General features: G+C 34.5%; 6 protein-coding genes across 8 annotated transcripts; 3 read left to right on the forward strand and 3 right to left on the reverse strand.

Moving 5' to 3' along the window:
• Positions 1–2,412: 2,412 nt before the first annotated feature.
• LOC122587263 (protein SENSITIVE TO PROTON RHIZOTOXICITY 1-like) lies at positions 2,413–3,742 on the reverse strand. Its single transcript, XM_043759378.1, has one exon. It carries the CDS (start codon positions 3,606–3,608, stop codon positions 2,577–2,579), a length of 1,032 nt encoding a protein of 343 aa, XP_043615313.1. The 5' UTR covers positions 3,609–3,742; the 3' UTR covers positions 2,413–2,576.
• A 1,302-nt stretch (positions 3,743–5,044) lies between these two features.
• On the forward strand, positions 5,045–12,935 carry LOC122589541 (protein BONZAI 3-like). Its single transcript, XM_043761839.1, has 16 exons — positions 5,045–5,248; positions 5,877–5,924; positions 6,102–6,250; positions 6,349–6,397; positions 6,547–6,603; positions 7,324–7,497; positions 7,597–7,731; positions 7,892–7,953; positions 8,589–8,688; positions 8,912–9,026; positions 9,108–9,184; positions 9,584–9,712; positions 10,041–10,205; positions 10,295–10,408; positions 12,264–12,360; positions 12,702–12,935. Exons 1-16 carry the CDS (start codon positions 5,045–5,047, stop codon positions 12,800–12,802), a joined length of 1,776 nt encoding a protein of 591 aa, XP_043617774.1. The 3' UTR covers positions 12,803–12,935.
• Positions 12,936–15,238: 2,303 nt separating this feature from the next.
• On the forward strand, positions 15,239–23,288 carry LOC122589586 (protein BONZAI 3-like). 3 transcript variants are annotated; one of them, XM_043761891.1, is made up of 16 exons: positions 15,239–15,678; positions 17,731–17,778; positions 18,186–18,334; positions 18,426–18,474; positions 18,605–18,661; positions 19,121–19,297; positions 19,376–19,510; positions 19,684–19,745; positions 20,061–20,160; positions 20,330–20,444; positions 20,534–20,610; positions 21,161–21,298; positions 21,659–21,823; positions 21,910–22,023; positions 22,601–22,697; positions 23,112–23,288. In XM_043761891.1, exons 1-16 carry the CDS (start codon positions 15,478–15,480, stop codon positions 23,249–23,251), a joined length of 1,824 nt encoding a protein of 607 aa, XP_043617826.1. In that variant the 5' UTR covers positions 15,239–15,477; the 3' UTR covers positions 23,252–23,288. The 3 variants fall into 3 exon arrangements, with proteins under 3 accessions (XP_043617826.1, XP_043617827.1, XP_043617828.1); XM_043761892.1 differs by lacking the exon at positions 15,239–15,678 and adding an exon at positions 16,920–17,180; XM_043761893.1 differs by lacking the exon at positions 15,239–15,678 and adding an exon at positions 17,555–17,651.
• A 3,238-nt stretch (positions 23,289–26,526) lies between these two features.
• Positions 26,527–30,321, forward strand: LOC122587859. Its single transcript, XM_043760021.1, has 3 exons — positions 26,527–27,384; positions 27,415–28,826; positions 29,857–30,321. Exons 1-2 carry the CDS (start codon positions 26,677–26,679, stop codon positions 28,228–28,230), a joined length of 1,524 nt encoding a protein of 507 aa, XP_043615956.1. The 5' UTR covers positions 26,527–26,676; the 3' UTR covers positions 28,231–28,826; positions 29,857–30,321.
• Positions 30,322–30,850: 529 nt separating this feature from the next.
• On the reverse strand, positions 30,851–40,257 carry LOC122587156 (bifunctional 3-dehydroquinate dehydratase/shikimate dehydrogenase, chloroplastic-like). The gene is made up of 10 exons (XM_043759246.1): positions 39,966–40,257; positions 34,359–34,464; positions 34,008–34,226; positions 33,104–33,444; positions 32,850–32,913; positions 32,575–32,683; positions 32,310–32,459; positions 31,744–31,892; positions 31,489–31,651; positions 30,851–31,173 (listed from the first exon to the last, which is right to left on the reverse strand). Exons 1-10 carry the CDS (start codon positions 40,178–40,180, stop codon positions 31,130–31,132), a joined length of 1,560 nt encoding a protein of 519 aa, XP_043615181.1. The 5' UTR covers positions 40,181–40,257; the 3' UTR covers positions 30,851–31,129.
• A 3,032-nt stretch (positions 40,258–43,289) lies between these two features.
• On the reverse strand, positions 43,290–44,917 carry LOC122587860 (glutathione S-transferase T3-like). Its single transcript, XM_043760022.1, has 4 exons — positions 44,833–44,917; positions 44,439–44,726; positions 43,772–44,164; positions 43,290–43,650 (listed from the first exon to the last, which is right to left on the reverse strand). Exons 1-4 carry the CDS (start codon positions 44,915–44,917, stop codon positions 43,364–43,366), a joined length of 1,053 nt encoding a protein of 350 aa, XP_043615957.1. The 3' UTR covers positions 43,290–43,363.
• Positions 44,918–68,816: the final 23,899 nt, after the last annotated feature.

The raw sequence follows: 68,816 nt of genomic DNA on the forward strand, positions 1-68,816 counted from the left end.
TTAGTGTATATAATAGATGTAAAAAAAATAATGTAAGAATTTTAAGAATTAAGATTAAAATTAATTTATGATTTTTATTTTTTTCTGAAAGGAAAAATAAAAGTAATTTTTTATTTTTAATTATATGTAGTTTTTTAAATTGTTAGGTCATGCGGAATGAGGCGTCTCATTTCCAAGGAAAGCCCAAAAAGCGTGTGGAACGTCCCGGGAACCCCTGCTACATCGCCCCCAGGGGCGTTCCTTGCAAAAAAAAGGCTTCTCCCCTTTCGATTTAGACGCCCCTTTCACTCCCTTTTTCTTTTGACCTGACACACTTCTTTTTTTATTTTCTATTCTTTCTTTTACTTATATAATTAGAGGTTATGGAGAATTCATCACTCCAAATGGAACTCCACATGTCAAAAATCTAAGAAAAAAAGGGGTTTCAAGAACCCCTCATTCCGTTCAGCCTTATTATTTTTTATAAATGAAAAAACCAATCTAGATATTCCACAATCTGATTATGAGTTTTTAAAAGCACTTTCGAATTTTAAAGTACAAGTTAATCTAATGGATATTTGTACTTTACGTGTTCGAATTTTATCTATGCATCGTTTGTCAATGATAATAAGTGAATCAAACATTATAACATAGCTTTAAAAAGTACTAAAAATAAATACTTAATGGTCTTCAATTTTTATGTTGTTCTTTACATGGTCTAGTTTGAATGATTTTAACTTAAAATCTAATCCAAACTAACATTAACAGTTTAACATCTAATCCAAATCGTAAGAACGGTTTATGGAGCAAAACAAACTGTCGGTCTATATCTTTGACGTCAAATTGACCAAACCGTACAATTGGTGTGGTTTACTAGTTTAATTGGTTTTGACTAAATCATGCACATCCCTACTCTCTTTCACTTTCATTATTTTTTATTTTTTTTATATTAAAAATGGAGTAAGAGATTGAAAGATAAAAAGAGATAAACCATTCCTTCAAAAAAAAAATGGGAAAGAGATGGAGGATGTGAAATATACGAAAAGTGAGAGATGGGTGTTCCCTCTCTATAAATATACAGGCACGTCCGCACAATTAACCAAGTAACTCAACCCATATAACTCAAACCCATTCGACCTATGTGGATTCTATTTAAGATGTAAATATAGTTTCTACTCGTTTAATATAATGATCGTGTTTTGTTCTCCAATGAACTAATGCTATTGTTTTTTATAATAATTGTTCAGAAAGTACAAAAGTTTAAACTATTGATGCTACGCCCGAAACTCAGTTAGTTATTAGTTACCAAACAGCATTTTTAAGGCAACCATGTACCATTTCCATTTATTCAAGCAGGGCATAATGGAATCAAACACCACCACCATCCTATCTCGTAACTCTATTGCGCACACACTCACAATTTGCACACCGAATCATTGATGATGGCCGCAAACTATTGTATCAAACTAGCAACCATAACAGTGGGCAACAAATGGCATTTCCTTGCAAATAGTAGTTCTGTTGCTTCCAATTTCAACCATACCCATTAGTTCGTCTAATGTTTTTTCCGAGCAGAAACTATTGTATCAAACTAGCCACTATAACCTGCATCTCGTGGAACGCCAAAGCTACCGCTACCAAAAGAAAACAATTTATACATATCCCTTCATATCAATATGCTTTTGATTTGTCAAGAATCTTTGTGGTTCATTAGGCTTTGACCAAATAAAGGATCACGCCAAATCATTGAAGGATTACCTTTTGCAATATTGTGGTCTGCTAACCTGATTTAGTTGAGCTAAATTTTCGTAAAAATTTTGTGGCATATCATAACTACTTATGATATCCACTTAGGAATTGGTCGACTAAGTTGTGTTTTATCCTAACCGAGTTAAATGAGATTAACCAAAAAGAATTGGCAAGAAAATACCGGGTCAAATGGGTTAAAGCCGCCTGGGCATTAATTTTAGTGCTTATGAATCTATACAAAGATAAATAGAATTGCTTCTGCAAATTGCAATCATATTACCTTGGAACTGGACAACTAAATATTTACAGATAAACCCAACCCAGCACAATCAGGCTCGTATTGACAAGTAATAAACATGATCTTTTTCTGCCCAACACACCTGAGCTTGTCACATCTAGATTAAGTGGTAATCTACAGTCACACAGGTGAAAACAACCCTGGTTCAGTCTACATATACTAAAGACAAGCATTGTAGATACTTGAACGATTCAAACCAAACTCCAGATGATCAAACAAAAACAGAGCGTACTGTATCTCTTATCACTTATAAGTTCTGATTCGTATTTCAGATAAATGTAAACATCACACAGGTTACTTAAGACTAGCAAAACCACAATAAACAAATGCTTTGATCATTAACACAAGGTATCCAACTTAAAAGAGTATAAAGACAACAAAAAGCATTGCAACTCATAAAACAACCTAACTTTATTCCAAATTTATACGACGAGAAATGTTGTAGCAGCAACTACATTCGAATTTATACAACAACAAACAAATAGTCATAATAACAGTAATGACATATATATATTGCAATCTAGCACATATACCTGAACTTGTCAAAGGCCTACAAATTCCAGTCGAAACCACCATCAGAACCGGTACCAAGAAATTCCTGCAGAGAAAAACCATCATCAATCGAACCTAATCCATCAAATATCATATCATCCATTTCATCATTAACATCGCCCCATTCCATTAAAGGCGCCTGTGCCACTACTGACTCCCCTTTCACCTTCTCATCCTCTCGTATAACCGCGGCTACATCAGCACCGGGCACAGCTGGCATATGACCTTCAAACAAAGCCATATGACCAAACAACTTATCCTTCCTAGAAAAACTCGTCCCACACGAACATTTCCATTTCGTTTCACCACAATGCTTCAAATGGCTTTTCAAATCAGCCAAAACCGAAAAATTCTTCTTGTTACATATATTGCATACATACATTTTAGGACAATGACTTCTCTTAAAATGATTCTTAACACATATAACCGATTTCAACGGTCTAAATTTCTTATGCAACTTATTCCTAACACACCCATTAAAAGGACACGAAAACCTAGTCCTTCCTCCTCCTACACTACCAAAAGTTTCAACCGATTTTTCGGGTTTTGCTAACGCCTCAACTGTCTTATACTTATTTCCGTGGGCTCTCATATGCATTCTTAAATTCGCATCACGTTTAAAACCCTTACCACAAAAATCACAAAAATGTAAATGTTCAGCCAGCAATTCAACAGCATCCAGCTCAACAATATCTTCTTCATGACCATCATCTTGTTCTTCGGTTTTCGAAAACGTTGAAAGACCAACATGGCCATCCTTAAAACTCTCGAAACCAGAATCCGACAAAGTTTTGGGTAAAGTCAACGGTGGGGTTGACTGAGAAAATGAAACAAGGGCTGTGCCATTTAAGATAAGTTGAGTGATTGCATGAGTGATTTCATTAGAGATGAATTGCATATGAGATTGTGGGATGATTGTGTTGGTTTTTAGTGAATCGGATAAGAGGGTGTGGAGATTTTCCATTTTTGATTGGATTTTTGAGAGGTTGTCAAGTGGATCGTCAAGTCCTTCGTCGGCGTCGGAATTCATGGTTTCCGATTGGTAAATCACGGCGGCGTTCGGTGGAACAGAGTCCTTGGGAAAATAAATGTAGATTTATAGCTTGATTATATATGTTTCTTTATGTTAGAGGTGGTCACAGAGTTTACTTTCTCTATGAATGATGTACGAGTAATAACAATAATAATTAATTTATTTAAATTAAATAAATAATATAGGGAAGGTTCCTTCTTTTTTCGTTTTTTATTCGTCCAAAAAGCAAATTTGATTAGGGATGAGGAAAATACTAACATCAAGATGTCTATTTACTTTATTTTATTCTTTTTTTTAAGCCAACGACCGATAAATGGCGGAAACTCTCCACACAGATACATACACGTCGGTTCTATTTCAGGCAATGCCTTAAACGATTTGTTTTTCATGTGTTAAATGAGTATAACATTATTAATCCTCACCACATTTGCATATGACAGTATTTGAAGCTGAGACCCAGAAAACCACACTATGCACTAACACGCCAATAGCATGATGTCAATTTTTTAAATGGGGCTTCAGTTGATTGTTTCAAACATTTGTAGATTGATAAGGATGGAATTTCTTAATTTTAACAAGAACTCGATGCATAAAAAATACGAAAAGGACTGGAGATAGCAGCTACGGCTCCTTCACGTGCCACTGTCCTCGGCAAGCCTCTACCATGTGACATGACAGGTAGGAATTCCGGTTTTGATCATGTGGTAAATTAAAGTTCCGCTTTTGGTTTTACTATTCGATTTTACAACTTTTCAATTTGGTAGACTATCTAGTTTACTCTGTATGAAAAACAAAATGGGAAAACCTCAATCACAAACAAGGATCGAAAAGATGGTATGTTTGAGATCTCCACGTTTAAATTCCAACTTCTTTAACACGATCAAACCCGACAAATAAAGGTCATAATAGGATATTTATTAACAAATGAAAAATATTGTTCACGTTATTTCATTTACTAAATGAATAAACACAAATAAACTTCCTATTGAACAATTTTAAACGAATTAACTATTCGCAAACGTTCTTCTTTTGCATCCCTATACATAGAAGTATATAGAAGATATATTGTATAAGACCACAACCTTTAAGATCCATTATATTACTAATCTATTAAGAATGAATCATATATATAGATCGAATTATAAATTTCTAAATCAATTTACTTGATCCGATAAAACAGTATTACATACTTAAATCTATGGTTTATTCACACCTTTTGTTCCTAATTATACGATTTCAGAAACTTCCGAAACATTTCCATGTATATTTACTATAGTATATCTAATCTAAATATAGACATGAATACACACTTTTTAGAAGTATAATTTATGCATGCATGCATATATATATATATATATATATATATATGTGGACTCAAAACAAACAAAAGGAATATATCTGGCTTAATCGGTGAGCATTTTTGATCAAATTGAATGGGAGGATGTTTTTCAGATGTAAGCGGAGGAAAAGCTGCGGTGGGAGGAGGTGGTGGTGGTGGCCATAACCGGCAGCATCAAAGAAGCGGTCGTAGTGGCAACATTGTTGTTGATACATCTTCTGGCACGATTGATCAAGATGAAGCTGTTGATTACTTTTTTCACACCAAAGGCCTTGAACCAATCTACACTCAAATTGAGGTATGCATTTATATGCAAATAATATTGGATGTATATAAAGGACTGGTATATCATGATTTTTTACGCAAATAATTTTGCCTTAATTAAGCTTACAACGATGAATTTGTTTTTAAAACAATTGATCGAACCAGTGTTATATACTAATATATTATATTATGCCAATGTGGGATCAGCCCTTTTGGTAGAAGCTCGTGTCTGGAGAAGTCTGAGGCCTAATCCATGTTATGGTGAATTTTTAGGTTATTTGGGATTGTTTACGAATAAGAGTAAATTTGACAGTTTTTCGTTCGAAAGAATATATATACCTTCATTGTTGTGTGTATGTGATCATTAGGAATTACTCGTGGTTTGAAAAGAGGACTTTTAGCTTCACATAACCATTAGTTGTTATATTTGGAATAAGATGAAAGTATATACATTTTTCTGAAAACTCTCAGCTAAGACAGTATAATTCGGGACGTATTACAAAGTTTATGAAAACTCTCACCATATTTTATGTGCTGGGGCAATATATAGAAAAAAAAGAAGCTAATCTACAAATTAATGATATGGTTGAAATTTCTTTTCTATACCTCTTGCTAGTAAAATGTTATTATGTGACTTATACTAATTTGATACTGCATTGCAGTTATCTTTATCAGCTTCAAGATTGCGTGATCGTGACATCATGTCAAAGGTAATCTCGATCCCTAGTACTTAATTTCATAATCCAAAAACAAATGTTTGGACTCGGTATCCTATCTCTTACTATAGCATAAGTTTTATGTTAAAATTTAAGTGTATTGGGTACACTCATATATTTATAGTTTTTTATAAATCTAAAATATGTGAACGTATATTTCCTAAATTGTAGAGTGATCCGATGGCAGTTGTATATGCCAAGAAGAGAGATGGGACTCTGGAGGAACTTGGCCGCACAGAGGTTATCTTGAATAGCTTAAATCCTACGTGGATTCAGAAAATCAATGTCGCATTTCACTTTGAGATTGTTCAGCCTTTAGTGTAAGTGTCCAATGAATTTGTTCACTTGCCGTAATTAGTCTGCTAGACGCCAAAGACACGTTAGTAAATTATATGCATATCTCGTGTGCTTTCCCCAGATTTCAGGTGTATGATGTGGATACAAAATTTCATAATGTACCAACAAAGGTGCATATAACTTTTCTTTTAATTTTAACTCTCGTGTAGATTTGGGTTTGTTTGATTGCTTAATTTATGTTCTACTTAAACTTGTTCAATCTGTTTCAAGTCATAAATAACTAATAAAATATAAATTTTGCTGAGTTTATGTTGTGCAGATGTTGGACCTGAAAGACCATGATTATTGTGGTGAAGCAAACTGTGTTTTGTCAGAGGTAAGAATTCTAGAATTCTCGGTTATTATTGCAAATAGTTTTCTAGTCATGAAATTCGAACATGTACTGATTTCAGACATGTCTGCTAATGATCCTATTTGTTTAGAATTACAAACAATCTCTTATTCATGTTCTTACAAGACTTTGAATCATCGTATTGTTTGTATAAGTATCACATTACCGATGCAAAATAGAATTATATCACTTTGAATGAAGCTTTTTAAGTTTTTGTAACTAGTAGATTTTACAAGATGTATTGGAAGATAAAATTTGGCCCAAATGGGAAAAAAAAAAAGAAAAAAAAAAGGGGGGCCAATTTAGGTTATTTTGTTCATCTTATATGTTTGTTCGACTTAGAAAACATACCTGAAAGTGTCAGAAATGAGCAAAAACTAAAAAAGCTATTAAGAATTTGCAGTTGAGACTCGGTTTGGTTTACTTGCTAATACCTTTTGGTTTATTATTGATAATTTTTGCACATAATTGAAGTACGTAGTATATATGATGTAAAAGAATGTTCTTTTATTTACTTAAGTTTTTTGGACTAATCTGACCGTTTTGACCCATTGCTAAATCCACCCATTTTGTTACATCTATATGATCATCTTAACTTATCCCAATAAATCACCTAAAATTAAGTTGTATTACTCGTAAGCTGAGTTTTATCAATGTTGATAGATTCGCCTGATCAAATTTACTTTTTGTTCCTTTAAATGGCAGATCATGACTCGCCAAAGCCGAAGCATGACCCTAAAACTTTGTAGTGAAAATGGGAATGATATTGAGTGTGGTTTGATAAGTGTTCATGCAGAGGAAACCGTTTCTTCCAAAATGGCTATTGAAATGAGACTGCGATGCTCAAACTTGGATAATAAAGAGCGGTTCTCTAAAAGTGTAATACTCGATGAACAACTACTAATAGAAATATATATAATCATTTTCAGTTTGATAGTTGGCGGATCATTCTTACTACTTTATATTTGACTTCTTCAGGATCCTTTCTTAAGAATCTCTAGGATTGTTGAGACTGGAGGTCCTATTCCAATTTGCAAAACCGAAGCAATGAACAATAACCTGAACCCGGTTTGGAAGCCGTTAAGTATAAATATGCAGCAGTACGTAAGCAAGGTGAACATAGCTTATCCATATATGATGGTTTTCTAGTTAATAGTTGTCTCTTGATGTTAGTCGGAGTGGTTCTGAATGTCATCCCATTCTTCTAATTCATGATTTCACACATCTTTGATCTTATATATAAATTTACATCTATTTTAATCTATTTTTACAGGAAAACCCCTTACTTGTAGAGTGTTTTGACTTCAATAACAGTGGCACGCACACATTAATCGGGTGATTATATTATTATTTGTGGTTGTGAACTTTATTTACTCGAAGTAAAAGTTTCCTACACCAAATTAAACTATAATTCTCACAAAGAATGGAACTTATTCAACAAAGTTATATCAGATGGTAATAAAACAAAATAAACAGGAACACTTTTGTTAGTGAAACCCGTTGAGGCTTAAATCTACTGCAGACGTTGTATATGTATGAGAAATTATAATTGACCATAGCAGTCCCTAAGCTTTCATTCTTAGGGTAATGGGGGGAACCCTAACCCCGGTACCACAATTGGATACCCATCGACCCACCCCGTATAAGCCATATGATGCTGGTAAAATAGCTCCATCCTAATCCCCACATGATCTGGGCACCTCGAAGGATCGAACCCGCGTATTTAAACTTCATATATGGGTCTAGGCTTCATTGGTAACGGGTACCTTAAAGAATTATATTTTGTCCCCAGCGGGGATCGAACCTGAGACCTTAAGGTCACCAAGTGCTTGCCTTACCACTAGGCTAATTCCTTGTTGGTTTCATTCTTCGCTGCTAGACCACTGGAACTTACATGGTCAGCGGACATTTTTTCTGTTACAAACAAAAATAATATAGGGAATTAAACTATATTCAACAACTGTTGACAGGAAACTGCAGACGTCAATTCAAGACTTGAGAAAACTTTATGATGCAAAAGCAGCTGCAAATTTCGTCTATCCTTCTTCTCGTCCCCGTGGACCTGAGAAGGTAGATTGTGCTCATTTGTTGTAGTAAAATCTCCAAAAGCTACTTAACATTTCTATATTATTCTTCTAAAAGAATTACTCATATATGAGAAAGAGAATATATGTATTTGACAAGAAAGTTTTCTAACTGGCTCTAATTGAAATTTATTTTGAGACAGATAAATCTCTATAATAAAGTAATTGTATATAGATAATGTGTGAACATACTCAATTACATATTATAGGTTCTCAAGGGTAAACTTTTTGTGGACGGGTATGAAGAGAAGGAACTCTATAGCTTCCTTGATTATATTTCTAGCGGGTTTGAGCTGAACTTTATGGTTGCTGTTGATTTTACATGTAAGTGTGCATACATTTATTATAAAATCTATTATCTCCCTGATGCTTAATATCTTTAATATGCTCAACTTTCATTCCTAGTGTCAAATGGAGATCCTCGGAGGGCAGATTCATTGCATTACATAGATCCATCTGGCCGATTAAATGCATACCAGCAGGTTACATAGCTAATCTCTTACTTTGTAATCATCCATAGAAAATATTCTCTATACTTGTGCATATAGAACTAATGACTAATGAATTGGTCCATTGGGGTCAAACATAAGTGTATTTCTAATGCTTATGAAAATTTAAATCATTCTAATTGTAAAAGTTAGATAATTGAAAATAAATTCTTGTTATCACATTTAACACTAATGAATTACTCGTAAAACAAATTTGGACAGCAATGTTGCAAGTTCTGTATATAAGCTAATCATTTGAACCTTTATCCAACCCGCCCATTTTGTCACATATAGTCTCTTACAACATTGATCTCGTCTAATGGTAGTTCCACTAAAGGGCTTTTTATATGGCTAATTTTCATAAAGTTAATGATTTTATGTTTTCTCCTACAGGCTATTGTGGGGGTCGGGGAAGTTATACAAGTTTATGATTACGATAAACTCTTTCCTGCTTGGGGTTTTGGTGCAAAAATGTACAATGGCTTTCTATCGCATTGTTTCAACCTGAATGGAAGCTTTGAGGTATAACCTCTGTCATAATGAAAGAAATCTGCAAGTCTTACTTATAGACTAGAGGTGGTGAATGTTACCACATACCTATGAACAGGTCCAATGCGTAGAATGTAAAAAGAGTACCTAAAATCGGAATGCTCATAATACAAATCAAAAACCCCTTTTAACTTAAATTGAAACACTTCCAACATACCAGATTGTTTTGCATAAAAACAATGTTTATTGTCATGATAAATGATATACTATGTGTTCGTAAGTATACTTAATTCTCCAATTGCTAAACTACACTCACTTGTACCCTGAACTAATGCATTTTCTTACCCTCCTCGTTTCGTAGGTTGACGGAGTACAAGGCATAATGAATGCTTATCAAACTGCTTTGCATACCGTCTCTCTAAGTGGACCTACATTATTTGGTCAAGTAGTAAATCGAGCTGCAGAAATAGCTTCTCAATCTCTCGCAGCCAATTCCAACAAGTACTTTGTGTTGCTAATTATAACGGTAAACATGTTACATGTATCAACACAAAAGCAGAGAAGCATTACTCTTATATACTCTTTGAGAATTTACAGATTTGATCATATTTGTAGGATGGAGTTCTCACAGACCTTCAAGAGACTACAGACGCATTGGTCAGGGCCTCTGATCTACCCTTGTCAATTCTAATAGTTGGCGTGGGAAACGCTGATTTTCAACAAATGGAGGTAAAAATCATTTTTTCTGGACAGAAAGTCATACCGTTTAAACTTATGTTCATGTTGTTAGATCAATATGCACCTAAAGATCGAAAAATGGACTAGTTATGTAACAAATCAAAAAGGGTGTTGTCATAACGTGTAGCTTTTTGGTACTAATAAACCATTCGAGTCAGGTCGTGCTGGCTCTAAACACATTTTTTCCTCATATTTTGTGACATAAATAACTGGAATACTTTAGGCATTAACAATAAATGTTGGAAGTCTTTTCCTATTGCTTTCTAAATGTCAAAAAGTCTCGTAGATGTAATTGTCATTCATTAATCATTGATGGGAATTATAACTGTAAAATAGGTACCACTGGATAAGGAGCCCAATTTGTACTATATCCTAAAACAGTACTCCGACCTTCCCAATTTAAATATATCGAGATGTTTATTATATATAAAAAAAAAGCGACGAGGTATTTAGTATTTCCTTTAAGTTTACATAGGAGTGGTTAGAAAAAAAATTGAATGTAGTGTTGGAACCACGTTAGTGTGACCGTCACTGATCATCTATCATTTCTGATATGATAATTGACGATAACTGAAATCCCTATGTCTAATAAATATATAATGGGCATATTTACTCTTAGAAACGTAGTATAGGGTTTCCCATTAGGTGATTGTAACTAAGTGGACTAATGATGCACACATTAAACACCAAAGGGTTAACCCTAAGTTAAGGTTAATACACACACACCTTATACCCTAATTTTCGTATGCCTCCTCCCTCTAAATTCGTTCATCATGTTCTAGACGAATTTCCCATCCCATTATTACTCAATCACCTTGTTATGGGAACCCGAAATCAATAGCAATTATGCTTTAATGTTCTTACAGGTTCCACAGGACGATTGGGGATGTTTTATCACTCGAATTGAATCATGTTTATTCCAACATGTGGTATCAGAGCCTCGTTACGAACAATAAGTCGCGATTCGGTTCGAATTTGATGAATTTCGCGAACTAAAAATCTGCAGATTATGAACTTCGTGCTGACATCACACGAGCTTCGTGCTGACGTCATCATGGTTTCTGCAGCTCCTCGCGTTTACGTCATCACGAATTCACGCTTAGGTCATCGCGAACTTATGCTTATGTCACCACGAACTTCAGCTTAATTTCATACACGAATTAGCTACAAACCTCGTGCTTACGTCATCACGAGTTTATGACATCTTCGTGCTGACATCATCACGACTTTATGATATCTTTGTGCTTATGTCCTCACGACTTATTGATATTTTCGTTCCAATGTCAACACGACTTATGATGACTTCGTGCTTATGTTATCACGAACTATTACCTAACTTTGTGCTTGCTTGATCACAAGTTATTACTTAAGTTTGTGTATACTAAAGACGATCTTAGCTGATGAATGTGTTCGTGCTTACTATTTTACCCTATAATTTTATGGCTGAATTTGTCTCTAATTTTTCAAAAATAATTTTTTCTGAGACATTTTTACCATAGCACTTTAAGGGTAATACACCTTATACCCTAATTTTCGTGTGCCTCCTCTCTCTAAATTCGTTCATCATGTTCTAGACGAATTTCCCATCCCATTATTACTCAATCACCTTGTTATGGGAACTCGAAATCAATAGCAATTATGCTTTAATGTTCTTACAGGTTCCACAGGACGATTGAGGATGTTTTATCACTCGAATCGAATCATGTTTATTCCAACATGTAGTATAGACAATAAGTTTTGAACAAGTTGTTAGAAGTTAAAATTTGAACAACTTCTACATGAAACATTATTTACTTAGAGCAATTTCCATGTATGTGATCTGCATCCTTAACGTACTATTGAACAGATTTTGGATGGTGATAATGGACAAAGACTAGTGAGTTCAACTGGAAGAATAGCGACTCGAGATTTCGTCCAATTTGTTCCCATGCGTAATGTACAACGTAAGTAACATGTAAACTACTACTTCTTACACAATTTATATGTAGAGGGTTAGAGATGCCTACCATTATTATTTACGACGTGCATTTGGGTTATGTGTAATCTGGAATGGCCGGGTTCAAACAAACATAAAGAAAACATAGCTAGAAATGAAACGGGCTGAAAGTCGCCTAATTTAATGTATACAACTTCCTAAATTCGTTTGATTAAATATCTTGGATAACTACTCGTGTTGTAAATCTAGTTAACTATTATCCAACTTAACTTTTTGGTTTTATTATTTCTATACATGACTACCATTTGGTCCATCTAAATTAACATGTCATATAACTTTTTTGTGTAGATGAAGAGATATCGATGGTGAGGGCTCTATTAAAAGAGTTACCAGGGCAATTCTTGACTTGGATGAGAAGTAGAGATATTAAGCCACTCAATGTCCACTAAATCCCTTAAGTATCTGTTTCTTTTTAACATATGACCGATTGACCGTTTTAGATGTACAAATTCAGTAAAGCTTGAGCATCATTGTGAGTGTTTAAGTACATTCATGCTTGCATGAAATACTAATTGTGTTAGTGTATTGGTATTTATATTATTATTATAATTTTTTAACTTAAAAAGTGGTATTTTTAATATATGTATTTATATTAGTTTAGGTAAAATAAAACAAGTATTAAAGTAAAACAAATAAAACAATAGTTTTCTATTCACAGAATATCAATGTGCATCATGAAAACCATCGTGCATCAATTGCTTCGTGAATCTTCGTGCATCAATTTAACCATAATCTAAGGGTCAAGACCTTATCTTATTTATTTTACTTTAATACTTGTTTTACAATACTCAATCCTATATATATATATATATATATCTTATAAAAATGTTACTAAACTTGTTACAACCAACGAAAATAGTCAACATACAATTACAATTCAATAAAAAATAATAACAAATAGATATTTTATGGCAAAATATAACTTTTAAAGTTCACAAACAACAAAAATAACATTAAAATATCATAAAAATTATTCAAAGAATTATCAAAACTTTTTTTATATAAAATATAATAGCTTGTCTTTGATGATGTTGACTAAATATTTTTTTGATGCACAGGAGGACATTTTTGTATTATATCAATCATTCATTTGATCTGTTTGCGTGACTACATCTATCAATTTTGTAGTCAACTACATAATAGATTTTTCTCAATAAAGGAACCAGTTTAACCGGACGAAACCGGCGGTAACAAATAGTGAAAAACCGGATTAGTTGTATCAGAAAACCAATCTGTGCGTGGTTTTACCGATAGAACCGATTGGTACGTACCGATTTTTTAAATATTAGATAAATAATTATAATGAGAAATGAGAGATTGATTTATGTAAGTGTCAAATAAACCGGATTAGTGGCCCATTGGTAAGGTCTTTGACCTTGGAGGGATCCACCTGGGTTCGAGTCCCACTTTCTACATTTGTGGGGTGGATTAATAGGGAATTTTCGAGAGTTCTGAGTTTCATCCCCAGACATGTATGTAATTTTAAATTACTAATTTAAGAGTAGGAGTAGGAGTAGATTAGAATGTCGTTTTAAAAATATGTTATTATCAAAAACGTGTACATGTATATTTGTATGTATGTATGTATGTAACTATCTATGTTACTATGTAACTATGTATGTATGTGTTGTTGTATATATAAGGTAATAGTTATTTACTGAAATGTGTCAACAAATTGAATGATATGATTTTAAAGTGGATTATGACTATTGATTTATGATAATGATGTTGATGGTTTTATTGTTTCAGAAACAATGGTTTTTTATAAATTAGTCATTGACCCGTTTGGTCATTTTATTGTAGTTTGATGAAAAGAAAAAGACTTACGCTAATTTTAATGTGTAATATATATATATATATATATAATATGAGAAAAGTGAGTATGAGACTGTTATACATCTAATTTGGGTGAAAAATCCCTCACATACTAATATTTTAAATAAATGTTTGGCCCCCATGATTTTTATGGTTTAAAAAAGGTACGTGAAGGGTTTTTCACCCAACTTAGGTGTCAGCTTCATATTCTCTTCCCCCATAATATATATAATAATGAATTCAAAGTATAATAAATTGATTTATATAATTAATTTATAACTATAATGATCAATATTTTTTAATTACTAATAATTTAAATTGTTTTATAAATCATATTTTAAATAGTTATTGTTATTATTAGCAATTAATCTACATAATAAAGGCTTATAGCACGATACCTGCACAATGCATCGGCGTTCATGGCAGCGACAGTGTGGTGGTGGGGGCGACTGTTTCTGGTAGAGGCGGCGTCGAGTGATGTAGATAATTGATGTAAATGATAATTGGAGATATTTCAAAAGATTAAAGATTGGTAGTGTAATATATTCATTAATGGTATTTTAGACATTTTTTCCCATGTAATTTTCAACATAGGGCTATTTCTTTTTATTAGAATACCTTCGCATTATAGCTCAGTGGTTGAGTATTAGTTTTACATGCTGGAGGTATCGAGTTCAAGACATTGAGAAAGACATTTTAAGGAATTTCAAATAATTCAGTAAATTAGATTTGAGTCCTGCAGATGAGGCAAAATTTTATCCCAATTAAATGTTGTGTCTTCAGGTGGTTTAGTTGAAGGTATCCTTTATTAGGTTAGAGGTGAAAGGACTCTTTAGCGCCAACTTTGTCCGGATTAACGTGTTATCCTAACCTTAAAAAAAAAAAGAATTAGTATAGATAATTTAAATAAATAAAAAATAAATTGACATAATATTTTAAAAAAGTCTGTTCAGTTTTCTCAAGATATAATCAAAAACGAGTGAAAAATTGACATGAAAGTTTACGAAAAGAGTCTGAATAATTTCCTAGAATGCGAAAGGGAGGTGCCACATTGTTTCCAAAGGGGTAGTCTATAAAAAGAACAAATAATATAAAGTTTAATAATAATAATACATACTCGTAATCGTTAGGATTTAGGTGAATTGGTTGGCTTGCCGTCTCTGTCAAAAATCAAAGTCAAAATATAAAAGAAAAAATTGTGTGTGTGTGTGTGTGTTAGGTTAAATCAAAAGAAAAGAATTCATCCAGAATGGGAGGTTGTTTTTCTGACGTAAGCGGAGGAAAAGCTGCGGTGGGCGGGGGCGGTGGTGCCGGTGGCGGACATGACCTCCGATTACAACAACAAAGAGGTGGTGGTAGCAACAACGTTGGGGTCGGCGGTCAAGTTGATGAAGCTGTTGATCACTTCTTTCTCTCTAAAGGCCTTCAACCTCTTTATACCAAAATTGAGGTCCTCTCTTTTATCTATATGTGTGTATATACATATAAAATTTGTATGTATGTATGTGTGTGTATATAAATATATAATACAGTTGTCATTATTCTTGTTATTTTATTGACACCCTTGCCGACAGAGGTCATGGGTTCGATCCTCTTCCCATGCAAAGGTTGGAGGGCCTTTTCTACCATTTAGGTAGAAACTAGAAGCAGCCTCTCTACTTAGGTAGAGGTAAGGTCTGCTTACATCTTAACCTCCCAAATGCACCGTCAAGGTATTGGGGCTCAAAACCCGCGGAAGACGGCACTGAACTTACTTACTTTTTTTAGTTGTCATTATTCCTGTTATTTTATTTAGTGTTTTTTATTGACTCAAACAAGTGTCTATTGTTATTGACAATGTACTCAATATTAACCTAATTGATAAATACTGACTCTTTCGTGTTTGGCCTGGTTTTCCCTATAAATAAACTAAAAATTAAATGCAATGGAGAGGGATCCTTGGAAAGAGTCGAGTGACTCGAGTCTTTGACTCAGATGCAATATTCATGTGACCGTTTTATAGAATTTTTATCTGATATATTTATCCTTTCCGGACACCTTACCACTAGGCCTCCCACCTTGAGCGGCGTTAATTAATTAATCTTAAAATGTGGCTTTGGATTTTGCAATCCAAATAATATGTTTGTAATGTGAATTGTAAGCGCAAAACTTCTTGTGCATGTTTTATCTAGAGATATATACTATGAAGTTTATTGTATAGACAGAAGATACTCAAGTCTACATCTTAAACTCTAGTATGTATTGTTTATCCAATAGTAAGAATTACTGAAAGGGACATTGGGGTTTTGAAAGTTCTTGCGATATTGACTGTTGTGCAGAAAGTCTTGCTTCTTTGACTTGAAAAGAGACTGCATGTTGACTCACATAGTAATAGATAAAAGAATGTCCAAATTTATATTGTCTTACATTTAGGCAGGGAATCAGAATATGACCACATAAATGTAGTGGTTATCTGATAATACATTTATTCCAAGGGCCATAGGATTTACATCTGCTCACTTATGAGGCATTGTCAAGCTTTTTCTTTATTATCTTTTTATATTCCTTGGTGGAGCTTAAATTATTTTCATCGTTTATGCTGCGCTGGACAGCATCTTGATATCGTTGTTCATATAGTAGATAAATTATGTCTTTAACCAAATTTTTAATTTTAGTTTCGATTGTTTAGTCAACGTGACAACGAGGCCAATTGCTAATGGCTTTTCGTGGTTCTGAGTATTTCGTGGTCCCGTTTTTGGATGTATTATAGACTACCGTAGATTTATTTTTGTCTCTTACTATGTGGTTTGACTAAGGTTGTTTTATTTCCATATTCAAAACCTACAGTATTTGAAAACTTTTCTGATCTCATCCATTTTAAACTAATATACCAACATTTGCAGTTTCTATGAACAAGTTCGTAAGCTTTTTCATTGTAAGTTGATTTTTATGCGGAGTATCAGCTTGAGCTTGGTAAGTGGTAGGGCAGATAAGGCTCAAGAGCAACATTCCACATAATTTGTGCTTGTAATCTATCTACTAACACGCACATACACATGGAAAAGGCTGCATGGTGAAACATACAAACAAAGTTAAAAAAAGAAAAGAAGAGTTTAAACGGAAGAAAACAATGTTAGCTTGAAGAGAAAAACATAAGCTGCACATGCCCAATATTATTACAGCGAAAAGTAAAGATATGGACCTCCTGCAGCATAATAATTGACTGATTTATAATTTTTGACAAATTTTACATAAATCTTCTGTGTTTAGCCAGTGTTACAAAACTATTCATAGTTCACAATTTGCATTAACAAAAAGTCAATGTAGCTTCAAAAATGTCCAAAACATATATTAGGAATCGTGTCTTTCTTGATCTGAAAGTTGTTGACATTGATACTGGAAATAACAAGTGTGTACCTGCTTTCTGTAAAGGCTTTTTGCAAGGTGTTAGTAATTGTTCTTTTTTATGTCTTGGAAGCAGTTACCCTCCATCTGTGACTGATTCCCTTTGTTAATTTTGCAGCTATCTTTATCAGCTTTAAAGTTACGTGATCTCGATATCCTATCTAAGGTAATCTAAGGCTCTAAACAGTTTTTATATCTATGGTCCCGTAAATTTTAGTTATTTTCCTTCCATTGTATTTTATTTTGATTTCCTGTCAAAATAGCTGATGGTTGGGTCATGCTACACTAATTCTAGTTTACCAGATATCTGTGTAAGTAATGTCAACATAAATTGGATTATTGATAGTAACCAGCTAATAAGATCTTTGGAAGGATGTACAACATGAATAGAGTATTAACTCATGATTAGGTTTGGAATTGGTCTTCTATCTTTTTCTTATATGTTTCTTGCTTCATGTTAAAATAAGTCTGGATAGTGTACCTTACATATATGCATATTTTCCTATTGCTCTGAATTGCTACGAAATTAAGAATGTGTTTATGTTATATTGTTATTTCTTTCTGGAATTGTAGAGTGACCCAATGGCAGTTGTATATGCCAAGAGGAAAGATGGAACTCTAGAGGAACTTGGTCGAACAGAGGTGATCATGAACAGCTTGAATCCCATGTGGATTCAGAAAATCAATGTTGCATTTCACTTCGAGGTTGTTCAGCCACTAATGTAAGCATTTTGTTAGCCTGTTCAGATCTCCATAAGCTCTGGTAAATGCCATTGAAGATTTAAGAAGTTCTCATATCTTGTTTTTCTCCAGCTTTCAGGTTTATGACGTGGATACCAAGTATCATAATGTGCCAACAAAGGTGCACATAACTTTTATTACACATCTCGTGTAGTTTTGTGTCTGGGTTGTTAACCTTGTATGCTGTTTAAATTTGTTTAATCTATTATTAGATTGTCATACTCATCTTTAACTGTTTATATGATGTGCAGACACTGAACCTAAAAGACCAAGATTTTGTTGGTGAAGCTAACTGTATTTTGTCAGAGGTAAGTTTAGCTCTAAACTTGTCTGCTGTTTCAGCATTTTTTTTCTATCTATATCTGAAAACAAATGACTGATTAACAAGGCAATTGTTTCTCCAGTCTTACATCAATTTGAATTTTTGATTTGTTTATATGAGACTATGATTATAATAAGTCTCAAATATTTGAATGATTAAACAAAGATGATAGAATATTATTTAATTGCTGTGTTTAATATATTAGTTGTTTTATATAATGTTAAGTTTTTAACTATATTATAGATGAAAATGAAAATAGTGGGTCAATCGAACTCGGCTCCGATTTTCATTTGATCCATTTAATCAGAACCTGCACACAACTCCCCTATTTTCCATCTCTGTATACCTACTCTTAAGAAATTTTCTGCGAAGTTTTATTATTTTATAACCCGAGCTAAATTTTATCAATGCCTGATCAAGTCGGTACCTATTCTTCTCTTTGCAGATCATGACTCTCAAGAGCCGAAGTATGACCCTAAAACTTCATGGTAGAAATGGGCATGGCGTTGGAAGTTTAGGTTCAATAACTGTTCATGCAGAGGAAACCATAGCGTCCAAAATGGCCGTTACCATGAAACTTCGATGTTCAAACTTGGATAACAAGGACATGTTCTCTAAAAGTGTAATTACTCATTGACAAGCTACTGTAGTATAACTATGGGCAGTTAGATTACTTTTAATATGTTTTTTACCTCTTCAGGATCCCTTTTTACGAATCTCTAGGATTGTTGAGGCTGGAAGTCCTATTCCTATATGCAAGACAGAAGTAGTTAACAACAATTTGAATCCACTATGGAAGCCTTTATGTATAAGCATGCAGCAATATGTGAGCAAGGTAAAGATGGCTAATCCTTGGTCACTAACGTTATTCTAGATTTAAGATGAAAATAGTGCTTCAGTTATTATTATTTATATCAGTTTTCTCTTTTTATAGACATGTGATCTTCAGCGTCATAGCGTTCTACTAATACATGCCTCTTTATATATGCTATTCTATTGATTATACAGGATAACCCTCTGCTGATAGAGTGTTTTGACTTCAACAGCAATGGCAACCACACACTAATTGGGTAATTAATTTGTTATTTATGTTGTAGATGCCTAAATGACATCACACTTTTATGCAAAATTGTGTCCTTTTGTTCTCTGTGTTTCACTACAATAATTTAAAATGGGTAAAATAGTCAAAATAGATCTGAGCAATGAATACAATTGACCTTTCAGGGTGTGTCAAATAGTGCTATTCGCGTGGAGGATTACCGGGGTTTACCATTTTTTAGATTTTTATTCAGTTTCTTCTTTTGCCCACGCTAATTAATGGATAATAGGCTTGTTGATTTTTCAACTATGGGCAAATAATTGGCAAAGCTTTTTTTTGTTGGCAGTAAACTGCAGACATCAATTCAAGACATGGAAAAACTTTACACATCGAAAACAGGGATGAGTTTTGTCTTCCCATCTTCTCGTCATCAAGCCCATGAGAAGGTAGACAGTGTTCAATATTGTGCTATAATTTTGAAGTATGTCATTCATATTTTAATTAATTTATGAGTCAGAGGATATGAGTGCATATAAGTTTGACTAAGAAAGGTAATGGCTCAACTGAATTTTACTAAGTATGTGCATTTTGATCATGTCTTCTATTTTAATGTAGATTCTCAAGGGTAAACTTTTTGTTGATCAATATGACGAGAAGGAACTCCATAGTTTTCTTGATTATATTTCTAGCGGGTTTGAGCTGAACTTCATGGTTGCTGTTGATTTTACTGGTAAGTGGGCTAAGTTTGATTATGCTAAAATGTATTTATCTACCTGGTGACCTGTTTAGTTGATTCTCGCGACTTTCAATTCTTCGCAGCATCGAATGGAGATCCTCGAAATCCAGATTCCTTGCATTACATTGATCATTCTGGCCGCTTAAATGCATACCAGCAAGTGGGCTTTCTGTCTATTTCACTTCCGTTAAATGTTTCTGTTTATAGATATTTTATTAGAACTTTTAATAGGAGCTGGCAAACATTGATCTATTTACTTGTGCTTTTTCTATTCGGGTTATTTTTTATTTTGTATATGTCAAATGAGTAAAAAAGTTTCAAAGAATTGGTGGAGTGGTCCAACCCAGCCCATTTTGATGCATGAAGCTTCCGAAGTTGTTTATTTAAACTTAGGTTATTATTGAAATAGTATATTTTTGTGATCATTGTTGACACAGTAATATTTCTATAGAACTTGTAGTAATTTTGGACAGAAATATAAGGTCAATCAAACCCAACCAGAAAAACTGGGTGTTTTGCCCCCTACCTATGAACCTGACCTGCCCATTTTGCACCTTAGGCATCTTAGTTGGAGATAATGTTCAGTTATAGTTACGTTCAGGGGTGGCATAGCACTTTGAATCCTGTGCATATTCACACTGTTACATCATAAAGTGGAACTAGAGAAAATTTACAACTGGTGGTAACATATCTGCTTTTTCTCTTTACAGGCAATAATGGAGGTTGGGGAAGTCATACAAGTTTATGATTATGATAAACGCTTTCCTGCTTGGGGTTTTGGTGGAAAGTTCTTAAATAACACTGTATCTCATTGCTTCAACTTGAATGGAAATGCTGGAAACTCTGAGGTAGAACCATCTTTTAATGGGTGAAGGGATAGATGGAGTTGAATTTTCAGTATCAGGCCGAACTGGTAGAATATAAAAAAGTAGCTAAAAGTGAAACGGGAGACAAATTGAACAGTTTGTGTCAAAAGTTCTCTAAATTTGTGTTCAGAGGCTTTACAGCTCCCTATATGGCTAAGCTGTGATGTTTAAAAGACATTATATTATTTGTTAAACTTTGAATTTTGCTTTATACATTAATGATGTACAAAGTTCAAAGAAAAATGGAGAAATAGATGTTGGAGGGCGTGATGTAGAATTTGGTAAAAAGAACTTTGGATAATCATTGCTGAAGTACGTTTCTTACCATCGTCATTTTGACAGGTTGAAAGAGTACAAGGCATAATGGCTGCTTATGGAGCTGCATTGCATAGTGTCTCTCTTCACGGACCCACTTTATTTGGTCCAGTAATAAATCAAGCTGCAGAAATAGCTGCTCAATCTCTCTCAAGCAATTCCAGCAAGTACTTTGTGTTGCTAATTATAACGGTAAATAAGTAACAAACTAAAAAAATAATTGTAGAAACATTATTTCATTCATGTATTTAGAACTTATAGATCTTATCTTATGTTAGGATGGAGTTCTAACCGATCTTCAGGAGACTAAAGACGCATTGGTCAGGGCCTCTGATCTACCCCTGTCAATTCTAATCGTTGGAGTGGGAAATGCCGATTTTAAACAAATGGAGGTAGATAACCTTTCCCTGTCCCAGGAGACTAGAACCTCAGATTAAAGTCATATAATATTTGGTTTTGCTCTTAGATGTACTTGGCGGTGGCAAAATGGGCATATATAATGAAACTAGTAATGGGTATATATTGGTATGGTCTTGCTGGGTTGACCTGAAACAGTTTTTGTAAAAAGAAACAAAAAAAATTAAAAAAATAATGATGGGATGAAAATTAATGCATCAAATGTGGTTAACAAAAATATGTTGTTCAATACAGATGATCTACCCATTTGGCCCTTCATGGGTTATTAACCAACTCTAGGTGTGTACCTACATTCATATAATATGAAATAGGTATATGGTACCCATTGGATATGGAGATTTATTATACTATACACCTAAGCACTCTTGTGGATGCTTATCTTTTAGTAAGAGGGCCACTCTTTTCATTTCCGGAAATAGTTTCTCGTGTAACCAAATTGCTTTTTGATGTAATACTCTGTTCACGATCGTTTATGTAGCATTATATTTATTGATTCCTGAAAGGGATTCACTTTGTGTGAGGTTTATATCGCTAATGTGCTATCTCTAATAGATTTTGGATGCTGACAATGGACAACGACTGGAGAGCTCAACTGGAAGAATAGCTACTAGAGATATTGTTCAGTTTGTTCCCATGCGTAATGTACATCGTAAGTAACAAATAAAACTAATTCTTACACATTTTTTTGTATTTTGGAATTAGATGTTAAATTTTATTACTTACCCTACTTATAAGTGGGTCATTTTCGGGTTATGTTTGACCTCTAAGGGGTCAATATGGGAAATACAGAAAATGCTCTAAGGAAATGGTTTAATCGTGCTGAAAGTCACCACAACTTTTCATTTAGCTATTGTATAAATCCAGTTAGGTAATTAATCAAACAAACAAACAAACACACACACACAGATATATATACTAGACGGATCCAAACAACATGACCATTTTAACCTGAACATATTCTTACCCATAATTTAACGGCGTCCATTATCTGCTTATATAAAGGCTTGACATGGTGCACTAAGCCTTCCATCTAATCTAACTCTGTTCCATAATTTTTGTGTAGCTGGAGAGGTATCAATGGTGCAGGCTCTATTGGAAGAATTACCAGGACAATTCTTGACTTACATGAGAAGTAGAGATATCAAGCCATTAAATGTCAATGTGCAAAAGTTTCATGTTCCCCCAGATCCATTAATGACTTGAATCTTCATATCATCAAGCTAAATTGTACATTATCTAATAGTTGATTCTCCATGCGGCTACTCAATTGCACATTAGAACGCTATAGGTATTAACCAGAATTTATTATGTGGTAGGCTGACCTTTTTTTTTTTTTTTTTTTTTTTTTTCAAATTCCAACCAATATTGCAAAATGAAAAATGTTGAGAACTTGAGATGGTGTTTGGAAAAAAAAAAGTTACACATGACTGAAAGTTTGTGATGATTTTAGTTCTTGAATTGAATATGCTTCTCGAAGACATGAGTTGACAATGTAGAAAAACTGCACCCTTTTATGTTGAAGTTGGAAGTCCACTGTGCCAAAAAACGGTAAGTAAAAAGGGGATCCAATGAACTTGTTCTGACCCTGACCCGTGATAGTAAGCTCGATCATGACGTTGATTGCGTTTTAGGCAATAATCTCCAATTAGATTTGCGTTTTAGGCAAAATCTCCTATGAGATTTGCGATTTAACCAAAATCTCCAATCAGATTTGTGATTTAGCCAAAATCTCCAATCACATTTGCAATTTAGGCCCTATTTTGCGATTCTCTAATTTGGTTTACGATTTTCCAATCCGATTTGTAATTTTGTAAGTATTTTGTGAAAACTCAAAAAGTAAGGTATCTATTTAAAATGATTTTGGGTATTTAGGCTTATTTTCTAGTTATCCTAAACCCAATTTGGAGGGAAAAACGAAAATGTGTGAGTTTTGAGTGGTAGAAATTCTTACAAAAAAGTATTAATAACATATATTTAACCTTTTTTTTTATATATAAAAAAAACCCATTAACTCGTCGGGTAAACTTGTTTGGCTCCAGGGGTCTTCCCTTCATTACTCCATTTCTTACCACTAGAGTAGAGAGGTTGGTAGTTGCTTGCATTTATTTCTTTTATTATTACGTATTTTTATATATTTATATAAATAAAAATGAAAAAAATTCCCTTCCCTCCTTATTCAGTCTCTATTGAATTCTCCCTCCCACTCTGCTGCTGTGTGTGTAAGCTCCCTCCCTCGCACTACTTTTCATCTCGTCTCATTACTTCCTCTTAGATCACCTGACTCTCTCTGTCCGTACATGTACTTTTTCACAATTTCGTCTTAATTACACACACACACACACACTATATATATATATATATATATATATATATATATATATGTAATATGTATATCAAAGTGTGGATTCATTTGAGAAGTTTTCTAAAATGAGAAAAATAGGAAGTTTTTTAGAATACATCTATGGAATTTCCGTACGGTTCAAATTCTTTTTTTATGATTTTAATACGAAATGATTGCAGCTTTAAAAAAAAAAAACTTCATATTCATTTAATTTTAAGAAACTTCTCATCGGAATATATCAAATACTCATTACAAAATAATGCTTGTCGTAATTGATGAAATGCCGATTGATTGAGATTATAAGAAGTACTTTCTGACTCTTGTGTGATTAGAAATAACCATCTAATTCAATAGGTTAAAATTCTATTAGCAATATATATATTTTGATACATATAACTTAAACGACGTCACCAAAAAAAAAAAAGTTCTAGTAGAAAGGCGGTTGCTCACTTGGATATTTCGCTACATATAATGACAAATAGGATTGAAATTCAAGCTTTTACGGAATAACGTTGGGGTTACAGTTGTTTAGTAGAAGGCATTGTTGAGGTGGTTTAGTCATTGATGGCCGTGTCAATACATAAACGTTTTAAATACTTTTTATGCCCGAGAAGTTATAATTGGGGATAATGTGGTTTTAGATGCCGGTGACTGGCTATATGTGTGTACATATCCATGTTTTCGTCTAGTTCTCTAGGAAAAGTATTTGATTGGATCATGTGAGTTGTGATGAAAAACCAGGCTATATGTTTATAGAATATGTATCTCTAGTTGACGTTGACAAGTTATAAGCGAAGACTATGTGTTGTAAGGTTGGGTCGTATTCATGTTATGACTGTACTCAACAGTATTATAATGCACTCTCTTTGTAAGTAACATGCGACTAATCGTGGTTTTGTGAAACGAAAGGATTGTAAATGGGAAAGTCGCACATTGCATAGTATGATAGTAAGATAGGACGTGCAACATATGTATAAATGTTGTTTACATTATTATTTACAGTTTCGAATTGTATACTGCTTTTTGATAATCCTGGATATAGGAACTTTTAGCATAATACTTCAGATTGTCAGTTATAGTTAGTAAACAAGCTAATTCTTACTTACTGAGCGATTGGTTTATATTGCTGATGGTGTGATAATAAGTCATATAAGACTTCCAGTTGTTTGTTTGTTAGAATATATTCTAAATAAAAGCTGAAATGTCTACTGACTTCCCACTTCCTTTTTGTGGTTCTAGATTGGGATTTCAATTATAGGGAGGAGGAAGAACCTTATGAGCTTGTTTTTTTATTCTTAATTCGACGAATAAGTTGTGAAACTGAAGGAGTGGTTTCGGTTTTTGTTATGAATGAGATCATCTGAGTAGTTTTGCATTGTTATATCATTGTGGCAATGGAGTATATCATTATGGCAATGGAGTGCACCAAAGACGAGGCATATCGGGCCAAGATGCTTGCTGAGCAGAAGATGGCTACGAATGATTTTGAAGGGGCTCGGAAGATTGCTCTGAAGGCCAAACAACTGCTGTGTGAATTAGATAACATTTCTCAACTAATTACAGTCTGTGATATCCATTGCTCAGCTCAGCAAAAGATATATGGTGTTGAAAAGGATCTATATGGAATCCTTCAAGTTGAGAGTGTAGCTGACGAAGCAACCATCAGGAAACAGTACCGGAAACTTGCACTTCTTCTTCACCCCGATAAGAACAACTTCCTGGGTGCTGAAGCTGCATTTAAACTAATTGCTGAAGCAAATATGGTACCATCGGATAAAGGAAAGCGGTCTGTATATGACATGAAGTGTAGAGATTCTGCCAGAGCCTTTGATACGCTTCAAAACCGTCAAGGAAATCAAAGCTCTTATACGGTTCAGAGCAATTTCAAAAATGTCCCAAGCTCTCAGTTCAATGGGATGAATCATCATTACAAACAGTCAACATCAAATGCGAGTGTTCGATCATCATTCTGGACATTTTGTCCTTTCTGTAACATAAAATATGAGTATTTCAAAGAATATGTAAACAAACCATTGCAGTGTCAGCAGTGCTCGAGATTCTTCATTGCTCATGACATAGGTGTGCAGGGGGCAGCTGCTGGAGCCCATTTGCTCACAAAAAGATGTAAAGTGTAAATCTGGGTACCAACGGGGCTCAGCCACCTGTTCCTCAACAGAAAGATGTTGAAGGACAGGAAAAGGTCAAAGTCAATATAGAAGAGGTAGCTTCTCATATAGCACGTCAGAAAGCTGTGAACACTGGAGTTGGTGGTAGTTCAAGAACCGTCATGAATCAGGGAGGGGTCACTATGGCACATGTCAATATACAGAAGCCTTTGGAAACAGGAATCTCCAAAGGAATGAACAAAAGAAGAAGAAAGATGGTAGTAGAATCTAGTGAAAATAATTCCGAGGAAGAAGAAACAGCATTGAAGGGAGTTAGTGGTGGTCCTGGCGGTGATAGTGTTGAACGCAGAAAATCCGCTCGACAAAAGCAACAAGTTCTGTACCAGGAAGGTGGCAGTGATGATTTGATCCTGCAAAACAGATCAAGGTTGAGGATAATGGAAGAAGTCCCAGCATGTGATGATAAATCTTGTGACCCAGCTAATGTGGATAAGGAAGTGAACAAACAAAAAGCATGTGAACATGCTAAGAACATGGAGAAACATATAATGAAGGGAGCAGAACCTGTACCACTTGACCATTCAGGCAATTTAAGCCCAGAGATAGTAGATTGTCCAGATTCAGAATTTAGTAACTTTGACAAGGATAAAGAGGCACATTGTTTTGCTGTTGATCAAATCTGGGCGTGCTATGATTCTCTTGACAGCTTGCCAAGATTCTATGCGCTGGTTAGGAGAATTTATAAATCTGAGTTTAGGCTGCGGCTCACTTGGTTGGAGCCTGAACTTGAAAGCAATGCGGAGATTAAATGGGCAGAAGAAGGTTTGCCAGTTGCCTGTGGGAAGTTTGTGAAGGGGAAAACAGAGGAAACATAAAACAGCCTCATGTTTTCTCATCAGATGATATATGAGAAAGGAAGTTGTAGATTTTCGTACGTCATTTATCCCCGAGCAGGTGAAATTTGGGCCCTTTTTAAGGACTGGAATATTGAATGGAGTTTGGACCCAGAACATCACAAAAGATACAAATTTGTTATTGTGGAGATTCTTTCTGTACAAGATGATGGTATCTCTGTAGCGTTCTTATTGAAAGTGAAAGGGTTTGTAAGTGTGTTTCAGAGAACAATCCCAGCGGAACTTGCTAAACTTACAATCCCGTTCAATGAACGGCTTAGATTTTCTCATCGTATTAAGTCAGTAAAACTGAATGGAACTGAAAGAGAAGGTGTACCTTCTGGATCCTTTGAGCTAGATATGGCTTCTCTACCGCTTGAAGATTATTCTTATTCTAACAAGGTGTCGATCAACCCAAATAATGCTATGGGTCAAACTTCTCAATCTCATGTAGAAAAAGTCAAACCTGCTACTCATTTATCAAACACTCGAAAGAAGTATATGAATGGTCTTGATAGCCAAATGCTTAATCTTCGCCGATCACCGAGAGGACTAAAGGGAGGTGATCAGCCTAATGGTGTTAAAGATAGGGTAACTAATGGTCAAAGTTCTCAATCTCCTGAAGAAACAGTTAAACCTACTCCTTGTTTGTCATACACTCCGAGTAAGCGCTTGAATGGTTTTCATAATGAGATGGTTAGTCTTCGCCGATCACCGAGAGGATTAACTGGCTATCAGTCCAATGGTGATATAGACACAATATCTGAAAGGTTTATGAAAAGTCCCTGGATTTCTTCACTATCTCCAGCATGTGGATATTAAAGCATATTTGCCATGACTTCAGCTCTGACAGGCAGATCTCGAAGTTTAAAGTTGGTCAGGTATGGGCATTTTGGGAAAAGAATAGAGGAATTTGTCAATGCTATGCACAAATTAAACAGATTGAAACAGACCCTTTTACACTGCACGCATCACTACTTAAAGTATGCAACATCCCATCTAACTACAGTATTGGACATAATGCATGTGGTTTATTCAAAATTTCTGCTGGTATAACGGAAATGCTTCCATTGGAGTCCTTTTCTCATATTGTAACAAATTTGGGCTTTGTATTTATCCAAGTGAAAAACAAATTTGGGCTTTGTATAGATCTTCTGACCTGAAAGTTGGCGAGTGTAACATTGTGGAAGTTGTAGAAAGTGATGAAAATAGTACAAAAGTATTGTTGCTGACATGTGTTCCTGGCTATAAGACGGTTTTCAAGGCCCTAAAGATAAAGAGATCAACTGAGAAGATACTGGTGATACCTCGGATAGAGTTGGACAGATTCTCTCATCAAATTCCTGCTTTTCTCTTCACAGAGGAGAAAGATGGCTGCTTGAGAGGCTGTTGGGAACTTGATCCTGCTGCTATTACAGGTAAATTTGTTTATTTATGTTGAAATTTGCGTGCAATTATAGTTATTACTGACATTTTGAGTGCATACAGGAGGTGAGAATCTAGACCCATTTACTTTTAAATCAGTTGAGTACACACGCTAGAATTCTGACCCATTTACTGTTTTGTCCTGAATACATTTTGCCCCGTTAACCAACCCGCCTGACCTGACCAATTTGCCACTTACAGTACAGACCTCTTTCAAAGACCTGGTTGTTTAATATTGCAACCCTTAAGGTCTCTCTCCTTCAAGTCCTCATATGCTTTCGGCATTGTTTAGTCAATGTGGGCTTAGCATTTCATGCTCATAAATAGTTTTGGGTCTTCTGTAACGCCATCTCCAAAATCAATCCATATACAAGTAAATATGGATTTGGTGATTAATAGGTTTTAGTAAATTTTTTTTTTCTATGCATGTAACCTTAAACTCATATTTTCATTTACTAAACTGATCATGTTGAATTGTTAATTCATTGGGATTTATTTACAAAGCATGTGTATGACCTACCCACGTGTATTGTTTCGCTGTTGTACTTAGTTAAGATTCTGCTAGAGAATGATCAGATAACCCGACTTAAAATGTAGTGTTAGTGATATAACTAATATTTGGTGGAATTTGAAAGTTTCGTTTAAGGTTCTCGCTTGGTGGATGATGATATAATGGAATGTAAAACGTAGTACTAGCACATTTTGCTGTTTTCCGCACCATGAAATTTGATTGGCAATTGCATAGAGTGATTTGTCGGTATTCTTTGATTTTGGATACTTCTATAATGAAAAAGGCTATAGACATACTTGATCATTTCATTTTCCGTCAAACTAGATAATTGTGTTATTCATTATTTGGGTTTTTAGGTTAAATGATTTTATCACCCATGCCTGTCACCTATAGTTCTTTTTATCTTCTTATTGGTGTTTGGTTGTGTAAGTACTGGTGGTCTCTGGAATTTATTACTAGTGTTAAAGTTAAATGATCATAAACTGACCAAAAAATCCTTATTTTTTGTCCAGGATTTGATTTTGTACAACATTCATGATGAATTAAGTTAGAGCGTACAAGTTGTGACTTGACAACCATTCCGGATGCCTACTTGTTGCTAAAAAGAAATGAAGAAAGCAACTCGTAAACTTGCGTACAACCTGTGAATTATGTAGTCCTATTAGACTTACCCGTGCTATATATATAGTATTATTTAGGAAATTCAACCTCTGAAAGGCAGTTTATTAGTTAGAATACTCCGTATTACCCACATGAGTCATTGTGGGAACCACTTGGGACTTCTCTGACATAACTTCCTTTACTAATACACAGCCTCTAGGCGAGATGTAATGTTCCAACAGTATTGAGATTCAAAACTACTCGTCTATTATATCATGGTCACGACTTAAATTGTGCTAGGTCTATATCAAAAGGTTCTATCTATACTACTCTTTCTCAAAGAGTTATATATGGTTTCAGTGGTCCTATTTAAATTTCTTTTTCTTGTATGCTTTGCATCATTATTATGCCACTATAACTCAAATATAATACACAATATGTATAAATGCATCCTTGCATTTGTTTTTGGGCATTTAACATTATAGATACGTGGATTGTGAAACTCTGTTTATGTTTTAGAGAGGGAGAGACAGATTATGTTTTTGGTATAATTATCGTTCTATCAAAATTTGGTCTTTTTTTCGCTCACAACCGAGTCAAAAATTGCATAGGGTTGTTGTGTGCATGTATGTGTAGACAGTGGTGTCACGTGGAACTATGGGTTTCTTCATCTTATATACGTGTTTTGAATGCAGACTCATCCAAAGCTGTTCAACTCGATTCGATCATTGGATTGAAAAATAAATATTTGTAGTGTTGAATGACATTCATAATTTATTTTATGGAGGATTAATAAAACAAGGTTCAGGTGGTAGCCATAGGATAAAATATCGTTTTGCACCATACCAACAATTAACGAATGCTTACATAATGTTGAAATATCGAAGTTATCCTAATAAAATGATATTGACACAAGCTAGAATATTTGTTTAGCACGATACTAACAATCAATGCTTACAATGAAATAAGTCTATTAATAAAAAAAAAATCAAGAAATGATCGAGTGTTGGAAATTTGGTACAACACAATCTGTCTACACATATACATCATATTGTATCCAAACAATGATGAACAGAAACCTATGTTCTTACCAGAAACTCTTCGTCTGATGCTGAACTTCAGGAACTGCTCGATTATTTAATCGATGAATTCAATCATAAATAAATGGGTATATAGATAAATCAATTAAAACTTTGTTAAAACAATTTCTCGCATGAATTCTTCTGGAGCTGCGGTAAGAAACAAAACAGATACAAAGTCTCAGATAAAAGTATGAAAAATGTATCTATCTTTGGGTGATTTTATTTTTGCAGGTTGATCAAATTTGGATCCCAGTACACGAGTCTTTATATGAAGTCATTTTTTGTATGGACTCGTGAAACAATTTTAGAAGATCCGAATCTTACAACATATGGTACTAAATGTATAAGAACTCATTGACCTGTTACCCAACCCGCTTGACTTGCCTATTTTATAACCCCCTGTTGTAGTTTGAACACTGTCTAAAGAAGAAAATTTTTGAAAAATTTAAGGTTATAAAGGACCTTTGCCGCCAGTGAAAAGATTGAACTGCCCAACCGCCTGTCGAAGGAACATCTCGACTCCACTAACAATAATAGCGCCAGCTTCTTCAGCGTCTTTTAAAAGTGTAGTTTTCCTGGGAGTATAAACAGCATCAAAGACTACAGAGTAATCTCTCAAGGTTTCCTAAAATAAGAAGAAAAAAAAAATGAAATCTGTTAATAACATATCCGAATCCCACAGTGTTAGAATTCTCATATGACAAGAAATATACTAACCTCGGAAACGGGGATTCGCTCTTTACTTGGGTGCATCCCAATGGGTGTTGCATTTGCAAGGACTGCACCCTTTTCAGGTTGAAAGGTAGTCAGCTGGTCAAATGGCCGAGCTTCACCCGACACTGCTAGGGCAAGCGACTTTGCTCTTTCTTTACATACAAACAACATTTTAGTAATCAGTATTTGTCAGGTACATGAATGTTTTAACATTAAAAGCTAGAGGTAACGATTTTATGCTATTTGAATACGTTGATTCAGATTATGTTTCATCTCTAATGTATGAAGTAGGTAAAATACAACATATTTAAAACGGAAATGGGTAAGACAAGTAGAAAATGACCAAAAGTGTATTCTAAATTCATAAAGACCTCCTAAATCATATTCAGGTATTAATTGAAGTTTTGCGAACCTTTATAATTTATTAAAAACATAAAACTTCGGGTAAAAAGTTTTTCAGGTCAACCCAACAATTACTGGTTTGATCCATATCCATTTCGAACAGTTGGCCACCACGACCCCCCTTTTGTCACTTCTAATTTACACGAAAGAGCTGCTAATGAACATACCATAATCAATATCAAAAATGGTAACTCGTGCCCCCCTACTTTTAGCACCAAATGACAAAGCTCTTCCTGCGCCTCCAGCACCAACTAGCACAAACTGTTTTCCGGTAAGGGGAGAGGAGAAGGTAGCTTCTCCGTTTACGAGACCTCGAGCTGAAAAGCAAAGCTATTATTAAATCAGGAATAAGGATAGAAATGAACATATCAACAGCCCCTGACAAAAACTTGTAATAATTTACATAAAAAGATCAAAGTTTAATTGGAGTACCTTTTAGAGCATCCTCAATTGCTGTTATTGAGGCTTCACAATCTGTATTATAACCAATGAGTTTTCCGTCACTGAGCCTCTTTACAATAGTATTAACCGCGCCAATTGACTGATCAAAGATACAAAGTTTGTTAGGTTTCGGTACAAAGTAATCAAGAAGCAAAAATTCAGATAAAAAATCGGCACATTCCAATGAAAATTCTAACATGTTCATTTTTTGTAGTTCCCAAAATTTCTTGCTCAAACAAAATTTAATGTTTAAGATAAACACCAACCTGAGCTAGAGGATGGACTTCATCACAGAATTCCATTACTGCTTCCTTGTATGGAATTCCAACACTACAAATAATGATGAGGAAAAATGGTGTCACGGAACGAAAAAAAAAGTAAATTCTCTTAAGGGTGTAATGCTATGATTGAAGTTGTAAAAAAATCTAGGGATCATCTTAAATGAACAAAATATTTCAACCCAGTTCATCAAGTTAATGTGAATTTTAGTGTCTCAATCTATAAACACACACACACACACCTGTAACCAGCAAAATCAGGACTCTCGTAAACAGTAAAGAACTGTTTAAGATCATCCACGAACATCGGTACATAAACCCCATTGTAGCCCACGTGTCTGAAAGTAGGATTATGCAAAATAGGGCCTTTACTGTGGCTTACTGGCTTTGAGATTAGTCCAAACACTTTTGTATCGGAGTCTATATTGTCAACTCCGTATGCTTCTCTAAGGCTTGCTAGAGTTGGCAGACCAGGTACTTGATTTCCTTCAATGGATCCATACACAAAAACACCACCAAACTTTGGACCTAGTAGTTGACTAATTAGGCCTCGCTCTCCTGTTGAGTATGCAATTAAGGGTACCTGAAGATAGTCCAATGTTAGTCTTCAGATGAAACAATGTTTTCTTGTAGTCGGGCAATATGGTTAAAGTAGCTAATAAAGGAAAAAGTCTAAAGGTATACGCCTCTTGGAGTATTCAAATACTTGAATATTTCAACTGTCATCATATAACTTTTTACAGTTGAATTTGCAAACTGTTGGCAAGTCCAATATGACCCGTTACCCAACCCGTCCATGTTGCTACCTCTATAAAATAGTAACATGAGTGGATTTAGCCTGGAAGGTTGTATTGTAGAACTTTGTCATTAAAAAAAGTGAAGAGGTAAACATTTTCATGGTGGTCCATACATCAATTAGAGATCCTGGATCCACCACTGAATCTCGCAAAGAGCACAACGTATTTACAAACTGATTTTGGTATGCAAGATTCATCCAGTTCACTTATTATCAAGGGGTGGTGTAGATATTCAACAAAACAATGAACCCTTTTATTTAATCAAACCATGTGTACGTCTATAAATTATAAATGACTTGCCTAGTTCATGAAATAAAACTATTATAGGATTGAAAATAAAAATCTGTACCTGGCAATGCGAGAGCAGATGAAAAATTCTTGATAGTTCTGTAATATCACTTGCATTTGTAACAAGTTTCATTATATCTGCTCCAGTAGATTGCATTCGTGTTACAAGATGACTTAGATCTTCCTTCAAAGATGTCACTTTATCCATGAAACATGATACTATAATCTTGCAACGGCTTTGCTGACCAAGTTTGTGTTTTTCCATGATATCGGAAGCTACCTGAGTAAATTTGGCGCAAGAAAAGTCCATTATTAGAAAACTCCTTAAACACCACTTGTTAAAAACTTAAAAAGGGTCCGAACTCTTCTGATTATTTGCTACTTATGTTCACTTATTGTAAAGTTATCTCACCTGAAGCTCTAAGTCAATATAATCTGCACCCAAGTCTTTAGCGAGTAAAAGTGCTTCTAGCCTTGAGTTCTCATCACCATCATACAGACCACCATCCCATTTTGGCCTGTACAACAATGAAATGAGACTTAATGAATTAACAAATTATGCAATTTGAAGTCATAACCCAGCACAAGAAATTCAGGAATAGCATATCATTACAGGTCTCATGGTCTCAGTCTCGTTCGATGATATTATAAACCGATAGAAAGATTGTCTTCCATATCAGAGAAGGTAGTTTCTACCGTATATCTATTAGTCGATTTGGGTTATACTTATGAACTTATCTATAACTGGTCAGGGTCTCGAAAGATGTCCAAAGTGTATGTTGCATATAACATCCTACGCCACTTTTTCCCAAAATGATAATGCTCTTATCGTACTAAATGACTACTGAAAGCATTTACAGGTCAGTTGAACGTGTTTTGACTCGCACAAAAGAACCTATTTTGACACAAAACAAGTTTTGACCAATTACTCAAATCGCCGGACCCTACCCCATGCACTACTCATAACGAGCGTGAACTTACTAGCCATGGGAGTACGGTCTGGGAAGGGGGACATCTTTTCGCTCAGTCATGTAGTTTTATCAGTAATTTGTTTGGAAAATCATCTTTCTTAGTGTTATATCTTGGTGCCGTGACTTTCAGCCCCCTGATTATATTCTTAGTGTTATTTCTGAGTCCCTACTAAATGCGTAATGCTAGAAGTATATGGTCCAAACTCCAATCAACTTGATCTCTTGGTGCGTAGACATATATAATTCTATATATATAAAAAGTCATTAAATGTCTAAATTCCAAATTTTGTTTCCAGAAATTGTGATGTGGGGATTAGTAACAGCTTAGATTTGTGATGCTTCATGGAATCATGGCCCTACGAATTTTATATTTTGGATTTAAAATGGATACTAAAGGTCCACCACCCCTGTGGAAGTAGTCGGAGTACAAAAGAAATAGGTGTTTGATAGCAGTAAATTGGTAAATTATAACCCTCTTCCTTTTCCAAAAAGAATTAGAAAAAAACTTCTTTAATTTTTGTAAGTATAGAAAAGTAACTAAACACCTAATCCCGTATTACCCTTACCACAAAGGTGTATAAAAGTGGCTTTCAGGTTCTTATAAAAAGGATCTCAAGCGTGAGGATAAAACCCTTAACCTTTGTTTTTAGAGATATAAATGTGTTAACCACTTATTTTACCTTGCTCGTTTTTATATAATTCAATTACATATAATGTATTTAGTCAAATATTTGATATAAGAGTGCTCTCATGTTTGTCGGATTTGCTCGCCACTATGTGTCACAAAAGTAGCAGAGTCAGGATTTTTAGTTTGAAGTCGCTGAATAGTTTTCATGATACTACCGAATGTAAAAATTATACTACAAAACTAAACTAAACCAGTCTGTGATTGTCATTTACCTTTAAATTAAATAAATATATAAAAATAATATTAAAAATATAGCGTTTTATAGATATTATAGGGTTGTCAAGACCATTACATAGCTCCGCCACTGCAAAAGTTGATACTAACGGCACCGCCTATTGGCTGACCGCCTCAGTTTATTAAAAGGGTTATTTCTTTATAATGTATATGTGTATTAATATCGGAGAAATAAGTGATGAGAAAGTATTCTAATAATAGATTTCAAAATTAGTTTGAAAATAGAAGGTACAAAACCGATAAAGCTACGTCACTATTTGAAATGGCCTAATAATACCACATAAAAGGTGTGTTACGATGTGATAGACCATCTCCAGTAGATATGTAGTCACAACATGTTATTTTGCAAGTTGGCATACAAAAAGTAATGGCACACACATCCGGAGATTCTGCACACTTGTTTCTTTTCTTTTTGATTTATGACGATGAAAATTTTATTACTACTATATTTCTTTTTGTGGCTACCTCAAATCCACAAACATTATCCTATTCCCACATGATATATTCAAATCCAAATTTACTTGTTCAATATTGTTGAAAACAGTATTAATCAACTATTAGGAACTTTCCAAACCACTTTTAGTCAATATGGACAATCAACTAAAAACTTGCAAATTTTCGGTGCTAAACAAATTGCAATTACATGGATTCTTAAGTTTTCATATCTATAAGACAAATAATTAATAAGTATCTATATCTATATCTATAAAATATATATACTATTAAATATTCTGTTTACTTATCATATCTCTATATATATAATAAAATAAGATTGTTTCTTATAATTATTTTTAGAAAGTTTTTGATGTGTAAAATCTATATTTTACCTTAAAACTTTTTTTTATTTAACTATGATATCATATATAAATAAAATAGAAATAACCCTTTACATGTTTAATAAAAGTACTAACCATTTATTCAAAAAAGGAAAAAAAAAATTCTCTCTTATATAATATTACAAATAAAATTTTTTTTTTGATTTACTTAATGAGGTAGTCATTTTTATTTTAAAAATCATTATTGTGTTAGTTGATATATTAAATATATAATTATTGTGTTAGTTGAATTATTAAATTTATATCAAGTTATAATGTTTTAATAACAAATACTGTATATTTTTTTAAATATATTTCTATAATTTTAAATAACATGTCCGGGTTGAATAACTAGTTATGTATAATAAATCCTTGATATTGTTATTATTAGATGTGAAATAAAGGATAATAGGGGAAACCTAGCCCCGATACTACAATTAGCTACCAATCGACTTATTCCGTATGAACCATATGATATCGGTACAATAGCTCTATTATAATCCCCACATGATTTAGGAATTCCAAAGTATCAAACTCGTATCTTTGAAACTTCACATGTAAACTTAAGCTTCATTGGTAAAAAATATCTTAAAAAAAGAATTTATTTATTTATTTATTTTGTCAAGCTGGGATCAAACTTATGATCTTAATGTCACAAAGTGTTTTTCTTGATACTAGGTCAACTACATGTTGGGTATTAGATGTGATATCATTAACTATGTTAAAGAAATAATTAACTTGTTGATTTGAGAAAACCGAATCATATTAAATTGTTAATCCTACACGCAAACTAAATCAAAACGAAACTGTCACGATAATGACAAAACGAAAAACAAAAAACTGTTAAACCACACACAAACTATTTGAAATAATACTATTTGTCCCAATAATAAGCAACGTACGTAAATAATCAAGGATTAAATTGATTTTGTTAGAAAAATTAATTAGTCACAAGTCACTATATTCTCAAATTTCTTTTCTGTAAAGATTAAAATGGCTAAAGTTTTTTTTACAAATCATATGATAAAACAACATACGGAAATTATATGCTGATTAAATAAATAAAAAAAATTAATCGATGCAATAAGTAGGAAAATGCCAAAAATCAACAAGAATCACAACTTTGTGAAACCGACACTCTTGAAAGATACAAGGTTTATATGGTGAAGGTGCAGCCATGCCAATGACCAAGTCATACAATAGTTTTGTCAGTCCTCAAAATCTATTTTTGCATAGAAGTGTTTTAGGGGTTTGATGAAAATTGAAAAAAAACATGGTTTTATTATCAATATCCATCTCGCAACTAGTACGAGAAAAGATAAATAAAACAACACAAAAAAATAAATTTAAACGGTGGATTTTATGTTGCTTATCTTTCAATACTAAACAACAATCGCCATTTTCGTCGTTCTTGATGGGTTTTTTTTTTTTTTTTTGTACCCTAAACAACAAAGTCACTCAAAGTCTTTATTTAATTAATAAGTTCCACATTATTAAAAATTATATTGTAAATATTACATATCTTAAAGGTAATTTTTTAGCTTGTATTAATTAGAATCGAATGCAATTTCACATATAGAAATAATAAATAAAAGTAATTAGTCCATTAATTGCACGTTAGCCTTACAAAAAAATATAAAATAAAAGGTTGCACCTTAAACTGTCCCTTTCCTTACGAATTACGATGTCGTCAATATGATATTTAGGAATATTAAAAAGCATTTAATTTATTTATTTATAAGACAAAAACATATGTACTTACCCATAAGTATTACTAGTATGAGAAGAGATTTGCTAATTAGTTATAATGTCTTATTTTAAATAAATTTTGATGTATTTATAATTTAGTTTGAAATGATAAAAACTAATTTAATTTAATATATATTAAATGCCCTTTTGAAAATTGGTATTGTGAGAAATGTTCATTTGAAAACCAAAATTTATATTTAAAAACAGAAAACTAGTTAAAGACATTGTAATTTAAAACTAAACACATTGTGTTATTTTGACCAGCTAGTTTTCACATAAATTTAAATTTTTAAATGATCACAACTCTCATTTCCTTACCAAACAACAAAGACAATAGATTATTCTTTCTTTATAGGAAAATGATCAATCTTTCTAAATATTATCTTAGACATCCTCCTAAAGCAATATGAATATGACAAGTGGTAACCATTTAATCTCTTTCATAATTTTACACTTTTATTTTTCACATGTTACTGTCCTATAAATCAGAAAATTTTTTTAAATTTATGAATTAGCTAGATTAATTATTTTTCTTCATTATAAGAACAAAACTTTGAAGTTCTAACTTTTGATTTGAATGTACCCATAGTAATCAATTGGATAAAATAAATAAATATAAAAAAATAAAACAAACATTAGAGTGCTTAATCCAAAATGTTACATTAAACAAACCATCTTATTATTACTACTATTATCATCATTATTATTATTGATTTATTTCATATAATTTTTAACAGTGAGTTTCCAACGAATTAAAACAAGTTCATATATTTTTAGATGGTGACGGACTGACGGCCTAAACTCAACTAAGATATTTGGTTGTCTAAACCGAATCGTATTACCACGAGTTAAATATTGTGCAAAAAGAAAAACATAACAGGCTCCCCCACAACAGTCGAGGATTAATAGGAGCAAAACTTGGCATATGGCAAAACCCCATCTCCCGCCTCACGAGAGAAACCCGGTCTAATGGACCAGTGGGCCATTGGCTTTTATATGCATTGTCGGGTAATAAACAAAATATTACAGTATTGTGTTAGTACATTTGTACATTATTTAATGTTATATTTTTTTCCCCAACATTTATAGTTTATTTGACAAAAAGTTGTGACCATTTAATTAAAGAAATGATAAACATAACATTTGAAGCGATACGATATTTAATTAGTTTAGACATACATAAAAATATATTGTAATATTACTCTTAAGAAATGATTATATTCGAGACACAAAACTTTTATACCTATAACAGCAAGTTAAGTATTATATACAAGTTATATTTATCATTTCCCTTTAATTAAACATGTTAATCATTATTAATATACTTACAAAATATATATATGCAAATGAAGATACACATTTTTATAAGGAATCATTCAATATGTGTCTTAAGGCCACACATAAGATGAATGTATCATAGTATATTTTTTTACTAAAAATAAAAAATACATTCTTCAAAAATAATCTTGGCTCCCACATTAGATGCATTACTCTTATGTGTGCTCTTAAGACATAAATAGATAATTCTAAATTTGTAAGTAAATGTAGGTGTGAAGACGTACCGATAAACGACGACAACCGGGAGTGGATTATTACAGATAAGAGCAGGGAGATGTTTTTTGGGGTTGAAATCTTTCAAGAAATCAAGCCTAAGTTCCACCAAGTCAGCACCTTCAATCTTGGCCTGATACATGTCATTGACCATTTGTTGAACAGAGGAACTCATCAATGGCACACACACCATTGTTGTACTTTTAAGCACACCAAGACTACCCATTTTGTGTATGTATGTTTGCTCACCAATAAAAACACATATAATGCTTGGTAGAGGTGGTTGTTTTGGGTGAGGTCTAAAGGATTAGTTTTGATACGCTTTTTATATGCACGAAAGAGTGAAAAAAAAGTTGGTAAGAAGAGGGATAGAGATTGGGGAGTTGGTGAGTCCTACGTGGATACCCCAAGCTCACATTTCAAATACTCCATATAATTTCTTATTCCTACAATAAAACTTTGTTCATCTGAATCTTAAATTTTTTTTAAAAATTAGGGGATAAATTCTAGCCATTGGATTATCTCCTCAAAAATAAATCCCAACCCTTTATCTCTCCCTTCCCCTTCCTCTCGTCTTTTTCCCCCCACCAGGCCACCACACACACACACACACACAATCTGATCGGCGACGGAATCTTGAACCACCGCCATCTCCACCTTTATCTCTGACCGGCGACGACGACGACGAACAACTCCTCCTCCTTCTTCTCAGGCGATACAACCGCCGGAAAATGCAACAACTTCGCCGGAAAACTTCAAACGCCGATAAAACCTTCGAACCTTTGAATTAGAACATCACACTTACACCAAAACACTCACAATCACACCGTGAACAAACCCTGACCAGAAATTAATTCGATCTACACTCGCCGGAAAACTTGAAAAACTCACCGGAAACTTAAAAACGTTATAGCTTTGTTGTTTCTTCGAATTAACGCATGAAACTTGTACCAAATCACTCAGAAACACATTCCGCACAAACCCTAGCCAATAAACACTGTTTTCGAGCTCGCCGGAAAAATCACAGTGTCACCGGAGAAGATTCGACGACGTTAGTGTCTTAGTGATTACCAATTAAGCTTGATTTGGCTTGACCAATCAAATATGATTGGACAATGTCGCCGGAGTAATTCACCGGAGTAACCAATCAAGCTTGATTGGCTTCACCAATCAAATATGATTGCACAGTCGCCGGAGTAATTCACTGGAGTAACCAATCATGTTTGATGGGATTTTGATGATGGTTGATCCAAGGGCTGAGATTAGTCCCTTGGTTTCCATCATTTTTAAAGGATTCATATGAATACAACCCATATAGATAAGGAGAAGTGAAGTTAGTGCTGTTAGACATCTAAGTTGGGTGAAATCCATCTTACATACTAATTTTTTAATATGGCAAAAATCATGGGGGCCCATTATTTATACATTATATATTTATAGATTAAAAAATTAGCATGTAAGGGATTTCACTCAAGTTGGGTGGCGTTGTCTCACACCTTCACTTTTCCCCAAAATATATATATATATATATTTATATAAATGTGTATCAAACATTACTATAGACAGTATAGATTATGTTGTTTTAGTGGCTTCACGCTAGAATGATATTCATACAACAAAATTTAGCCATCTACAACAAAAGAACTTAAAACACATTGTACAACTGTACAATGCAGGAATTGTTGTAGATGGTTGAAATTTATTGTAGAATTATCATTTTCCTAAAATGAATAAGGTGCATAAAAAAGGAATGTTGTGTATAATTAATGAAAAATTGAAAATTATTGACCAATATTTTTACAAATAATAATTTCCTAAGTATTGTTTATAGCCTTAACGTTACAATAAGAGTATCCAATTTATAATACAAATTCGCTTATCAATGAAAGATTATAAATTGAAGGTGTTAAAGTAGTACTCTAGGTAAAAATTAATTCTCAACTTGAAATTTCATGAGCAAAAATATATATTCATTTTGTGGTTACGGAGGTTTATGACTCCAAACTACCCGTAGATAGGCAGTTGCCTTGAGAAAGTGGGTTTAGAAAATGAGTCGGATACATAAGTTTAAAGAAAAAAAAAGAGTTCGGGTATTTTAGGTAAACGTATATATTAAAGTCTAAAAACAACCACAAATAGCAATAATACTCGACTTTTCTTTCATACACTTAACACATATGACACATGTATCTGTTTACCAGTTTTATTTGACAAAAAATAAATAATTTTAGAGAAGGTATTTGCAGGTGGGAAAATAGAAATTCAGGGACCAACAGATTTCCCCTCAAAATAAGATTTTTTTTAATTGGTTGAAATCAGATTAAAAAAAGGAAAGACATTTGGAAAAGTCAAATATTTGCAAGTGGGGGTGAAGAATCTGACTATGAAAAATAAAAGACAAATTAAAATAAGAAAGGGGGTGTGAAATTGGGTGGAAGGTGTGCAAGAAAGGTGAAAGAGTTGGTGGCAACTCTTGGCAAGTCTATTTGTGTGCAGTTGTGATTTTTTTTCAAATAAATAATGGCTAATCTCCTTTGAAGTACCAACATTTTTGGATAACATTAATTTGGTCAACAACTGTAATAGGTGGCTTTAAATTTCACCATGAATTCTTGACAAATTGGTTAGTGATGAAACTTAAGTTGATAAAGAAAATGATAAATCCTAGTAATAACCAAATAAGCTAATAATTCTTCTAATACATTAAGAAGGTGACATATGATATTCACTAATTTATTTTTCATAATCTTGCTCTCTGATTTTTTGACGTGTCATCATCTCATGATTAGGAGAATTATTAGGCTATTTTGTTTGAAAAACTAATCATTTCCTTTTTCATAAATATATATAAATTATTGACAATAAAATAAATGTTGTAAGCTATTATGGGGATTATGAACAAATTTCTCAGGATCATTATTTATAATTTTAGAGGTGAGTCATTGGGGTGTTAACTTAGGCTAAAAGGAGTGAGACATATTTAGGGTGGGAGGATATCCATCATGTGGCGCCACGTAAGCAAGAGAATTTTGGTGGGAAAAAGGGGAGTGAGGCATATTTAGGGTGGGGGGATAAATGTCATGTGTCATCCATGTTTCACCTAGCATTTTTTTTTTTTTTTACTTTTTACATATTATTTTTAAGTTTTTTACTTCAAAACATATAACACATCCATATTAAACAAACATTCCACATAATTTAAAAATAAAGTTCATTACATAACAATTTTTAAACAATTTAAACAAACTAAAATTAAACATAACAAAGTCCAATACTTAAACAAATTAAACAAACTAAAACTAAACAAACTAATGATACTTCTCCCTATATTCTTCTTTCGCCTTCTCCATGATTGATCTATCTTCTTCATTAAGATAACCGTAGTCGGTGCTCAACACTTTCAACTGTGCTAGCTTGAGTTGAGCATTCTTTTATTCAAGTCTTTTTCGTCCAATCTCCACCTTTTGCTTGCCCAATTGATCCGCTCCCTACTCGCCTCAAACAAACCATCCAACTTCTTCGAGAGATTATCAAACGTCTCCGAATACCTAGCCACCGCTTTTCCCTTGCCGGAAGAACTCGACGACCCTCCATGAGCGGCTTTCTTAGCTGCGTCTCTCCCGCACGGGCGCTCCAGGAACGCTGACTCATCCTCGGTCATGTTATTTAAATCAAACTCGAAACGTGCATCCGAACCTTTTTATACATAAAAGATAAAAACATGTTTGCAATTGATAAAACATAAAACATAAAGAAAAGGTAAAAAAAATTTTTTAAAAACAATCGAATTAAATAGATAAAGAAATGAAATTTATACCTTGACTTTGTGGTTCGTTGGAGGATGACGTTTTCGACCTTTTTGTGGTCGGTTCTCCACGGGTTGTCTTAACATTAGTGTTGGTCACATAATGAAACTTCGACGACCATCTAATCTTTTCACAAATATCCAAATACTTGAAATGCGTCTTGTAAGTCCCATGAAACTCGGCGAGAGCTCTCTTAATCACATCCGTATCATTTGCACCACTTTGATGATTGTTCGAGTTAGTGAGACGAGTGTAGATTGCATTGAAGTTTTGGATAAATGGACGGATACCCCTCCATTTTGCACCAATACCTTCCGGGTCACGATAATCTTTCGGCTTCTTCAAAAGTGTTCTCAAACCATCCGTTATCCTTATCCAATACGTCTTCTCCTTTTGATAATTAGCTAATAAAAACAAAAAAAACATATAAATGCTTATTTGTTTTATACATGTAACCCAAATATATATATATATATATATATAAATATATGTATAACCGAAATATACGTATAAAAATATATGTATAACCGAAAATAATATGTATGTACAAATATATATATATAACCGAAAAAAAATATATATAAATTTGAATATATTTCCGAAAAAAAACATATAAATGTGTATATATACCGAAAAAAAACAATATAAATATATAAATATAACTGAAAAAAATAATACCTTCCTCCGGGTCTTCGGTAACCGATAACCAAGCCGCGCATAGCGCCATTCCTTCCTCCCGTGACCATGGAATCGAGGGAGCTCTCAACCTCACTTCGCCGGGGGACTTTTTCTTGTGTGAACGCTTCTTGGGTTTTGAACCGCCGGCTTGGTTTTCGGGTTGACTTTCGAGTTGAGATTCGGGTTGCGTTTCTTGAACAATTTCAACGTCGGGGGAAACGGGCGTTGGTGATGGTGGTCTTGACGATGATAGTCTTGGAGATGGATTGTCGATAACTTGTTGTTGATCTATAAAAAAAAAAGATTATATATATACCGAAAAAATTATATAAATATATATATATACCGAAAAAATAATATAAAAATGTAAATAAAAAGTTACTAAAAAATGAACCCGGCGTGTTTTGTGGTGGCGTAATCCCACCAAAACTGTATAAACCCTCTTGTCGTGGCGCATAGAATGGTGTAAACCCCGACATTTGTGGTGGCGTACGTAGAACCCATTTGTTGGATCAATTGGAACAACATCGCGTTGATAGCATATTAGGATCGTTGATGTCTTGTTGATTTTGATTAGGACGGACATAACGATTATTATTGTTATTAAAAGGGTTATTATTATTAAAGTTATTATTATTATTATTATTAGGAAACATTGTTAAAAATCTATAGAAAAGTGAAGAAGAAAAGAAAGAAGAGACAAGAACAATTGTGTGATGTAATGTGTATATATATAGATGATAAATAATTTTGAAAGGTAAAAAAAAATTTTTTTTTTAAAATAAACTAGCCGTTCCAACGGCTCACTTTCTTGGAGGAAACAAAGTTTGGGGCGAGAGATTTTTTCCGCCCAAAAGGGCTTAGGGGCTTAAATGTTTAGGAGGGGTGGTGTTCATGGCAAGAAAAGGGGCGAGATTACCCCCCCCCCCTTCCGCCCCACTCCGTTTAGTCTTAGTGTCCAGTGGGTCTTTCACAATATTGTTGTCTACTAAGGGTCTCATGTTCGAATCATGTCACATGCATATGTGGTGAGGGTTTTAGCAACGCTATACTCATCTAACAAATAGGAAGCAAACTTTTTAGGGTGTTGCTAAAAGTCAAACCGGTATGGGCGCATCCACGTGAAGGTGTTAACTATTTATTCGTTGATGTTTGAATAATTTAGAGGTGGTTATGACAAAAAAAAAACAGAAATGACCATGAAGTACGCAATTTATCTGTGTATATTTGAGCTAAAAGAAACTCGTCTTTCATTGAATAAGAAATTCTAATATGTTTACTTGCTTTATAAAATATAAACCATCTTCAAAATGGTTTAATGGTTAGCATTATGCTAGATAAAATTCTTGGAGATGGGCATAGAAATGCTACGAAAAACTCACGAATACCCCAGTTAAGATGTATGTATTTAGGAAAAACTCACGAAAACCATTATCATATGTCGTTGATGTTATTTTGGTTATAGACAATAATTATTTATGTAGAATAGATGGTGCTGGTGATTGTGGTGGTGACAACAATAGAGCAAGTATGGTGATAGTGGCAATGGTAATAAACAGGTGGGGCATTAGTTGAACAAGTGGTGGTGCCAGTGTTGTGATGGTGGCAACAATTGGTGGCGGTGCCAGTGGTGTTAATAGAAAGATGTGGCGTTGATGGTGATAGCATTAGTAGAACAAGTGAGTGTGGTGGCACCAACAACGAAAGTTGAATAGGTGATGGTGGTGGTAGTGGCGACAAATGGTGGTATTGATGGTAATATAACAGGTGGTGGTGGTGAGGACAATAGATGATGGTTATGGTGATGACAGTAGATGGTGGTGGTGGTGGTAATGTGGTGTTGACAAATGCAAAATGTGATGACGGTCGTTGTAGAGAAGGCGGTGATGGTGGTAGGAGCAGTAGTATAGGTGGTGATAATGATGGCGACATAAGAGCATGTAGTGGAGGCGGCAACAATAAAACAGGTGGTCGTAGTGGAGACGACTAGATGAAAACTGTACTTCAATCCCCTTTAATGAAAACTGTACTTCTCTCCCTAAGACACCTTCTTATTTGATCTCTCTCCTATATATATATTATATGTGAAAAGTTATTTTGAGAATTTTTTTTTTGCGAGAACCTTTGAGAACTTTTCAAATCAAGCCCAACCGATGATTATTCTTTACATGAAAATTGTTTTTTGATTGTTTTCTGAATAACTTATGTGTAATTTTGAAAATTATAGTTGTGTGGAGGCATGGATTATCATCCATTATACAATTATATGGAGATTTAGATTCTTGATCACATGTGCACGAATATTGCTATGATTATATGTGATCAACTTGAATACATGCGATCATAGCAATATTCATGCACATGTGATCAATAATCAAAATCTTCACATAATTGTATAATAGATGATATATCATGCTCCACACAATTATAAACTTCAAAATTACACATAAGTTATTCAGAAAACAATCAAAAAACAATTTTCATGTAAAAAATAATCATCGGTTAGACTTGATTTTAAAAGTTCTCAAAAGTTCTCGCAAAAAAGGTTCTCAAAATAACCTTACCCTTATATATATATATATATATGGTAATACTCCGGTGAGAACACTTAAAAACATAATTTTGATGCATTAAAAGTCCATAAAACTAACATAGTGCATAACTAATTATCATTATTTAAGTGTTTAACAACACATTGATCCGTCAAAATCGAAAAAATCACGTTTTTTGTTTTGTGCATTCATCTTGGATGCATATTCATTAAAATGATACATCCAACAAAAAACGTGATTTTTTTGACGTAAAATAAAAAACAAACAAAACAAATAACCGACTAACTATTGTTTTTTTTTGGGAAGATACAAAAAGATGATGACGGGGAATTGATTCTTGAAAAAAATAAGATAACTTGAGGAAGATATATGTTGTCTTGTCTGTAAATGGATTTCCTATACCACAAGTGCAGTTTACTTGTTGCATTTTACCACTAAGTGCAATTTACCTTAAAGTATTGTTATAAATCAAGTTTAGATAAAATTGTAATTAATGAAAACTGTTAATTTTAAACTAGTATTCGTTGTACATTATCTTCGGATACCCATAAATCGTAAAAGTCATCGTCTGATGCATTAGTTCATATCTATTTACACTATATTATAAAGCAAATCTATTTTTGATTTTCAACATAAACTTAAGAGAAAATTATATTTTTGATACCTCAATTTGGCAGCTTTTGCACTTTTAGTCTCTAACTAAAAAAATTGCAGCTTTCATACCTAAAGTTTTTTTTTTTTTTTTCCAGTTTTGGTACCATGTTCATACGGCGTTAATTTTTACCGTTAACATCCTCACGTGACAAACACGCGAGGGGCATTTTAGTCTTTTGGCCCCCTCTTTTTGAGAAAATTACACTTTTGATACCTCAAGTTGTTAATTTTTTCACTTTTGGTACCTCAAGTTGTCAATTTTATCACTTTTGACAAACATATTTTTATTACACTCTCCAATCTATCTCACATATTAGCATCTATCAAATAACACACACTCAAAAATCAACAAATATGATTTTTTTTTACGGCTCTTAAAAAAGCACCCAATGGTGTGTATCTATTCTTGAAATATTATATGTTGGTGTAATTAAGGGTGATGGTGGAGGAACTTAATGCATTGGTGGATCGATGGCCAGAAAGCTACAAACGAGATCTGAATGGAATCTGTTACAGATGAATATATTTTGCTACAAACGAGATTAGATCGGAATCTCTAGCTAAGGTGGAGGTCGTGGTACCTGGTGGGGAAGGAGATAGTCGGCAACTCTTTTTGGTGGTGTATGATTAATATAAGATATTTGAATTTATTTACGCATGTTTATGTATTGGATTTTGTATGGTATAGAGATATAGGTATACATGGATATATGAATGATCGCAATGTGTGTTGATTTTTGATTGTGTGTTGTTTGATAGATGTTAATGTGTAAGATGAAAATTGGATAGTGTAATAAAAATATGTTGTCTACTTGAGGTACGAAAAGTGAAAAAATTGACAACTTCAGGTATCAAAAGTGTAATTTTCTCAAAATAAGTGGGGTCAAAAGACTAAAATACCCCTCACGTGTTTGTTACGTGAGGGCGTTAACGGCAAAATTTAACGTCGTATGAATGTGGTACTAAAACTGAAAAAGACACAAAACTTTAGGTATGAAAGCTGTAATTTTTTGAGTTGAAGACTAAAAGTGCAAAAGCTGTCAACTTGAGGTACCAAAAATGTAATTTTTCTCTAAACTTAAACTTTCAATATTAATTATAAGTTTCAACAATGTACACATTTTAATGCATGATGTACCATACATTATACCACATTACATCAATAACTTCCACTACTTATCAGCGCCACCGTCACCACCGCCGCTCGCCACCACCAACCGTCACCGTCGCCGCCGCCACCTTCATCAACGCTGCAATGCGCGGATACTTTTCTCTTATATATGTTAATATATTCGTGTCCGTATATCATTTTTATTTATCTAGAACATGATACCTGGGTTTGAGTCTTACTTTTTACATTTGTGAAGTGAATTGATATGGATTTTTCGAGATTCTTAGGTTTCCATGCATGCGTGTATATTAGGAGTAGGAGCAGATTAAAATATTGTTTTTTAAAAGATAATAATTAAGATTTTATTTTATATATCTCATTTTAAAGGGCAATGATATATCTTACCTAATCCGTGTTCTTAATAATTCTTTTAATCACATGATTAAGACATGTTGAAAAATCAATGGATGAGATGATGCGAGAAACTATGTGGATTAACACGTTAAAGTTTGAAAGAATTATGAAGATTGTTAAGAGGATTTTTAGGAGGATATATTATTTTTTTATTTTAATACTTATTTAACAACTAACTTTTGTACATAAATAAATATTAATAAAAAAATTAAAATGAAAGAATAATACAGAAATGAAAGTTTCACTTATGCGGGGCTCGTCAAATCACAACAACAAACAACTCATCAAGCTTGAGTACGTGTTGACTGTTGACAAAAGCTTGAGTACGTGTTGACTGTTGACAAAGTCCACCCACATTCTTTTATCTCTATTATATTTTGACTAGTATATGAATTATGAAATATGAATATTTTAGTCTTATTCCCGATGTTTAAATACCGGTTTTTTAATCGTACTGAAAAAGTGTGAAGATACCCATCACCGGTACTTCTGGTCTTCCTCTATTTTTGTATCCATGGACCATGGACGTTTGTTTGTATAAGATATTTGTATATAAGATTGTTTGTTGCAGCGACAAACATAAATTAAAAGTAAATTATATTCGTATCACTATTTTTGATTAATGTACGATAATATATAAAGTATAGCTAACTGTACAAGCCGATAATTCATATTTATGGTACATCCATAAAAAAATTGGTACAAATATCATTTTCCTTTATTAAAGGGGAAGTGACAATCGTATCACAAAATTTGATAAATTTACCATTTTTATGCATTACATACTTATACAATATGATCTATTTTTTATTTACCGTTGGAATTCCCTAACTACCAAACGGACTTCTTTTTTTTTTGGCATCAAATATTTAACCCCCCTACATTTCCCATCTGGCATGCAAATTTTGGATGACACCTTCATTACCCTTTTATTTTGGTACCTAGCTAATTAAATTATTGAGTAATTATAGTCCACTCTTATTTTTGCCTCTTAAGCTGTAAATTTTCCTAAATCTTATTTAGCCCCTTAAGGCTTAAGCTACAGTTGTAGAAATTTTTTTGTAAAACCAAAAATCAATTTTATAGTACCAGTTATATTATTGCCAATTCTAACAACCATCTTTACTTTTCCATATCCCCTTCCTTAATTTATTTATGAGAAAATTACATTTTTAGTCTCACAAGTTAATAAGATTTTCAGTAATTGCCCTTCAGTAAATTAATTACAGAAAAAACCCTAAAGTTGATCAAAATTTTCACTTTTCACCCTGTGACTAACAAGCGTCTATTAGCTCTGTTAAGTGAGGGGCAGATTCGTCAATTCACCATGATCCCTTCTTCTTATTCTTCCAAACTCAAACGTAAACCCAAATTTTGAAAATTACGACGGCCGGAAAACGAAATGTTAACTGAAAAACACACATCGAGCACACACACACACACAAACACACACTTGACACACACACATCTGAGATCGGAAACAAGGGTTTTTGGATTCGGAATTGCTTGGATCGGGATCGGTTTTGGCTAGATTTGGTTGGATTCGAAGTGTAATTGCTTTGTTTTGTCTTTCTTTTCGATTCAAACAAGTTTTCCGGTGAGTCAAGTTTTCAGCCGAAGTCTAGATCGGATTTATTTTGGCTAGGGTTCGTTCGCGATTGATTTATGAGTCCATTGCAATATGTTTCGTGTTATGATTCAGAGCTAACAAGAGATAAATCTATAATTTAATTGTTCGATCGTGATTTTCAAATTTCCGACCGTCATGATTTTAGTTGACATTTCGTTTTCACGGCCGGGAATTTGACCAATCTGACGAATCTGGTTTGTGTTTGAGTGTGAGAAAAAAGGATCATGATGAAATAACAAATTTGTCATTCACTTAACGAATCTAATAGACGGTTGTTAGTCACAGAGTTAAAAGTGAAAAATTTGACCAACTTCAGGGGTTTTCAGTAATTATTTCATTTAAGGGCAATAACTGAAAATCCTACTAACTTAAAGGACCAAAAATGTAAATTTCTCTTTATTTATCTTAGGGAAAATTCCATAAAAAGGTAACCTATATACATGAAATTTCTATTAAAGGTAACCTGTTTTGTTTTCGTCTATTTAAAGGATCTTATTTTCAAAAAATTCCTAATAAAGGGTATATCGTTAGTTTTTGACAGACGGAGCTCGTTAAGTGTCACGTCACTGATGCCACGTCATCAGTTTTGATGATGTGGCACTTGACTTTGACCGATTCATATATATATATCGAAATTAGGCCAGTCAAAGTCAAGTCCCACGTCATCAAAACGGATGACGTGACATCGGTGACGTGGCACTTAACGAGCTCCGTCTATCAAAAACTAACGATATACCCTTTATTAGGAATTTTTTGAAAATAGGATCCTTTAAATAGACGAAAACAAAATAGGTTACCTTTAATAGGAATTTTGTGTAAATAGGAATTTTGTGTAAATAGGTTACATTTTTTTTGGAATAAACCCTTTATCTTATACTCGTATTTATTTGTGATTGAACTAAACCCATCTGCTTTTAGTTGAAAATTTGATAAATTGCATTTTCCTTATCCCTTTTCTCAAGTATTGTAGTTATATATTTTTCTTTAAGGTCCGCCCTTTCAATTTTTGCTATATATTGTTAGTGTTTAACTGTTTGATTATAATTATATAATTGTTGATTATTTAGTTTAATTGATATCTAATATGAGGAATTTGTATTCATTTGTTATACTACACACCTCAAAACTGTTAAATTATTTTACTTTTAAATCAATTTTGCTGATGTGAGTAAAATAGTTTTTATTGATTAAAAAAAAAATCATCGCCGTTATTTCCATATTTATTAAGCATATTACCGTTAATAAGTTTCATTTGCTCCTACCCCTGACAATAACATTAAACTCTTATTGTTGTTGCTGCTTTTCTGCTACTATAATTAGTATTGATTGTTGGACTTTTTTTTATTATATTTTATCGTTGTTACGATTATTATTGAAGGTTTTTAGTTTAAACTGTTGCATTATCATGCTTACGTGAGGTCATGTCCTCCCATTTCAGGGGCGGGTAGGCATAGGGGGTTAAGGCTAGAGTAAAGTGAACCTTTAAGCTAAGATTTGGGAGCTGGAATGTGGGTACCCTTAATTACTGGTAAGCTTTTAGAACTAGGAGATGTCTTAACTAGGTGTAAGGTAGACATTGCATGCTTTCAAAAAACTAAGTGGACGGGGGAAAACGCTATAGAGGTAAATGGATACAAGCTATGGTATTCTGGAGCCCCTTCGGCGAAAAACGGAGTAGGTATCATCATGAAAGAACGACTTAAAGACCATGTAGTGCAAATGGAAAGACACGAGATAGGTTGATGTTGGTGAGATTGGGTTTGGTGAGAGGAATGAAGACGGACACACGATTTTGGAGTTTGCTACAACACACGACCTGCTTATCGCAAACTCATTCTTCCGAAAAAAGGAATACCCAGCTGATTACCTTCCAGAGCGGCCGACATAACACCCAGATTGATTACTTCCTAGTAAGTATAGGTGAATTTAGGGCTTGCAAAGATTGCAAGGTCCTCCCTAGAGAGGATTGCTACTCCCAACATAGACTGTTGGTCATAGATTTGCTCTCGAGTAGACGACCAATCAAGATAGAGAAGGTTGTAAACCTAAGAATCCTCTGGAAAAACCTAAGGGGTGAAGCAGCGGAGACTATAACATCCCGAACGTTTTACATCATTTTGTTGACCTTTACTGGTTGGTCTTCCTTTTAGTCGGTTAGTAATTGATGAAGATAATTATTGTGATAATAATTATTATGTGTTACGTGTGTTATTATGTGGCAAATAAATATAATAATGTGGGTCATTTGTGTGGATAAGTCAGGGCTGTATATTCCTAATTAGTGTGATCAATAGTGTTGATAAGTATTTACCAATGGTTGTTAAGGTGATATGTATTTCTTTAAGTGAGGTTATTTAAGTAATCAAAATAGAAGGCGTCAAATGTTAATTTATCTAAACCTAATAATATGTCACTTTAGTCCATCAGTTGGTCATTAGTTGCTATCCCTTTAGTGCCGTCGAATATGAAACAAAGAGGGGTATTTGTCTTTGGTGTCTCTAGTTGTCGTTCCTAGTAGAAAGAAAGGAGGGAGTTCATAGTGTACATCAAAATTTATTTGTGTTCCTCCTTTAGCCTGTAGCCGTAACACAAGGTTGCCGGGAATACAACTCGGTAAACGTATTGTGGTTATTGTGAGGCCATTGAGGTAAGATAACTTACTTTTGACACACGAGGGACACAACAAAACATAGATTTTACAGTTAAGCATACATCTTAACGTACAAGGGGGATTCTGGATATTAGTGACATCATTGGTCTTACATAACACAACGTGTTTTGGGCGCATTGGCTGTAGATGAGAGGAGAACTCCACAGTTAAGCGTGCTCGGGCGGCAGGAATGTCATATGGGTGACCCTTCAGGGAATTTTGTCCGAGCAACCAGAAACAAATCCGTGAGCCTGCGGGCAAAGCGAACAATATTGTTTTGTGGTAAGGTGGGGTGTTACAAGTGGTATCAGAGCAACCCTTGGGATTGTTAGGAGTGTATGGCGCACTTGCATGACTTAATGAGGACGTTGAGTTGTGTTGAGGAGGTATGAAAGCATACATCTTAACATACAAGAGGGGTCCTGGATATAAGTGATATCACTGGTCTTACATAACACAACGCGTTTTGGGCGCATTGGCTGTGGATGAAAGGAGAACTCCACAGTTAAGCGTGCTCGGGCGGCAGTAATGCCATATGGGTGACGCTTCTGGGAAGTTTGTCCGAGCAACCAGAAATAAAGTCGTGAGCATGCGAGCAAAGCAGACAATATTGTGTTGTGGTAAGGCGGGGTGTTACAGAGACGTTTAAGTCGACGACGAGCACACGGTTCACAATAGAGATCCAAGACGATTCGCATATGGAAGTTGAACAATTGTAGACACATTTGGCAGAGGGTATGAGGGAGACGAAGAAGGAGGTTGTAACACCCATCATTTAAAAGCCTGGATTTCCAAAAACTTTCGCCTAACGGCGTTAAAAGAAAGCGGAATTAAACCTTAAAAGTCAAAACCAGCAAAATCTGTTTGGTTTATTCATAAAATGGTGTTACTAGCCATATCATCAAAACAAGTTTAAATGGAAATCCATTGGTTGCTCAACATTAAACAACCGACATTATAGTAAATACAAATCATAAATATTTAAACATAAATGAATGTCTAATGCGAGCAGCCACTATGGGTAAACTACAGCCAACTTCAAGATCATCTACCCATGTCTCACATCTTCTCACATCTACCTGCTCACTATTGTTGAACTTGAGGGCACAACACATTTTAAAAGAGCAAGTGTTAACTAACGAATTAACTAAGTAAGATAACACATAATTTATAAAACGTTTGTCCATTTAAAACATTATATAAAAGTCATAATTACATCGTTAAGGCATATATCACATCGATGCATCACATCATCCATAAGGACCATAACATATCATCGCATCAAACATCATAATAATAGGTTGAATCACCTAATTGTACCTAATCATCTTTTACTTTACATATAACATATAATCATCATCTCATAGTGTGACATAAGTCACTTACATTAGGCGTGACATAAGTCACTCATCACATATAAGGTGTAAGTTTGTGTGTAGGCGGTCATAAGACCTAACAGGGAACCTCACACCCGACTAGATGGATTAGCCTTACGGCGGTCCATCAATGTCGTTAAGGAATGACAAGCCAATCCAGGAGTAGTCTGTATGTTCAAAGACATTGGTGGTTAATCACGCCACCCGGAGATACTCAAACCACGTAATTATGTTGCAAGGAGCCACCCAAACAACCATATACGCACCCGCCGGGCAAGGGCAAGTACGGGTTAAGCTTAACACTTTCATATCATATACGAGCTCAGTTTACATCACATATAGTTTAGGTGTCCACGTTACCTAAACATCATCACATATCATCTTTTTACGTTTGGGCCCTTAAACGTGGACGTGTCATGGCAACTTAACAAGTCTAGTGAACTAGATGAATAAGCCATGTAGTCATGCACACTTTACATATCATCAACATATAACACATTTCACTTCATCTCAAGACATTACATAGCATTTCATAGCATATCATTACATCGCATGCATTGTTACATAACGTACATCATCATATATCATTGCATATCGTATATCATTACAACATTGCATATCATTTATCATCATAGATCGTACATCATTTCATATCATCTATCATCTCATGTCATATATCGTTGCAAAACACCTGTTATCTCATATCATATTTCATTTCATCTATTAAGCATACATAGCATCTCATATCAGTACATATCATTGGGGTAGCATTTCAAGCTTCAATATGCATCTACATAGCCCATATCACCTCCCGTATAATCCCGAATACACATAAGCAAACAAGATACCATTTGGGGAAGTTATTATATGAAAACTATGTTTTTGTTGAACCCTCAGCGTGTCAAAGTAGTGTATCTTACCTCGTAGAAGAGCACAAAAAGATAACGTAAGTTACCGAGCTTTACAAATATTCCCGACTACCTATAATCATTAAACGATATAATAAGCTAAACAAGTACCTACTTACTTTAGTTCATGAATCAAGCCTAAGTATCTATAAACATGATCCATGACAAGGCTTGATGCATCGGACATTCAATTAATACTTTAAAGCTTACATAACTCGACGAAACTCGATATTCACTCACTAAATTAACCTTTATGGAAACTTGACATCACAATCATCTTTTAAAAACATTACCATTAGAAAGTAGACTCTCTCACGATTCCGTGGATATCTTATTTGTCAAAAACGGAGTTACGGTTCAAAAGTTACGGCCATTTTAAAATTATGTCGCTATTGCGTCGCAACTACCAAATTGCGTCGCAACTAAGTGTCACTGTTTCTTGGTTGCGCCGCAGCTAGTCCCAATTCTGCACAAAACTCATTGTTTAACCTCCAAAACTTAACCAAACACACCCCAAACGACCCCAAACCTTATGAACGACTTTTGCACCTCAAAATTCATCATTGATTAATCCTTACTTGATTTGCATCACATAGTTAAACGTTTTAGGTTACCGAATCGATCAAAACACACGTTGTAAGGACATAAAATCAATGTTATTATACCTTGGATACCTGGAGATTACAAAGAGGATGCAAAAACTTGATCAAAACACTCTCGAATCAACCGAATAACGATGAAATCGAACAATATGATGCCATGGAACAAAGGGAATGGCTAGGGCTTCAAAGAAAATGTATGTTCTCTGATTTATGAGTCTAATGACATATTATTAGACCGTTAACCCGTTTTTTAGTTTCCAGCTTTATCAAAACTAGTCCTTATTCTTCCTTATGGCTCATATTTAACTTAAAACACCTATGGGGAATACTTACAACACATTAAACACTTTAAGCACCTCCAAAGACATTAAAATATACCTTTAGACACATTAACACATGAATCATTAAGGCTTTAAAACCTTACACATAATGCACATTAATCACACATAAACATTAAATCTCTTAGAGACTTAACGGACATGTTGTGTTGACTTAACGACTCAAGTCAACCGTTAATTAAAAGTTCGGGATGTTACAGAGGTACTAGGGGTAACCATAGGGACAAGAATGAAGTGTAAGGTAGGTAAGGAATCTTGGTGGATCAATGAAGAGGTCCACACCAAAGTCGTGACAAAACATAGTTTGCTTTAGAGAGCTTACCAAGAGCCGCCAGAACGACACAAATGAAGAATGGTCCTTGGCAAGGCAGAGGTACTACGAAGCCAAGAAAGAAACAAAGAAGAGTGTAGCTAGAACAAAAGAAAGAGCTTACAAAGAATTGTATAGGAAACTAGATTCCAAAGAAGGCAAAAAGGATATCTTTAGAATTGCTAAAGCAAGGGAGAGTAGACGTAGAGATTTAGGGGACGTCATTTATTAAAAAAGATGCAAGCAGACAGAAGGAGACATTAAGAAAAGATGGGAAGAGTACTTCGCAAACCTTTTTAATGGGAGATGGTCGGGGCAAAGTGAAGGAGGAGTTGACACTACACACTTAGACACACGCCACATCGACGCCACGAGGATCAGCCAAGAGGAAGTGATGTATGAAATCGATTTTAATAATTTATAACAAGATCTACCTCTTACTGACTACCACACACTTACGGGCAGTGTACCCGTTCGTATGTAATATAGTTAATTGGTAAAACCAGGATCGAACACAAGGACTGAATGTTGTACTTAAGGTTGTAAAAATGTAAATCAAAAGAAAGTTTGGTTGGTGACCGAATTGTCACTTTGCGTTTAGAAAAGTTAGTTTGCGGAAATTAAAACAAATTAGTAATTCCGAAGAATTAATCGAAAATGGTTTTAGTGTAAACAATAATTAAAAAGCCATCTATGTCGAATCCGCTTCATAAGAAGTCTAGGTTGCATATGGTTTAAGCTCAAAATTCAATAATGTTGGTGATAATAATCGTGACAAGCCAAAAACATAAACGGGTGCACTACGTTTGTAATATCTACTCGGGTGCACTACTGATCACCTAATCAACCCTATTACAATTCCTTGAACTAACTAGTTCGTTTGATTATTTCTATAACAATTTTATCTTTGTGAAAGAAACGTGGTACCACCAACTGTTAAATCCACTATCATACCATGACCTAGTAAAAGTTATTCATAGACAAACAACTAAAATAATACTTGCATTCAACTAGTACCACTATCGAAGAACACAAATACTACCAAGAACCCAAATTTAAATAGAAGAAATCATTTCATTAAGATCTTGACAAAATGTTAAGTAAAACCAACTTGAATTCAAAATACTATGCAACCATAACTAATTGTTTCACTTCATCTTCATAGATGTATAAAGATTTAGCTACTCATAATGTTAAAAGCTAAAGATTGAAATAAAAAGGAAGACATAATGTACCAAATATAAAGTAATAATCTAAATCGAGGTTACAATCTAGTCACAATCACTAAACAAGAGCCAAATTCAATCTTCAAATCTTCCAATGATGTTGGAGTGATGAAAACCCTTAGAAACCTTGAAAAATGGCTGGAGTATAAGTGTGTGAGCTAAAGTGTCCAAGACTAGGGTTTGAGTGGAATGGTGGATGGTATTTATACCCCAAGAGAGAGAAAATGGTAATGTCAGCTCGATCTCGCGCCGCTAGGAACTCGGGTCGCGCCGCTAGAGGTGTTTTTGAGCACTTCTGACCGAAAAACTGTAAACTAGCGCCGCTAGGACTCAATCTAGCGCCGCTACTGGACTTTGTTCTCTGACTAGCGCCGCTAGAACACTAGCTCGCGCCGCTAGTCTGGCCTGGAGTTCCCGTTTCAGCTTCGTTCTTCACCAATACTCATCCGTTAGTGCATATGGACCTTTCCTAAGTCGTTTTGTACCATTTGTGAGCGATAAACTTGCTTTAGACCTGAAATCACTAGCAAATACCATAAAGCACCACGAAACATGTATAAACGGCTATCAAACGTGTCTAAAACGTCCAAATCGTATGAGGGAAACATGTATAAATTGAGACATATCAGGAAGTAAGGTTTGCCCTAAAGAAAATGGGGAGAAACAAAGCAGTAGGTCCGGATCAAATATCTATTGAGGCATGGAGATGTCGGGGGGATGCGGGAATAAGCTTATTGACAAGCCTTTTCAACAAGATTTGGACAAGTGCAATGATGCCATAAGAATGGAGACTTAGTGAGGTTATACCCATCTATAAGAACAAGGGGGCGTGCAGAGTTGTAGCAATTATAGGGGTATAAAACTCCTAAGTCAAACCATGAAGCTATGGGAGAGAGTGATCGAGATGAGGCTTAGGAGGGTTACGAAGGTGATAGAGAACCAATTTGGATTTATGCCAGGGAGATCATCGATAGAAGTATTTCACATCACCAGAAGCCTTTTGGAGAAGTATAGGGAAAGACAAAAATCCCTACACTATGGCTTTCTAGATTTGGAAAAGGCATACGATAGTGTAACACGAGAGCTGATTTGGAGGACGCTACAAGCGAAAGGAGTTAGTGGGAGGTACATTAGTGTTATCAGGGATATGTATGACAGGGCGAGGACCGGTGTTCGAACCCCTGAGGGGAACACAAAGCTTTTCTCGGTAGAAAGGGGCCTACACCGGGGTTCCGCGCTTAGCCCTTACCTTTTTACCTTGATCTTAGACAAGTTGTCGAGTGACCTACAAGAGGAACTACCGTGGTGCCTGATTTTTGCTGATGACATTGCGCTTATTTCAAGATCAAAAGAGGAGCTAAACCATAGGTTAAAGAAATGGAGAGGAGCCATTGAAGACAATGGTTTGTGTGTGAGCCGAGAAAAGACAGAATACCTACGTTGTGACTTTAATAAAAAGGCGATAAGACATAATGGGGATGATGATATTTGCATTGGGGAGTGGATTTTGTGTCCGAAGGATTCTTTTAGATACTTAGGATCAGTAATTCACAAATCGAGGGGGATAGATGAAGACGTGATACATCGGATCCACCGGGTGGATGAAGCGGAAAGCAGCTTCTGGAGTCATGTGTGACAAGAGGATCCCGCTAAAACCGAAAGGCAAGTTCTACAAAGTGGCTATTACACCGGCTATGTTATACGGGTTGGAATGTTGGCCGATGACGAAAGCCCAAACGTCCCGGATGGAGGTGGCTGAGATGAGGATGCTAAGGTGGACTTATGGGAAGAAACTATCTGTTAGAAATCCAAAAGTAGTGATACATTGTAATTTAAGTTATGGACTTACTTGTTGTTAAGTCATGTGTTGATGATTTTTAAGGTTGAGGGGCTAATTGTGATAATTAGCATAGTTGATTTGTTTAGACTATAAATAGCCCTCAATTCCTTAGAAATCATAACATTAGCATAACTCTTGACATACATTCCATACCATTACACCTGAATAACACACACTTGATCCCAATTCTCTCTCAACACACACACAAACACCAAGAACACACACACTAACCAAACACCATTGTTGATGAGAATTCGAGTGAAAAAATCGTGTTGTTACATTTGGTATCAGAGCAAAACATCGTTTTGATCTCGATCCATAACTTAATTCAATCACATTTCATCAAAAATCACCTTTAATTCTGTTTTTTTTCCGTTTCTGTTCGTTTTTGTTCTTCACTGAAAATCCAAAAATTAACCTCTCAAATCACATAAAATCACAAATGTTTGTTCACCGTTCGATTCCTCATAGTTTATAACATAATCCTCTCGAGTTTCGTATTCAAATTCGATCTGGATCAAAAGTTCAGTTTTTGAGTTTTTGGCGCTAAAATTTGGGATTTGATTATGTTGTGTTATAAGCTAAATAGTGTTAATCGGATCATTGCTGAGGTGAAAACAAACTGTTTGCAAGTGGTTTCATGTTCCAATTCTCAGAAAATCAAAAGATATTGAAGTTTTAAAAATCGTCAATGGAGGTGTTCATACTCAGAGGTTGAAGACGACTGTGAGAAGCTAAACGATCTCATTTAGATCGTTTTAGTTTGTGACTTGTAAGACGATTCAAATTTTGATCGTTTTGACAAAGTGTGGTTGTAGTGTGAAGAGTTGATTGTGGCTAACTGATCCTTTGGATTGGTTTTGGTCAATTCAATTTCTTGAAAAATACACAAGTTGTTGAGAAATCCTAAAAAGAAACCAAAACGATCTCTGTTAGATCGTTTCAGTTTTCTTTGAAACCGGAACGATCTCTTTTAGATCGTTTCAAGTTTTACTTGAACATTCTCTGGTTTGTGTAATTCGTGAAGAGTTGTGTTTGGGAATCATACTACTCTTGGGTAACTGATCTTCGTGATTGGTTTTGCTCAATTCATTTCATTCCATTTCATACCAAAACTCTGCCCAAATCATTTCAGAATACTTAGAATCTTTCTTCTTCTGAAAATCGTTTCAAGTTTAAATCGTTTCACTCTTAATTCAATTTAGATCATTTCAAATTAGATCGTTTCATTCCTGCACATTGAGATCATTTCATTCCTGGACATTTAGATCGTTTCATTTACTCTTCTTCTACATCATTTTATATTAATTCCAATTCAGATCGTTTCATTCTTATTTCAAATCAGATCGTTTCATTTTCATTTCAATTTAGATTGTTTCAGTTCATTCCAAATTAGATCGTTTCATAGTTTCATGCTTTCTTCAAAATCAATTCAATTCTCAATTGAAATCAATTTCAAATGACTACTCGTGAAGCATTGTCTCTGGGTACTGATACAAGACCACCAGTTCTTTATCGTGGTAACTATGGACTTTGGAAGAAAAGGTTCATGGATTATGTGGAACGTCAGACAAATGGTCACATGCTTAAGGACTCAATCATCAATGGACTTGCTATGCATCGTCATCCTACTACCCGTACTATTTTGACTCCTGATCTTTTGAATGCCGAACAAAGAGATCGTACTGCTGCTGACAACAGAGCTAGGTCATGCTTGTACCAAGCAATTCCTGATGAGATCTATGGCTCAGTTGATTCTTACGACACAGCAAAGGAGATTTGGGATGAAGTTGCTAGACAAATGGAAGGTTCTGATGTAACCTCAACAATTCGACTGACAAATGTCTTAACTGAGTTTGACAATTTTCAGAAATCTCCAAGTGAATCTCTTGAGTCCGTCTACTACAGACTTTGCAATGTGATCAATGAACTGAGAAAGAACAAGGTCAAGAAAGATGAGATTGAGCTGAACATCAAGTTTATCAAAGCACTTGGTTTCGAATGGGAAGATTATGGAACTCAAATCAAGCAACATCAAGATCTGACCAAATTCACCATTCATACTCTTTATGAATCTTTCAAGTTGAATGAGAGCAAAGTTCTAAGCAAAAATTCATTCAACAAAGTGCCAGAAGTTGTATCTACTGATCCTTTGGCATTGGTCGTTGAAAGAAAAGTTTCTGAGGCTCTTAAAAGACAAATGACTATTGTTTCTTCGTCTGATGAGGAGGGAGAAGATTACTTGGCTCCAAGAGATGGTATTCCTGATGAATTCTACCAAGCTCTTGCCGCTGTGACCAAGCATTTCAAGAAAAAGTATTTCAAAGCGAGGCCAACTAACAACAATCTTCGAACTTCATCAACAAGTGCATTTCCAAAGAAGGAACAATATCATCACAAGAGTTTTGAACAAGGTGAAACAACTGTTTCCAAGAAAAGAGACAAGAAAGCAGAAACTGAGAAACAAATCATGGAGAAAGAAAAGACTTCTAACAAAAAGTGTTACAATTGTGGAATTCCTGGTCATTTTGTTGTGGATTGCAAGCTGCCTCGCAAGAAGACTTATGAATATTACAAGCAGAAGATGCTTCTGGCAAAGCAAGTTGAAGCCGGTCAAGCCTTGATTGCTGAAGATGACAAGTGGCTTTTGCTTACTGATGATGAAGATGAAGATCTGTCTACTAATGTGTGTTTCATGGCAAGGTTGAGCAAAGACAAAGTGTTTGAGGCTGACAACACTGACGAGGAATATCCCGATGATGAGGTAAATCTCGACTCTATTTTTTCATCAATTAAGGATAAAGAGTCTTGTAGAATTGCCTTATCAAACTTGACGAATCATTACACTTCTTTAGCCAACAAAAACAAGAAATTGAAAAATAGCATTGTATTTTCAAAAAGGGAATACACAAAACTTCTTGAAGAAAATTCTAAACTACTTTTTGAGTATGATGCTATGAAACAAGAATTTCAAAACTATAAAGAACAAATGTTGGTTAAAGAATGTGAAATGAATGCGTCTCCTGACTCTAAGTTATTGGAAAAGTGTCATAATTTAGAAAAGACCATTCTTGATCTTGAAAAAGCCAATCAAGATCTTGAAGTTCAAAAGACCAATGAATGGCTTCGTGCAAATGCGAGACAAATGGATGTTGATATTCTGAATAAGAAGCTTCAAGAAGCTACACCAAAAACAATTGAACTTGAAAGAAAAGTTTTTGATTTAAATCATAACTGTTTTTTAAAAGGCATTGAGATTGAAAATCTTGGAAGACAAATTGAGGAACATAAAAAGAAGATACTTTTCTATCAAGAAAAGTTGTACAAAGTTGAACAAAACCCTCTTTTGGATTTCACTGCCTATTTCAATAAATCAAAGATTGATAGATCAGAACTTCTTTTTGGGTTGGGATTTGAGAATATCACTCCATTGCAAAAAGCCAAAGACAAGATCGAACCCTTGTATGATGAAAACTTTTTGAGACTTGGAATGGTTCAACAATTCATACGTCCATTGGATGACGAATTTGAGACTGATGAAGTTGAGAAAATTCAAAATAATAAATTTTGGTTAATTATGATGCAATTAATACTTCTTACGAAACGAAAAAGTCATCAATTTTTGAACTAGAAGAGATCGCATCTAATTTTCAAAACCAAGAATCTGTCGTTTCACCACCTAAACCAACTAAGTTGTATGTTCCATCCACATTTTTGGAAAAACAAATAGAAGGTTTACAACAAAAGGTGGAATCTCAACAAAAACTTATTAATAATCTACAGTCTCAAAGTCCGAATTCAAAGAATGAATCAATTGTTGTTGATATCAAGAAAGTCTGTGTGAATGTTTCTACACAAACTGATTTCAGTCTTTTAGTAGACCATTCCACTCAGACTACTTGTGTTTCATCTACTGTTTCCTCCACCCAAACCTTGACTGATTCTTTGAGTGTTCATGTCAAAATGTGCTACTGTAATAACTGATGATTATGTGCAATCTGATTTATCTTATGACGAACTTGCGCATAATTTAGTTTTGATATGGTACTACTTTAGGTTTTTCACTTGTGAGTTTCCTGAAAAGTTAGTTGTTCACCCTAAGCTTTGTGCTAGTATAGGTGTTGATACTTCTACTCAATTTTTTTGTGAAACCAAAGATGTGTCAGTTCAAGTTGATTTCATTCCTGAGATTACTAATAGTGTGAAGTTGGAAAACAAGACTCCTGATTTTTCAAAAATCTCTCCAGTTTCACCATTCACCAAAAATGATTTTGATAAATTCATGGAGGGAGAATATGTTTTTGATTCTGAAACTGAGAAAAAGATTGAATCTACCAAAATCAAAGTTGAATCAAAAGAGGAATCTCCAAAATCGTTTTTCAAAGCTCCAACTTCATATTATTCAAAGAAACGGGTTACTTCTAAACTCATCAAGATTGAACCAAAGACTGTCACCAAACCAAGAATAATCAAGTTAAAAACAAAGTGTCCTACACCGGAAAAGCATGTTAAAACCAAACAAGATGAGACCAATCCCAAAATCAAATACAACAAAGTGAAACTTCTGGAAATTAATTCAAATGTTTCTTCGTCTAGCTCTCATTCTAGTTCAATTTCTAAAGTGTCCAAGTCTAGCTCAGTTTTGCAAAGTAGGGATACTTCAAATGGTGCAACTAGGTACAGGGATAGATATGGCTGGTTTTCTCATGATAAACCTAAGAAACAAGAAGTTTCTGCACCTTCAAAAGAGTCTAAAAAGATAAAAGTGATTCAAAACTCTCGTTCTAATCTTCTTAGTGTCAATTCAACAGGTGGAAAGAGCTTAATTAGTGAGACTAAATGGGTAGCTAAGTCATTAGTACCTAAGTTCACTAATGTTGATAAAAAGAAGAAAAGGCGAAGAAGAAAAGCTGATAGTAAGAAGAAGCATGTTTCTGTTGAGTCAAACAATTTATCTTTTAAGTCCTCTGTGTTAAACAATGTTAATGGTGCCAAGGCTAGTCCTTGTGATGTTGTAAACAATGTTAATTCTTGTTCTCATATGCATGGTTTGAATGCTGGTAGACATGTTACTTTTGATTCGTGTGTTAATATTCGTTTGTTTAAACAAATGGCTTGTTGATAATGTGCTTGTTAACAAGTATGTTGATTCAAAAGCATGTTGTATGCATCTCCTAAGTTATACCCCTGCCTGTATTAACTAACCACAAAGGACCCGTCTTTAAGTGGGTACCTAAAGTCGGTTAAATTTTTGATTGCAGGAAATAACCATCTGTGTATGGATACTCGATTCCGGGTGTTCAAAACACATGACTGGCAATAAATCATTGCTCAAGAATTTTGTTGAAAGATTCATGGGAACTGTTCGTTTCGGAAACAACAATTTCGCTCCAATTCTAGGTTATGGAGATATTGAAAGAAACGGAATTGTCATCAAGAAAGTTCATTATGTTGAAGGCCTGAGTCATAACTTGTTCAGTGTTGGACAGTTCTGTGACAACAATCTTCAAGTTCTTTTTCGACAATCTCTGTGCAAAGTCCAAACTCTAGATGGAATTGATATCCTATGCGGGATCGTGAAGACAATCTTTTCACAGTTAATCTTGATGATAACCAACCAACTGATAATATCTGTCTTGTTTCAAAAGCTACTTCGAAAATTCTTGGTTGTGGCATAGAAGGCTTTCTCACTTGAATTATCAAACCATCAATGCCTTAGTCAACAAGCAACTTGTTGAAGGCTTGCCTGACTACAAATATGAGAGTGAGCATGTCTGTCCTTCTTGCGCAGTTGGGAAGATCAAGAGAACTTCTCATAAACCAAAGAAAATTCCACACACTTTGGCACCTCTTTATTTGCTTCACATGGATCTTTGTGGGCCTATGAAAGTACAAAGCAGAAACGGGAAGAGATATATTCTGGTTATCATTGATGATTATTCAAGATACACTTGGGTCAAGTTTCTTGCTTCAAAAGATGAAACAACTCAAATTTGATCGATTTCATCACTTCCACTCAAGTGAATCTTCAAACCAGTCCGTTATATTCGTTCGGATAACGGTACTGAGTTCAAAAATGCCATCTTCAATGATTTTGCAAATCAAAAGGCATTACTCACCAATTCTCTGCTGTCCGAACCCCGCAACAAAATGGTGTCGTTGAAAGGAGAAACCGTACGCTGGTGGAAGCAGCAAGAACAATGCTTGCTTATTCCAAGTTACCATCAAACATGTGGGCTGAAGCTGTTGACACTGCCTGTCATACTCAAAATCGGTCCATCATCAATCAGCGTCATGAGAAGACTCATGAGTTTATTAACAAACGCAAACCCAACATCAATTACTTCCATATTTCTGGGGGTGTCTGTTATACCTTGAATGATCGGGAAAATGTTGGAAAGTTTGAAAGGAAAGGTGATGAAGGTTACTTTGTTGGTTACTCAAAGACATCGATTGCATATCGCATCTTTAATCGTCGAACAAACACGATTCAAGAAACCATGAATGTTTGGTTTGATGAGATGTCTGGCATGATATTTGAATAAGAAAGTTTGCTACCAACAATTAGTGATCCAAGTACTTCAAGTGCTTCCTCAAGAACGTCTACCTTAGCCTCAAAATTCAAGAAATATCCAACTCCAACAAGTGAAGAGCTAGATATTCTTTTCGAAAATTCTACAACTTAAAACCGATTCAGGAAAAGGAACCTCAAGTCATCCATGAACCAATTCCGAACAATGACCCCATTCAAACAAATGAATCAGTTCCTGACAACAATCATGAATCATCTTCAAATTCTGCAGAGCAAGAAGAATCACCTTCGAGAGATATTTATTCTTAAAAGAATGTTCAAGAACAACCTTCTCAAATCACCCAAACAACAAATCCATCACATACTCCAAATGTGTATGTGCCACTGGATTTTGATCATCCAAATTTTGAGGAAAGAGTTCTTCCAAGCTATGATTCTATTGCTCAACAGAACTCTGGATTTAATGATGATAATGTTGACATTCATCAACAAGATCCTCTTCCTCATGACAACAAGTGGTCACGTATGCGCAAAGATCATCCTACAGAACAGATCATCGGAAACCCACAAGCTGGTGTTTCTACCCGTACTACAGTCAATGAGTGTCTTGTTGCACTTTCACTGAGTAACATTGAACCCAAAACCGTCTCTGAAGCTCTTTGTGATCCAGAGTGGGTAAAGCAATGCAAGATGAATTAGCTCAGTTTGAGAGACTGAAGGTATGGAGATTGGTTCCAAATCCAAGGAAAGAAGAACCAATTCGCACCAAGTGGATTTTCAAGAACAAGAAGGATGAAAATGGAGTTGTAGTAAGGAACAAAGCTAGATTGGTTGCAAAGGGTTACTGCCAACAACCTGGTGTGGATTTCGACGAAACATTCGCTCCTGTTGCAAGAATGGAGGCCATTCGTATTTTCTTAGCTTATGCCGCATCAGAAACTTCACTGTGTTTCAAATGGATGTGAAGACAGCATTCTTGAATGGAGAACTCAAAGAAGAAGTTTACGTGGAGCAACCTGAAGGTTTTGTTGATCCTAAGAAGCCAACCATGTCTACAGGTTAGACAAGGCCCTCTATGGTTTGAAGCAGGCACCCGAGCATGGTATGATTCCTTATCTACTTTCTTACTCAAAGGAGGCTTTACCAAAGGTACTATTGACCCTACCCTGTTTATTCGTAAGCAAGGTAAACATGTTTTACTTGTCCAAATATATGTTGATGACATTATTTTTGGGTCAACCAGTCAATCTTTTTGTCAAATTTTTCATCTCTAATGGTCAATCATTTTGAAATGAGCATGATTGGGAAATGAATTAGTTTTTGGGTCTACAAATCAAACAATTACCAACTGGTATTTTTATATCACAAGGTAAGTACATAAAAGATATGTTGAAAAAGTTTGAATGACTACATGTACTTCAATTTCAACCCCAATGGCTGCTCGTACAACATTAATGCTGATAAAAATGGAAACCATTTGACCAAAAGAGGTAGAAGCATGATTGGTTCGTTGTTGTATCTTACAGCATCTCGCCAGAGATATAATGTTTGCAACATGTATGTGTGCTAGGTATCAAGCCGCTCCGACTGATTTACATTACCAAGCTGTGAAACGAATTTTTCGTTATCTGAAGGGTACACCCAATCTTGGTCTCTGGTATCCAAGGATACTGGATTCAATTAACTGCCTATTCAGATGCAGATCATGCAGGTTGTAAGCTTGATCGCAAGAGCACATCTGGTACTTTACAATTCTTAGGGATAAGATTGTAAGTTGGTCATCCAAGAAGCAAAATTGTGTATCACTGTCAACAGCAGAAGCTGAATATGTGGCTGCTGCTAGTTCTGTGCTCAAGTGTTATGGATGAAACACAACTTACGACTATGGTCTGAAATATGATCGTGTCCCTATATTGTGATTCACAAAGTGCCATTGCAATGCTGTCAACTCAGTCAATCACTCACGCTCAAAGCACATTGATGTGAGATATCATTTTCTCAAAGATCATGTTGAAAAGGTGACATCGAACTCTACTTCGTGGGAACTGACTACCAACTCGCTGATTGTTCACAAAACCTGGACGAAAAGAGTTTAATTTCTTAATCTCTAAACTTGGTATGCTAAATCTTGATCCTTAATTACCTTACCATGGAAGGAATTCTTGATTCATTTTTCAAAAAATTAAAAAAATTTGAAAAACAAAAATCAAATACAAAATATTAAAATTTTGAAAA

Source organism: Erigeron canadensis, chromosome 2 (genome assembly GCF_010389155.1).
Source record: "Erigeron canadensis isolate Cc75 chromosome 2, C_canadensis_v1, whole genome shotgun sequence".
Lineage (NCBI taxonomy): Eukaryota > Viridiplantae > Streptophyta > Magnoliopsida > Asterales > Asteraceae > Erigeron > Erigeron canadensis.

Coding starts and splice junctions, on each gene's coding strand:
- LOC122587860 (XM_043760022.1), bottom strand. CDS start 44,917: ATGTCGGGGTTTACACCATTCTATGCGCCACGACAAGAGGGTTTATAC. Junction 44,727..44,832: donor GCCACCACAAAACACGCCGG/GTTCATTTTTTA, acceptor TTTTTTTTATAG/ATCAACAACAAGTTATCGAC. Junction 44,165..44,438: donor TACCGAAGACCCGGAGGAAG/GTATTATTTTTT, acceptor TGTTTTTATTAG/CTAATTATCAAAAGGAGAAG.
- LOC122589586 (XM_043761891.1), top strand. CDS start 15,478: ATGGGAGGTTGTTTTTCTGACGTAAGCGGAGGAAAAGCTGCGGTGGGC. Junction 18,662..19,120: donor CTAACTGTATTTTGTCAGAG/GTAAGTTTAGCT, acceptor TTCTCTTTGCAG/ATCATGACTCTCAAGAGCCG. Junction 21,824..21,909: donor TTGTGTTGCTAATTATAACG/GTAAATAAGTAA, acceptor ATCTTATGTTAG/GATGGAGTTCTAACCGATCT.
- LOC122587859 (XM_043760021.1), top strand. CDS start 26,677: ATGAATCAGGGAGGGGTCACTATGGCACATGTCAATATACAGAAGCCT. Junction 27,385..27,414: donor TGAAGGGGAAAACAGAGGAA/ACATAAAACAGC, acceptor TTTTCTCATCAG/ATGATATATGAGAAAGGAAG.
- LOC122587156 (XM_043759246.1), bottom strand. CDS start 40,180: ATGGGTAGTCTTGGTGTGCTTAAAAGTACAACAATGGTGTGTGTGCCA. Junction 33,445..34,007: donor ATCTGCTCTCGCATTGCCAG/GTACAGATTTTT, acceptor GACTATCTTCAG/GTACCCTTAATTGCATACTC. Junction 32,684..32,849: donor AAGTCCATCCTCTAGCTCAG/GTTGGTGTTTAT, acceptor ATCTTTGATCAG/TCAATTGGCGCGGTTAATAC.
- LOC122589541 (XM_043761839.1), top strand. CDS start 5,045: ATGGGAGGATGTTTTTCAGATGTAAGCGGAGGAAAAGCTGCGGTGGGA. Junction 6,251..6,348: donor GAGATTGTTCAGCCTTTAGT/GTAAGTGTCCAA, acceptor TGCTTTCCCCAG/ATTTCAGGTGTATGATGTGG. Junction 12,361..12,701: donor TCCCATGCGTAATGTACAAC/GTAAGTAACATG, acceptor TTTTTTGTGTAG/ATGAAGAGATATCGATGGTG.
- LOC122587263 (XM_043759378.1), bottom strand. CDS start 3,608: ATGAATTCCGACGCCGACGAAGGACTTGACGATCCACTTGACAACCTC.